This window comes from Cibotium barometz, chromosome 8, assembly GCF_041138505.1.
Source record: "Cibotium barometz isolate CiBa-2024 chromosome 8, ASM4113850v1, whole genome shotgun sequence".
NCBI classification, from domain to species: Eukaryota; Viridiplantae; Streptophyta; class Polypodiopsida; order Cyatheales; family Cibotiaceae; genus Cibotium; species Cibotium barometz.
The window spans coordinates 4,413,063-4,485,151 of NC_141053.1; positions in this window are offsets into that span (position 1 = coordinate 4,413,063).

A 72,089-nucleotide genomic window follows, 5' to 3' on the forward strand; every position below is an offset into this window, starting at 1 on the left:
TGGCAACAATGCGAATGTTTCTTCTTCTCAAAGGAATTTTCAACACGCTATTCCAAATACTTTTCTTGGTTCCACATCTCATGCATCTTACAAAAGGGAAAGGAAAGAACTCCGGCAACTCAACAAGTGTGGGTACCAAAAATCTTACTACAAGCACAAGGGTACTACTAAGGAAATACCAAAGCTTGGATTCCCAAGCGCATCAAAAATTTCCCTAAGCCTGCACAAAGAAAGAAACCTCGTCACTAAAAGCTACAGCCACAAATTTATAATTCTCATCAAAGATAGGTGCGTGTGCATGTACTTCAACAACAAGGAGAGATCAGTGGGATTATATGCTTGGCATCTTGGCATTAGCCCAATGAGTATTGGCTAGTTTTTAAGTATCCATACGTACATTAAACTATCAGTTAATTGCTCACTAATCTTATTTTAATTATCATCTAATCACTTTGCTAATGATGTGGATTCTTGCATTTGATCCACCATAGCTCATCACTTTGATTGCATTTTAACATGGTATCAAACCCTAGCTTAGGATCCATCCACTTTATGAGCTTATTTATCTTGATAATCACCCTATTAATTAGGATTAAGAGATAATCACTTTTTTAGTCTTTTTCAGCAAGCTCTCTGCACCCCCAGCTAGTGGAGGGGCTTGATCTCTGTCTAGCCTCAACATTAGGCAAGGAGGTCTTAGGCACACATAGCCAGCTCATCCATGCTTCAGTCCATTGCGTCAGATCATCAAACCGTCGCGCGGGCTGTTCCTGATTCTCGTGAATTTACAAGCGTCTCCTTTCTGAAGAAAATCTCAGATCTAGACTTATATAGAAGCAATTGGTCTAATTCCTCTTGGCCCTAGGGGTTTTTAAGGGTGCTCTACATGCAAATTCTTCAAGGAGAAGTGGCATCAAGCTCTACATCAAATCTGCAAGTGACTTTGGTAAAGCAAAGATTAAGCATTCAATGTTTGGTTAAATCTTTTGTTTCTTGGCTTGATCCTCTACTAGACTAACTGCTATTGATGCCTTTTAAAGGAGTTGAGCTCATTTTAACTCTAAGCCCCCAAATCTTGCCTCCCTGCACACTCTGTTTTTTGCACACAAAACAAGGGATTATTTTACTAATCAGTTGATTAATCAGCACTTATCACTGTATTTTGGTATAATTGATGGTTCAAATTTACCATTGGGTATTTGATACAGATCCTTAAAACTTCAAATTACAATTCGGAGATGGTTTGATACTTTAACCATTCAGTACAGATTTGTTGTCCTTGGCTTTATGTAATTTTTGGTGAATTTATGCTCATAAATCTGGTAAACATCATTTAAACACCAAATTTGAGTTCTAAAAGGGTAGAAACTGCCCTTGAATCTTGAATTAGATCAAGAGGTAAGAATCCCTTCACATCATCATGAGCACGGCACAAGAAATAGAGAAATTTAATGGGGAGCAGTTTTATACATGGCAAACAAAAACCATGTATTTGCTTATGAGGAAAAATCTATGGGGGCTAGTTGAGGGAAGAGATGAATGCCCAGAGGTGATTGGGAAAAATGAGTGGAAGAGCAGGAATGAGAAAGCATTAGGACTCATTGCACTTAGTTTAAATGATGAAATCATTCACTACATCACAGGGATACAATGGGCAAAAGATGATGGGATGAACTCAATAAAGTATTTGGCACTCAAGCAAAAATTCAAAGATAAATCTGTTAATTCAATTCTACAAACTTGACATGAAGGAAAGTGAACCTCTAATCACAACTTGAACAAATACAAAAGCATTAAGCAACAATTGGTAGCCATTGGTAAGAAGGTAGAGGATGATGAGGCACTAGCAGTGCTTCTGAAGAGTGTGGACAAAGGTGATTATAAAAATATCGTGGCAACCTTAAAGAATGTACCTGAATTGAAGCTGCATGAGATAGAAGGATCTATACTAGAGCAAGATACCAAGGTCAAAGAGAAGAAAGGGGTGGACTCAACAATTGGAGAGGAAAAAGCATTCTTCACTCGAGGAGGATTCTCATGAGGACGAGGATGAGGAAGAGGTAGGGGAGGAGGAAGGACCTTCACTTGCCACAACTGTGGGAATCCAGGACACTTGGCAAGAGACTGCTTCTACAGCAAACCCAGTGGAGAAGGAACGACAGTGGCAAACTTCATGGAGACTCCTAAAGGAAGTTGAGTCATATCATCTTTTCTGAGAGAGAAAGAGAGAGAAACCCCACAACCCAATGTAGCCTGCCCCAACAGAGTAAAACCACCTCTGAGCCATCGATGATGTAGGCCATGTGGTAGATGTATGTGTGAGAACTTTAGTCAAGGTCATGGGCACTTATAGTAAGCCTTGGACACATAGAGAGAGAGAGAGAGAGTGTCAAGGACTATGAGTTAGGCACCTGAGGATCTGGTCGCGGGCTACCAAGTAAGAGGGAAACTTGGTACAGGGTCCAGGTGTGCTAGATTTATTCACTTGAGGGGAGGTGTTGAAATATATAAGTGAATGGGTGTGTGCAGGAACAAGCCCTTAGCAAGAGGCTGTAAAAGAGAGTCTGTGAATGAGTGGGTAGTAGTGAAAAGGTGAGTGGTATCTACTCGGAGAGAATAAAGGGTAGCATGAGAAGTTCTAGGATGTGTGGAGATATTCTAGGAAAAGTGAAGAGGTGGAGAGAATTAAGCAAAAGAGGTGGAGTGAATCAAGGAGAGATCAGTGGGATTAGATGCTTGGCATCTTGTGGATGTAAACTCTATAAATTTAGGCCTTGGCCTAATGAGTATTGGTTGGTTTTTTAGTATCCATGCCTACATTAAGCTATCAATCAGTTGCTCACTAATCTTATCTTAATCCTCATCTAATCACTTTGCTAATGATGTTGATTCTTGCATTTGTTGATCCACCATAGCTCATCACTTTGCTTGCATTTTAACATGACTTTCCCACCATAAGTGTTAGGAGATGAATCACTTCAATAACTACCTCACGTGAACCATGAATTTTTATACTTATCCTCATATATCTCTGCCCAAAAGCATGGTTACCTTGAGGGTAGTTGGCCTTTGTGCTTTGACATCTACACCGATATTGGTCCCAAAATCCGTGATGTGTTTTTAGCCTTCTTGAACTCCTCCTAAACCCATGCACATGTAACATATACTTCATGAACTTGTGGGTGTACTCTTTGACACTACTTTGCCTTTGTTGCAAGTCATCCCAATCACACATAAGCTTTTCTTGATGCAATTGAGAGATGAAAGTGTCTCTCGTTTCATCCTTGAAAGCATCCCATGAGGTATTAGGAACTCGCATAGGCTTTTGTGTATGGTGTTGTGGAGTACTCTTATTATTCCTTGGTCTCTAAGTGTTATGTTGAGGAAGGGGCTTTGATGATTGAGGCACCCAAATTGGATTGACACCTTCTTAATAGCGTTGAGCTACAAATAATTGCTTCTCCACCCATATGTTGATACCATTAAGATATCGCGATCTTGGCTATCTTGGTGGAGTTTTCTTTTTGGTTGATGTGGAATATTTGGGGGCCCTTCTTGACATTGGTTGGCGCTAAGGTTACGGGTTTGAGACTCATGGGCATTTTTTACGAGGAGGCTGGAATCTCTTGTGAAGTGTTGTTGGTGATGATGTTGAGGATTTTGAGCATGCAGCCTTCTCTTGTGTTGAGGGTGGTGGTTGAAGAGGTGTGGGATCTGGAGCTTTTCCTGTGAGTTTCTTTTTAGAGGTAGATGGTTGCACTTGGGGAACTTTTTCAAGAATAGCTATTGATTTTGCAAGGTTTTGGCATTGGAAATAGAAGCTCTTTCTCTTTTGCTGAAGATGGAGTCAGAGTGGTAGATTCTTTATCAGATTCAGCCAATGATGTAGATGGTAGGTCTTCATGTAGAGAAACTTCCGAGGAAGAGGCTTGTAACATCATAGAAATCCATTAGGGTTGGATCTTAGAAATCCATTAGGGTTGGATCCTCTTCTGGCAGTATGGTATTGTCAACTTTGTGTCGTTGACCATAACGATGACCCTATCGCTAACAAAGCATAATGGTACTTGAGCATCAATAGTCCATTTATGCCCCAAGATCAAATCTGCTTCCAATATATACTCAACCATAAAAAGCTTGCAACAAGTAAGGGGGTTAGTTTGAACATATATTATATGGTCAAAGTATCCCAAACATGGCATGTTCAAGTCTTGTGTGAATGGAATTCTATCATGATGAGCCATGAGTGTTGGTTGACCTAACAAACCCCATAAATTGAGGGCTATGAGATTGTGCTCTCATGTTGGATAAAGCCGTGCTTGAATTATGGTGAGTTTCTAAGTGGAAAGTTCTAATCCAACCAACCATAAATATTTTTGGAATATTCTCAGTAAGATATGTTGAAAGTTTCAACTCCTCTAAGGTCTCTTCCTCTCGTAATAGAAATTTCACAATGCCTGCAAGAGTGTTGAAGGTGACTATTTGCACGGATTCATCAATTGAATACAACGAGTCAGCTACCCAATCTCCACCAAGTATGACATCATAGTCAAGGAAATTTGGGGTAACATGGAATCTCAATTCCACATTTAAATTGATTGAGTAGTATAGCTAAATTAACATGGAACTTCAATGTTTTGTCCACCATTAGCACCTTTTACAAGACCATTGTCTTAAGGGATGATTTGATTGTGTCCAATGACACCCAAGTGTCTATTGTCATGATGTTATGATTAGCTCAAGGGCTAATCAATGCGCATTTGCGCTTAACATCATTGCCTGTAGGAAAATCTAGCATACCATGATAGAATCTTTAAGAGGAACCATGGATGTTTCAATTTTTGTTGCAGCTTCAGATCTCTTTTCGATCTCATATTTCCATTCACTTTCATCCTCTACTTGGCTTTTAACTTTTTCAGTAGTATGCAATGTGTACGATGGCACACTTGGTCCTTTTACAATTTTAATTGAGGTCTATTTAAAAACTTACGAATCTTACAGTCTTGTTCTATGTAGCTTTATATGTCTTGGTATAACTCATGTTTAGCCTTTAATGGTGCAAGTGTTGATGCTATGCTAGCTTCACCATCATGAGAGAAGAGCACACCTCCAAATGAGGAATTGAGAGACTTCTTTAATTTTGTAAGGGATTCATTAAGTTCCTCAGATGCTTTTTCAACCGCATCATTTGTGCAATCTACCTCTGATGACTCTTCTTTAGAGAGTACCACTTTCTCTTAAAAGGAAAAGCGATAATCCTCTAGTTTTTGTATTTTAGTAGTTTTTTTAGGATTGGCATTATGAGGTTCAATCACAACTGGTGATCCTGTATGACACTCAACAATGCTAAGCATGCTGTCGTGAGCTTGTTTTTGGTGTTCTACATATGTCATGTGATCATGATTTTTCAATTTGGGGTGGTTCCATGGGTTTTAGTTTCTTGATTGGTCTGTGGGGTACATCTATGTGACGAATCAAAATTTGTTTCATCCTCACTAAGTGACACACTAGAGCTTGTTTCATCTTTTGACTTTCCTTGGATCATCAGGTTTTCATTATGTTTTCCCATGCAACGAGAACAAACTATCTTTTTTTTTTTAATTCTTTGACTTACCCATGGGTGTTGTGGTTTGAGTGGTAGCCTTTGAGGTGGATGCTTTTGCATCATGTGTAACTTTGTGGCTCTATTGGGATTATGTCATCCATAGGCTCTTTTCCCTTGTCCTTTATTTCAATTGTGGTTTCGATAGTTTGTTGTCCCTTATTTTTCTTCGGTTTAGAAGGTTTTTCTTTCATTTTTGGCTTCTATTTTAAAACATGCTCTTCTACCCATTCCAAAGTGTTTTCTTTTGTATTATTTTTTACTATTTCTTCTCATGCCTTGGCTTGTAAGCGTGTAAGAACATTCAAGGGTACCGTGGACAATTGTCCATTTTGTACACTTAAGATGTTAAGAGTTGTATTTTGTGAGACAAGTTGCAAGCAACTCACATTAGGCAACCTAGGAATATGTTATCAATGCCACATCACTTACATATGGGTTGCAAAATGTCAGTGAACGTGGGCATGGAAGTATTTCCAATTGTACAGTCTGCTACTTTGTGCGGTCCATGACAATAGAAACACTGAAGTGTTTGTTGAACTGTTTCGTGATGAGCAGTTTTGACCTTTTGAACTATTTTTGTTGGGGTATGGGAGATGGAGGTTTTGAGTTAATTGTAGATGAATTGGGACATTACGGTGTGTCATGACCAAAAATTTTATAATATGTGCAGTATGAAAAGATAGGCACCTTGTACGCACAACAGGGATTGAGATAAACATAGTGATTGCACTTAGCACAAGGCATCTCGCCCATCACTTGGAGAGGCATTAAGGATGGTTGGTTTTGAGGGGGCTCGTCCTCTCTTGGAGATTTTGGTTCAAGCCTTTAAAGCAAGGCTGCATAGAATTCATGGAATGAGAATTATGAGATTAATTTTTGTTTAGCCATTGCTTCACTTGGTTTATCTAAAGAACATCTCGTATCGTGATCATCCTCCATCATGTTGTCATCTAAACGTATTGCTTTTCTACAACATTGATCGAATGTTTCCAGATACAATGATCAAGTTGTGTAAGCTGTTATTCTTTAAGTCCATCGTGAAACATCTCTTCAATTGAGAATCATTTAGTTTCTTCCATGGCTCAGATCGTAAGTCTAAGATTTTTATTCGAAGGAGGATAAAATCTCTAATGGTTTCGTTTTGTTTCCACTCAATTGAATAGAGTTCTTTTGCTGCACTCCACCAACCACCTTGTCTTAAAAAGCCATGGATAAAGGTGTTCTCAAGGTCTTGAAGTTTGTCTTGATCATCGGCATCAGTGTGATGAACCATGGACTAGCCTTTCCCACTAAGCCTAGGTTCAACGTATGTATCTTGGTGGGGCAGTTTGGATTTCTAGAGGCTTCGCATCGTTGTTCAAACATTTGTATGAATTAAAGAGGATCAGATGTTCCATCGTATTTGGCCATGATTTTTTGTATGAGTCACCAAGGCCTCGTATGAGTGCTAATGTGGGTAGCGACTCACTTAGTCCTTGGGAAATCCCCTTCCTAGATTAGTCAATACGCCCAAGGTGTGGGTATCCAGGGGTTGCAAAGGGTTGGTACCTAGCATGTCTACAGGCTTAGGACTTGATAGTGCTAGGCAAGGGACCAAATCCTAGAGGGATTGATGTGATAGGGGGTGTAAAACTTGATGATACGCTTGTTGTAGGCATGGAAAATAGAATGGGGAGATGCATTTGGGACATGGATCTCAACGGCTGGAAGATATCAACCATTGGGTTCAGTCTCAGTGTGAGCCCACGTAATCCCTCTATCGTGGTCATATCTTGACGTTGTCAATTGCTCCTCTAATGAGCAAGCATAGTTTTTTTTAAAAAAATTAAAAATTTATTTTTTTATTTTTTTTTAACTTTTAGGTTTTTTTATAGCCCGTTACAGTCTTAAGAGGCCTAGCGTACTCTTCATTGGGTCAAATGAGTGTTAGTTTGCCCTAATTAGCTTAGATGTTACATGCACGTGAACGACCTCTTAGAGATATTTTTTCAAAAAAAGGGCATGCCATTAGCATCCTAGATGGAAGAGGTCTCAAAACCTATTTTCCATCACTGTCTCAAGATGAATTTTTTCCCAGAAAGATTTTCCCTCTTTTGTAGCCTAATTTTTAATGTGTTCTAAAAGGAATTTGGAAAAGCTCTGTATGAGAGAGTTGTAGTATTAAATTTGGAGTACTACAACTTTGGCTCTCTAGGTTTTTCGTAATTTTGTCCATTGACACTCAAAAAGTAGCCCGAATATGGTTCACAATTGTTTTTAGGCTATTTTGGACCATTTTTAGTGCTTTGAGGATTGTTTTTTGTCTCAATTTCCGAGTCAACTTTTGAGGTTGCTGGTCAGAGGGCCAAAATGATGGATTTTGTCCTTGGACGCTCAAGACAAATTTTGAAGAGCTCTTGTTAACCCTAGGAATGTTAATAGAGATGGTAATAACATGTGTTTTGGCAACAATGCAAATGTTTCTTCTTCTCAAAGGAATTTTCAACACGCTATTCCAAATACTTTTCTTGGTTCCACATCTCATGCATCTTACAAAAGGGAAAGGAAAGAACTCCGGCAACTCAACAAGTGTGGGTACCAAAAATCTTACTACAAGCACAAGGGTACTACTAAGGAAATACCAAATCTTGGATTCCCAAGCGCATCAAAAATTTCCCTAAGCCTGCACAAAGAAAGAAACCTCGTCACTAAAAGCTACAGCCACAAATTTATAATTCTCATCAAAGATGGGTGCGTGTGCATGTACTTCAACAACAAGGATACTATGATGGTAATCCCATCATATAGTTGCCAAGATCGAACAAAGGAAGGAACACTTCACCAACACCTTGAACTCCAATAGCTTTACCTAAAGTTTGACAAGAATGGAAACCTAAGCAACACCAAGAAATTCACTTAATAAATACAAAAGAGCTTGCGTGTTCATTTTAACCCAATGGCAACCAACTAGAAGCTCTACTTACCACCTCGACAACACTTGAGCCAAAAATTTAAGATTCAATTTTCACGTCTGCCAACAGAAACTTTTGAGTGCATCATCAAAGAAAAACTCACAACATTTGCTCTTTTCACCCCTTTGGATGAGAAGCATAAGTGCATAAGTTACGGGGTAGACATAAGAAGCTATTCTCTAAAAATAGGGTAGACACAAGAACCTATTGTTGCTGGCAAGGTGGTAGCAAAAAAAAAAAGAGAAAAGAAAAGAAAAGAAATTTTAAAAAAAAGGAAGAAGAAGAAGAAGATGATGATGAAAAAAGAAGACACAATCACAAGGGAGTCACACATATGGCCTACCTAAAAATGGTAGAATAACACAAGCAACTCCCAACAATCTTCAATAGCCATTACATTTTTGTTAAGCTTAAAGATTACTACTCTTTTGGCTAAGCTGCTCCATGAGTACATATCCATACTCATACCTTGGAGGACATATGCACTAGAGCCTCATCATCGAGAACCTTCCAAGTACATCTCTAGATGGGGGGGCCATGGTGGGCCACAACCTAGTCCATGGTACAATCCATCACATGTCATTTTCTTTCACATTGCAAACCTCTCCAAACACAAGTCTTCACAGCACATGGGTCTCTAATCCTTAGTGAAGATATCTATATTAGACTTGTAAGTCAACTTAATTCTTTCATGCCTCGCCAACAAGTAGCTACTTCAACAGTAATAGCTCAATAAGAGTCCATGTGACTCAATTATCATACTTCATGTCTATTTACTTCATAGAGCACATAAATATACATAAAAACATAAACAAAACATGGAAAGAAGCATGTAAGAACAGATCCTACTCAATAACATTTAACAAGAATGCTACCACAAAAAGTGACCATCGAACTTGGCCAATTTATTCAACTGATGAATTTTTATTCAATGACAAATGGAGAGCTGAGAATCCCAATCTTGTTCTGACGATTTTTTTCTACATTCCTCAAAATTCTCTATCCCTTCTCCCCAATTATTAATATCTCTTAGTTGCCCAACTAACACAAATACCATGTACCTCTGCTTATGATTGCTAAAAAATAATGTGAGAATAAAATACTTAAAAAAAACTCACAAAAATTATAAAATGCAACACCCCAACCATCCCCACCCCATTAAGAATTTCTACTAATTACTAAACTTTTCATTTACTAACTAGCCTTTTTTATTCCTTCCAAAGGAACAACAACCATTGAACGTCACTCAACATAAAAAGCCATCTACAAAGCTTGTCAATTCTTCCCACACAAAGGTCTTCAATGTGATCATCATGAGAGGACACGATCGACATTAGGAAGGGGGGGAATGTTAACCCATTCCTAGGGTTAACAAGGGCTACTAACATTATCTTATATCAAGGAGTCAAGGTAGATACACCAAAAGGTCATACATTCAAGATATGAAGCAATGGTGTCTAAATCTGCAACTTGGACGGGTGCCAATAACGGTCCTATGTGTTGAAATATACAAGTGAATAGGGTGTGTGTGGGAACAAGCTCTTGGAATAGAGGCTGTAAAAGAGGAGATGTAATTGTGAAAGAACCTGTGAAAAGGTTAGAAGAATCACCTGGGAGAGAATAATGGGTAGCATGAGGGAATTTAGGAGTGTGGAGATATTCTGGGAGATATTCAGGGAAAAGAGAAGAGGTGGAGAGAATCAGGCAAAAGGTGGAGATATTCTGGGAGTGAATCATGGAGAAATCAATGGGATTTGATGCTTGATGTAAACTCTATAAATTGAGGCATAGCCCTAATGAGAATTTGCTGGTTTTTGAGTATCCATGCCTACATTAATCTATTTGCTAATTATTCACTAATTACGTCTTAATCATTTCTTAATCACTTTCTTAATCATGTTGATTCTAGTGTATGATCCACCATAGCTCATCATTATGCTCAAATTTCAACATGGTATCAGAGCCATGCCTAGAATCAATTAGATTTATGAGCCCATTAGTGAATTAATTAGGATTAGTAGGTAATTAGCAAAAAAAATCAATTTTTAGTGAGTTTTTCATCTTCCCCTTCACCCCCAGCTAGTGGAGGATCTCTAGCACCTTGCACACTCTAAATTAGGGCACAAGCTTCTAGCTTAAGCTAGCCAACACCCCTGGCTACCAGCTCATCGAAACGACGCAGCAAACCGCCGAAGGAATCAGGAGAAATTGTCATTTTTGCCGGTGCCTTTTTTCTCTGCAGATTTTGCCATTGCTACTTCATCAAGTCAAATTGCTTCAATTCCTCCTAGCCCAAGGGGTAATCAAGCATTCTCTACAAGCTGGTGAAGACAGAAATCAATTTCATCAAGTCTACAGTGAGATCCAAGCTCTTCATCAAATCTGCACGTGACTTTGGTAAAACAGAGATTAAGCTTTCAATATTTGGTCAAATCTTGTGTTTCTTGGCTTAATCCTCTACTAGACTCATTGCTATTGATGCCTTTGAAAGCATTTGAGCTCATTTGAAGTGGAAGGCACCAGATCTGGACTCCCCGCATACTCTATTTTTTGCACACAAAACAGAGCATTAATTTGCTAATCAGTGATTAATCAGTGCTAATCACTGTACTTTGGTGCAATTGAGGGTTCAAATTAACCATTAGGCATCTGATACAGATCCCTATAACTTCAGATTTCAAATCGGAGTTGGTTTGATACTCCAACCATCCCGTACAAATTGGTTACCCTTGATTTAATGTAATTTCTGGGAAAATTGTGCTGATAAAATTGTGAAAATCATCATTTTGCATTTAACCCTTGGTTAATGCCTGTAAATCTCACTCAAATTCAAGATTATTCACATCCAGAGTTGCATTTGGAATGTGCATGAGAATGAATGCTATACGCATTATGTATTGGGCACATTGCATCAGTGTAAAAATGGAAACAGACACTGCCCTTGTCCAGAATAAGGCAAGAGGTAAGACCTCCCGCATAAATTTGGGTTTGCATTGCATAATGATACAAAATAAACATAAAAAGCCCAAAGTAACTGTCAGCAAAACATTGAAACATGTTGCTCACATGGAGCAAAATGACCTGACGGACAAGCTCATGGCCCCAGCCATGGAAGAAGAAGAATATCTCTTCCCAAGAAGAGGATCCACACCGAGAAGAAGACCTGAAGGAAGACATGGAGACGAGAAGAGAAGCTGCCACAAGAAGAGAAGCTGCCCCAAGAAGACTGAAAGAAGAGACGGACACGTGGAGAGAAGCTGCCACGACAAGAAGACTGAAGACAAGAGAAGATGTGAGGCTCCAAAGAGTGAGGAGCCATGTGAAAATCTCTGAGAGAGAGAGAGAGAGAGACCCCACAATCCAATGTAACCTGCCCCAATAAAGTAAAACCACCTCTGAGCCACCGATGATGTAGGCCACGTGGTAGATGTATGTGTGAGCACTTTAGTCAAGGTCGCAGGCAACTATAGTAAGCCTTGGACACATAGAGAGAGAGAGTGTCAAGGACTATGGGTTTAGGAACTCGAGGCACTGGTCGCAGGCTATTAAGTAAGAGAGAAACTTGATATAGGGTCCAAGTGTGCTGAGATAACTTGAGGGGAGGTGTAGACACTGGTCGCGGACTACCAAGTAAGGGGAGGCAAACTTGGTATAGGGTCTAGGTGTACTAGAAGTATTCACTTGAGGGGAGGTGTTGAAATATACAAGTGAATAGGGTGTGTGTGGGAACAAGCTCTTGGATAGAGGCTGTAAAAGAGGAGATGTAATTGTGAAAGAACCTGTGAAAAGGTTAGAAGAATCTACTGGGAGAGAATAATGGGTAGCATGAGGGAATTTAGGAGTGTGGAGATATTCAGGGAAAAGAGAAGAGGTGGAGAGAATCAGGCAAAAGGTGGAGATATTCTGGGAGTGAATCATGGAGAAATCAATGGGATTTGATGCTTGATGTAAACTCTATAAATTGAGGCATAGCCCTAATGAGAATTTGCTGGTTTTTGAGTATCCATGCCTACATTAATCTATTTGCTAATTATTCACTAATTACGTCTTAATCATTTCTTAATCACTTTCTTAATCATGTTGATTCTAGTGTATGATCCACCATAGCTCATCATTATGCTCAAATTTCAACACTATGCAATACTTATGGCGATTCCCACTTTAAGAGCCTGTGGTAGTAAGTTAGGATAAAGTCCCAAGTGATGTAATTCATGGATATATTATGAGATTAGTCATTGTAATAGAATTAGGCCTCTCATGAGCCTAAAGTTTTCGGTCGGCCACAGTTTAAGTGAGTATGAACACTTATGGCCATGTATATAAGTGAAAATATCCCATAATACAAAGAACTCTCCCATTGTACAATAGAGTGTTGCTCTTGCAAATCCTCTTGCTAATATCTCTCTCTAATGCATTCTAGTGAGTGTGTGTAAGTGAAGTGAGATGAGAGGAGGGACGAGTACACGTAGTGCAATAATGCGGTGGTGTGACAATGCTCGTGGAGACGCGGTGGAATTGCTTGTCAAGGAGTTGTAGAGCTTGGAGACCTCAAGGGTTACGAGCTCGGACATTGGAAAGATCCTCACGGCATTTGCAGTTCACCAGGTGATCTCTTGTTGGATGTGTTTCAAGGGCGGTTAGGGTGAGCCATAACACCAATGCTTACTCCTTTTGTTGGCCTTGGCATTCCATAATCAAAAGATAAGGTTTTTTGCATTCCATTGTTATGAGGAATTTGATCCCTATAAGTATCTTACAAAGGTTTCCTATCATGACTATGCATCCTCACATCTTGATGAGGTGGTTGAGCAACACCATTCCTTGATTCACTTCTCAACAAGGCCATCTCACTTTTGAAAGTGTTGAGAAGTTGATTTTTTTAGGTAAGGAGTTGGTCTTAAAATTTGAATTTCTTATCATTAAAACTCTCCAACACTTTCCTCATGATGCAAAACATTTGATACATGTCGTTAGATGTGGGTGGTACTTCTTTAGCTTTGGAAGATTATGTCCTTGCATTAGTGACATCATCACATACTCCTTTGCATTTTGATGTCACTATGTTTGCATAGGTAACCTCCTCACAACATTCTTGCCTTTGCCCTATCCAAGCATTCTATCACACATTAATCCATGTATAGGAATCGGCTCAACACATGCATCATTCCCTATGTCAAGTGCACCATCCATGTCTTCCCCACAACAAGTGCCCCTTGAATAGGTTCCAACATCCCTTAAGTTTCATCTACAATCTTGCATGGCCTTCCCCTTAGCATAGCTGAAATTTTTGGATTTGAATGGATGAAAGGTTAAATGATATTGGAATTGAGTGATCAAGGGCTCTATGGATAATAGCTAATGATGTGAAGAACACAATATGCAAAAATAGAAAGTTTTCGGATGAGGTAAATACTCTCTGTTTTAGTTTTATGAAGTACTACTGAAAATGAAAAGTTGACTATAAGATGACCAAAACTTGACTGATTTTAATGATCTATAGCTTGTTGGAACTATCTTAGCAAGTACTAGCATCCCCCCAAAGATTTTGACTAAAGTCAAATCTATTTTATCTTTTGTCAAAAAGTCAACTATCACTTTGACCTACCAAATGAAATCAAAATCACAGAGTTAAGTGCGTGATTGGAAGTTCTAATGAAGTACTAAAAAAATATGTAAAGACCTGTCCTACACAATCTAGGGTTTATCACTAAATTAGGGTTTGTTGGTGATTTTTGAAAAAGTTCATATTGGGTGTGTAAGTGGTGTGACTAGTCTTATGTTTATATGAATACCCGGCTAGGGGGCCTAGGAACTCTTTTCCCTAGCACCCAGGATAAAACCTAACCAAATTCCTAATTGGATCCCATCACTAGAGTGGTTGGGCAGTTGGTGGCTAACCCATGGGACTGGATGGAGCTAGGCTGGAGTGATGGATCCGTAAATCGAAACTCAATTTCTGTATAGTACGATAGATGAGGGAAATCCTAGATAAAAATTGTTCTATGGAAAAGAATCAACGGTTGTGCCTCTCAATGAGAAAAAAAGCGTTGGTCTCTATGATCCAAGTACAATCTTTTCCCTGATCTGATTATGGGACTTACGGGTTCGATCAGTTCAGTTCAGTTAGTTCAGGCTTTTGACTACGTTAGAGAAAAGTTATCCTAGAGGAATCGCCCGTGCTTTCCGGGCAAGGGAAGTTTTTCCGAGTTCGTCCATTTTGGAAGAATCGATGGATTAGTCTCTTGTCTGGATATCCGTGGGCGAGGCCCCGAGTGTGGGACCTTACCTTGTGCAAGAAGTGCTACTTCTGCTGCTAGCATCCCCAAATTCGTTGCGAGTGGGGTCAGGGATCTTATAGCTGATATCAGAGCAAATTTGGCTAATGAGGACCAACTGAGAAGCCAAAAATATCAAAAATTTATGAAGAAGCAGTAAAAGGTTGTAATTGTGTGATAAAATTCATACAAATTAATATTCAAATTGAAATTCGTAAATTGGTAATTGGGTCTTCAGATGGAAGTACTGCAATCGTATGGAATCCCTGACTTGCTTGAGGCCTAGACATGATGGTATTTATCTTATAGTTCCAAGGACCGTGACTACCCGTATATACGGAGGGTATAACTGTAGCTCTTTACTGGCGGTATATACGAGTAAATCTAAGACTTGAAATTGTAAGCATTAATACTATCTAGATGATGAACTCGAATGTGGTTGATATGATTTTAAATTTTGATTGAGAACTGATGAGTTGATTTGGATTCTGGTTGAAAAATGAAGATTTCTGAATTCTCGTTGAATTGTAATAACTAAGCAAAACCACAATAAGGATGAATGGGACGAGTCCCTGTGATAATGTTCGTAGAGCTGGAATGACGTTAATGACTTCATCAAATCACTATGAGATTAGTGGATTGTGCCGGCAGATTGCTGTTGTTAACACTTGACCCAGTGGATCAAGTTAAGGGGTGTCAAATTAAAACTCTGTAAAATTGAAAATGTCCATGGTGGCGGACTATTCAGATAGAAATCTCGGTCTAATGGACCATTATTGTGATAAGGATTGAATGTTACGATCTGAGTGAATTATTATGTGATGATGAGTTTTATATAAGGGATCTTTATCCTAGGATTATGTTGGGTTCTCCAGACTATAAGGAACCCAAAATCAGTTGGATCTTAAGGAAAAGAATTCTCCTCTAGTTTTGTGAGATGAGGACATCTCGCGTTTTTTAAGTGGGGTAGAATGTAAGATTCCTCCCCAGCCTCTCAAGATATCCAGTATCTTCCCCTGTAATCAAATCCCTCTTCAGAAATATAAAAGATCTTGTTTCTACCTGTTCTGGCTTAGAGAGAGAAAATATTCTAGAGAGAGATTATTCAGATTTTGAATATTTTTGGATGGAAAAATATCTCTTCTTATTAAAATAAGTTTCCTTGAAACAGAAGTTCAAAAAGATTTTCAAAAGGTGCATTAGAAATCAAGTATAATTTGTTCAAGAGGCCTTATCCTAAGGGTCCAGATTTTTAAAAAAATTAAATTAAGGTTTTGAGAGGCCAATCGATTCATCCAAATGTGTGGAGAAGATAAATAGAAGAGATAAAGAAAATCCCCCAAAAAAAATGAGTAAATACTCACATAAGATGAAGAGTGGACTAAGGACTAAAGGAATTACTAAAAAAATGGATTTTTGACACCTCACAATGGGAATTTTCCCCTCATGAAGGAGGTGCCTACTTCACATGTGTGGTGGAGTTTAAAATTATCAAAAATTGAGATATTTCATCTCTCCTCTCTCCTAATTCAAGTCTAGTTCCAAAGAGTAGGCTAAACTGACCTAAAAATGGTCAAAATTTGACCAAACTGATATGGAAAATTCTAGAATCAGTTTGCTTGGTTAGAAGCTCACTTTTTCCTTAAATAGAAGCCTCCCCCTTTGTTGAAGCTTAATAGTGTTTTATGCACTGTTACTCTACTCCTCCTCCCAAGAGCCAAGAACTGTGAATTTCTTAATAATTCAATAGTTTTTGACCATTCCCTCTTCTAAATAATTGGTGGCCACTCTTGTTGCAAACAAGAGTAGATCCCTCAAACCATCAAGCCAAAGGAAAGCTCCCAGAATTTCATGTAAGTAAGAAATCTTAATTTTTCTATTCTTTTAATGGTTTTCTAAATTGTTTATTACCTTAAAATGATAAACAGATGCTATTCCTTCTTGGAAAGGCCTTCCCCCCCTCTTATTCTTAAATTCAGCCCTTCTTTATCCTAGTTAAGTAATCTAATTGTTCGAATTAAACTTTTCATATTGTTTCTCTTTTGAAAGTGAAATTTGATTAGTTTAGAGTGCTTAAAACCAATTGGGGATAATTTTTAAGTAATTTTCAGTTAGGAAAAATTAAAAAATGGTCAGCCATACAAAGGTGGTTATGGCGAAATTTTCTAAAAATTGGTGAAATAAGTTTTATCTTTTATTATCCAAAAAAAAGAGTAATCCCTACCAATTGTGTATTCTAAAAGTGTAATTTTGATTTTATGCATAGAAAGATGCATAAATAAATTTTTTTTATTTCAAAAGAGTTATTTTCATCAATTTTGATTTTAAGCATAAAAAGATGCATAAAGAAAATTATTTTTATTTCAAAAGAGTGATTCTCATCAATTTTAATTTTATGCATAGAAAGATGCATAAAGAAATTTTTTTATTTCAAAAGAGTTATTTTCATCAATTTTTATTTTATGCATAGAAAGATGCATAAAGAAATTTATTTTTTTTTTCAAACGAGTGATTCTGATCAATTTTGATTTTATGCATAGAAAGGTGCATAAAGAAATTTATTTTTGTTTCAAAAGAGTGATTCTCATCAATTTTATTTTATGCATAGAAAGATGCATAAATAATTTATTTTTATTTCAAAAGAGTTCTTTTCATCAATTTTCATTTTATGCATAGAAAGATGCATAAAGAAATTTATTTTTATTTCAAAAGAGTGATTCTCATCAATTTTGATTTTATGCATAGAAAGGTGCATAAAGAAATTATTTTTATTTCAAAAGAGTTATTTTCATCAATTTTGATTTTATGCATAGAAAGATTTATAAAGAAATTTATTTTTATTTCAAAAGAGTGATTCTTATCAATTTTGATTTCATGCATAGAAAGATGCATAAAGAAATTATTTTTATTTCAAAAGAGTTATTTTCATCAGTTTTCATTTTATGCATAGAAAGATGCATAAAGAAATTTATTTTTATTTCAAAAGAGTGATTCTCATCAATTTTGATTTTATGCATAGAAAGGTGCATAAAGAAATTATTTTTATTTCAAAAGAGTTATTTTCATCAATTTTGATTTTATGCATAGAAAGATGCATAAAGAAATTTCTTTTTATTTCAAAAGAGTCATTCTCATCAATTCTGATTTTATGCATAGAAAGATGCATAAAGAAATTATTTTTATTTCAAAAGAGTTATTTTCATGAATTTTCATTTTGTGCATAGAAAGATGCATAAAGAAATTTATTTTTATTTCAAAAGAGTGATTCTCATCAATTTTGATTTTATGTATAGAAAGGATAAGAGGTGAGTGGACATGATAAGATGTGAATGGATGTGATAAGATGTGAGTGGATGATGTGATAAGATGTGAATGTGATGTAAATGGATGTGGATGTGAAGAGATGTGGATGGGATGTGATGTGATGTAAATGGATGTGAATGTGATGAGATGAGAGAGGACCCTGCACCGCGCAAGGAGTGCTACTTCCGCTGCTAGCAACCCCGAATCCGTTGCGCGGAGGGGACAGGGATCTTTCAACTCACCCACCCATAGTTGAATGCCTTTCTTTACTTTTGCTTTCGAATATAGATACGCACACACTCCTCTTTAAAACTTAAAATAATCCATTAACAAACAGTTATTGGTTACAGATATTATAACTCAAAATTTCCATCCAGTCCCTTGTTTCTAAAAAACAATAGTCACTCTGGACTCTCAAGTGAAGTACATCTGCAAGGTACTTCACCTTACCATCCTGCATAGACAATGGCACCTTTCCAACATGGACAATTGAATGAGCAATATCATCCCCTATTTCAACAAAACCTGGCTTTTCAAGATTTTTCATATCCTTAAACCACTCGCCACATGACTAGTCATATGATTCAATCCACATACCATACATCATCATTGCATGTGAATACATCATTTCTTGACACAGCATTAAGCATGTGCCACTCACATACCAAATAACCTTTGATTGCTCATTACTTCTGCTAGAGGACACATAGTTATTCTGCTATACTTTTCCAATTCTCATATCATTTTGCTTCTTATAGCAATTTGCCTATAAATACCCAGCTTTGCCACGCAGTAAAACAATCTTGTGTATACCTCAAATATGACAATGACAATAAAAATATATAAGCCCACTTTTCAAACAACTCAGGAAAGTCATGTATTAGCTTCCCATTAGTGTCATAGACATGATGATAGGACACACAAGATGCGAACACTCCAGTAGTTGCGTGGAAAAACTTGGTCCAAATGTTCTAAGACCAACACAAAGGCAAGGAAGTTACAGGTAAAGCAAGAGCTACATACTATGGTGGAAAAGAAAATCATGTCAATCAATGAATATGATTTAAACATCAAGGGCATTGTTGAATCCCTTGGGTCTATCAATGTACCGGTGGAAGATGATGATTTGGTAAGTATTTGTCTAAATGGGCTTGGCAAAGAGTACAAGCCATTCAAGGCCCCCATTACCATCAAGGAGAATATTCCCAACTTTTGGAACTTGGTGTCTATGCTGGATCATGAAAGAAAAGTCACTAGGTGAGGACTTTTCTTTGCAGATCAAGAACACATCAAAACATGCCTTCTACTACTCCAATTCAGGTAGAGGCAGAGGTAGAGGTTGTGGTCGAGAGGCCAAGGTGGTGGCCGACAAGGAAATCAGAATTCTAGACAACAAGAGTTCAATGACTCACAACATCAATCATACACAAGTGGAAGAGGCCAGTCTAGAGACAGGGGGAGCCAAATAGGCCGAGGTGGTTGGCAAAGAAATTAGAATGAAAATAGTATAGAGTGCTATTATTGTGGCAAACCAGGGCACATGGCAAAGAACTTCTATAAAAAGTAGAATGACATTAAAAGTGAAAAGTTGCAGTAAGGCAACTAAGGAAAATAGGGAGGTGATGACACAAGTGAGCAGCTGTTTGTGATGACACAAGTGAGCAGCTGTTTGTGATGTAGCATATGCTCAGCTTTATAACAAGAGATGTGTCAAGATCTCAAGATACATGGTATATGAATTTTGGTGCCTCTAACCACATGACGAGTCATGGTGAGTGGTTTATAGACATGTAGAAAAAGGAAAAACCAAGTTATGTAGATCGTGGATATCCAGACAAGAGACTAATCCCTCAGTTCTTCCAAAATCAAACTTGAAAAAACTTCCCTCGCCCAGCAGACATAGGCGATTCCTCCATGATATTTTATTCTAACGTAGTCAAGGTCATTGTTGAAATATACAAGTGAATAGGGTGTGTGCGGGAACAAGCCCTTAGTAAGAGGCTGTAAAAGAGAATCTGTAAATGTGAGAGAAGATGTGAAAAGGTGAGAAGTATCTACTGGGAGAGAACAAAGGGTAGCATGAGAAGATTTAGGAGGTGTGGAGTTATTCTGGGAAGAGGTGGAGAGAATTAAGCAAAAGAGGTGGAGTGAATCAAGGAGAAATCAGTAGGATTAGATGCTTGGATGTAAACTCTATAAATTGAGGCATTGGCCTAATAAGAATTTGCTGGTTTTTGATTATCCATGCCTACATTAAGTTATCAGTTAATTGCTCACTAATCATGACTTAATTATCATCTAATCTCTTTTCTAATGATGTTGATTCTAGCATTTGATCCACCATAGCTCATCACATTGCTACAAATTTAACATGGTATCAGAAGCCTAGCCTAGAATCCATCAAATTTATGCGCTCATTATCTTGCTAATCACCTAGCTAATCAAGATTAGTAGATAATCAAGTTTTGCCTCTTCTTTTCAAAGAGCTCTCTGCACCCCCAGTTAATGGAGGGGCTTGATCTCCCTCCAGGATTAACAATAGCCTCCAAGATTTTAGCCACACATAGCTACAAGCCTCATGCTCCTGCCCATTCAAGTGATTCATCAAATCGCCTACTATTGGAGCTGCCACCTAGGGATTTTCAAGGGTGCTCTACAAGATGGTGAAGAGAGTTTTTTATTTGATCAAGTCTACAGTGAGATCCAAGCTCTTCATCAAATCTGCAAGTGACTGGTAAAACAGAGATTAAGCATTCAATGTTTGGTCAAATCTTGTGTTTCTTGGCTTAATCCTCTACTAGACTAATTGCTATTAATGGCCTTGAAAGGATTTGAGCTTATTTGAACTCTAAGGTCCCAGATCTGGACTCCCCGCATACTCTATTTTTTGCACACAAAACAGAGGATTAATTTGCTAATAGGTGATTAATAAGCACTAATCACTATATTTTGGTATAATTGAGGGTTCAAATTAACCATTGGGTATTCTTACAGATCCCTATAACTTCATATTACAATTCGGAGATGATTTGATACTCCAACCATTCTGTACAGATTTGTTACCCTTGGTTTAATGTAATTTTTGGTGAATTTATGCTGATAAATCTATTGTAATCATCACCTAAACACCAGATTGAGTTGTAAAAGGGTAGAAACTGCCCTTGAATCTTGAAATTGGATTAAGAGGTAAGACCCCCTTCACATCAAGATGAGTACGGCACAAGAGATAGCCAAATTTAATGGGGAGCAGTTTTACACATGGCAGACACAAACCATGTATTTGCTCATGAGGAAAAATCTGTGGGGGCTAGTTGAGGGAAGAGATGAATGCCTAGAGGTGAGAGGGAAAAATGAGTGAAAGAGCATGAATGAGAAAGCATTAGGACTTATCGCACTAAGTTTAAATGATGAAATCATTCATCACATCACAGGGATACAATGGGCAAAAGATGAAATCATTCATCACATCACAGGGATACAATGGGCAAAAGATGCATGGGATGAACTCAATAAATTATTTGGCACTCAAGCAAAAAATTCAAAGATAAATCTATTAATGCAATTCTACAAATTGGATATGAAGGAAAGTGATCCTTTAATCACACACTTGAACAAATATAAAAGCATTAAACTAGCAGCCATTTGCAAAAAGGTAGAAGATGATGAGGCACTAGCAATGCTTCTGAAGAGTGTGGACAAAGGTGAATATGAAACATTGCAGCAACATTAAAGAATGTACCTGAATTGAAGCTTCACGAGATAGAAGGAGCTCTACTAGAGCAAGAGACCAGAGTCAAAGAGAAGAAATGGCTGGACTCAACAACTGGAGAAGAAAAAGCATTCTTCACCCGAGGAGGATTCTCTCGAGGACGAGGACGAGGAAGAGGAAGAGGCAGAGTAGGAGGAAGGACCTTCACTTGCCACAACTGTGGAAAGCCAGGACACATGGCAAGAGACTGCTACAGCAAACCCAGTGGAGAAGGAATGACATCGGCCAACTTCATGGAGGCTCCTAAGGAAGTGGAGTCAGATCATCTTTTCTGAGAAAGAGAAAGAGAAAAATCCCACAACCCAATGTAACCTGCCCCAACATAGTAAAACCACCTTTGAGCCACCGATGATGTAGGCCATATGGTAGATGTATGTGTGAGCACTTTAGTCAAGGTCACGGGCACTTGTAGTAGCCTTGGACACATAGAGAGAGAGTGTGTCAAGGACTATGAGTTTAGGGACTTGAGGCACTAGTCGCAGACTATCAAGTAAGAGGGAAACTTGGTATAGGGTCCAGGTGTGCTAGGAGTATTCACTTGAGGGGAGGTGTTGAAATATACAAGTGAATAGGGTGTGTGTGGGAACAAGCCCTTAACAAGAGGCTATAAAAGAAAATCTGTAAATGTGAGAGAAGCTGTGAAAAGGTAAGATGTATCTACTCAGAGAGAATAAAGGATAGCATGAGAAGATTTAGGAGAGGTGTGGAGATTATTAGTCTGGGGCACAATATTGGATGGTTGAAATTAAGGTCATGTGTAAAGGCACCCCAAAGGGGTGGCCTCCTCCTATTTAAAGGATGGGAACTCTTCACAATTTGTGTGAGAGTAGAGCCCAATTGCATTTGTAAGCAATTTAATAAGCAAGAGATTTCTTGTATGACTTTGTGTCTTCTCTCTCCTCCACTTGTGTCACCTAGCATGAGCACCACAAATTCTTAACATGGTATCTAGAGCTTAGGTTTAGTCTTGTAGTGTAGAATAGGTCGACTTCAAGCCAATCTGTGGGAGATTTGGGCATTTAATGCCATTTTTGCTTTTTTCACTAGCTTCCAAACTGGCCAGCCCATAGCACAGCTCATTGGAGGGCTCATAGCATGCATTGTAGGCGTTTTTGGCTTGAGGTTTTCTCTAGGGTTTTGTAAATTAGGTCATTGCTAAGCTCCATGGCCCATCAATGCCTCTGATTAGCCCCTAGGGTGGCCAAATTCTTCCACGCCCCCAAATCAGCCCTTTTTTTGCTGCTTTGTGGTCGTACGGTCCATACGCATTGCTTGTGCACAATTGGGACAAACCCTCTTATGTGTAGGGGCGCCATGATGTGCTAAAGCTACCTCTAAGAGGGTTTGGCATTTGGTGGACCATAGAAGGAGAGCCAAGCAAAAGAGCAAGCTGTTGTCCAGAGGTGCCATAGCCAAAGCTTCACCAAGCTTATAAGTGAGATTAAAAATTAATTATTTCTCATTTTTTTTAAAGTGGAGTTGATTTTTTGGTTAAAGAATGGTAATTATAAGCTTTTCCCAGCATTTGGCTAATTCCTAAAGCCAAAATTTAAACCAAGTTTCCCTCTCCATCTCCATAAAAGCCTCACCAAAAGCTTGTTTAAAGCAGGATTAAGGTGTTTTTAAACACTAACAAGTGTTGCTAAACACTAGTGGTGGCCCAACTGAAGAGGAGTGGAGTCCCTTGGCTCTAAGGGGAGGTGGCTTCATCAAAAATCTCTAAAGGCAGTGTCTTCAACAACAATTTACTCAAGCAATAAAGCTCCCGGTGGTGACTATTAGCTTGGAGAGTGTTTTTAAACACTAACGGTGGGCATAACCATCAAAGCGGGAAGTTTTTGCAACTAAGGAGGAGTTCTACATCAGCTTCTTCATCAGCAAATTTTCTATTATGAAGGTTTTTGGTAAGCACATCAATTTTGGGTGCTTCTATTCAACTCCAGCTTATTTCTTGAGCTTGTTCCATGCAAGTATGGTGCAATGGCATCCCATAAGCCATGTGCAGCCCATGAATGGTTCAATGCATTCTTATTCCGCTGTGAACTCATTGTGTTTAGCATGTAAGCTGAACCTAAGAAGAGGTCAATGCATTCTAACATGCCTCTATTTCATTTTTTTAGTGACATTGCATGAGCTCTCTTGGCATTGTTTATGTAAGAGACATTGGCACATGTATAAGCAATGTACTCATGAGTCAAGAAGAGTGTTTCTTGTCATTGTGAGCCATGAAATCAGCTTCTTAATCACTCTAAATAAGCTTGTACCTTCTCATTGTATTAGTGGAGTATACACTACTCTTGTCAAATCATTAAGACAAGTGGTAAGACCCTCCCAAACCCATTCCCTTGAACACTTGTTTGAAAGGTCAAAGTGGAAAGATGAACGAGCAAGCATAAAGAGTGGAGTGCACCCGCATTAAGGTGTACATTGTCATCGACAACAACTAAAGACTCAAAGGCCATTATTAACCTTTGAAGCTCTATGGTATTTGGTAAACCCTAGTAAATCACATCACCATGAACATCATTGTATGCCTATTTATAAAGGCATTTGCATCCATAGATTAAGGGGGGGATTCTATGTGCAATACCACCCATTCCAAGCATTCATAGGTGGTATTGAGGGGGGGTATTAGAATATAGGCATTGTAACCATTAGTCTTGGGCACAATATTGGATGGTTGAAATTAAGATCGTGTGTAAAGGCACCCCAAAGGGGTGGCCTCCTCCTATTTAAAGGATGGGAACTCTTCACAATTTGTGTGAGAGTAGAGCCCAATTGCATTTGTAAGCAATTTAATAAGCAAGAGATTTCTTGTATGACTTTGTGTCTTCTCTCTCCTCCACTTGTGTCACCTAGCATGAGCACCACAAATTCTTAACATAGATATTCTTGGAAGAGGTGGAGAGAATCAAGCAAAAGAGGTGGAGTGAATCAAGGAGAAATCAGTGGGATTAAATGCTTGGATGTAAACTCTATAAATTGAGGCATTGGCCTAATGAGAATTTGCTGGTTTTTGATTATCCATGCCTACATTAAGCTATCAGTTAATTCCTCACTAATCACATCTTAATTATCATATAATCTCATCTTAATTATCATCTAATCTCTTTTCTAATGATGTTGATTCTAGCATTTGATCAACCATAACTTATCACACTGCTGCAAATTTAACAGTCATCACTAACTAAACTGATCTGACCGAGCCCGTAAGTCTCATGGTTAGATCAAGAAAAAGTCTCGCACTTGGATCATAGAGTCCAATGCTTTTTTCTCATCAAGAGGCACAGCCGTTGATTCTTTTCCATAGAACAAGGGTTATCCGGGATTTACTTCAACTATCGTAACTTAATAGAATGGAGTCTCATTTTAGGGATCCATCACTCCAGCCTAACCCTGTCCAATCTCATGGGTTAGCAACCACTGATAGGATTCATTTAGAAATTTGGTTATGTTTTGTCTCGGGTAGTACCAGGGAAAAGAGTTCCCAGGCCCCCTAGCCGGCACTTCAAGCAAACTTCAAGATAGTCACACCACTTACACCAATATGAAATTGCCTGGTTCACAGATTCAAAAATCTTTAAATGAAACCATAGTATCACTGATCATAATCCTCCAAAATATCAGCTTGAAATCTAATTTCTAATCATTCCTTCATCGGTGTACCTATGGCATCATTGGCAATAAGAACACTCACCACCTGTTCACTCAGGGGCCTTTTCAATAGTTCCTAGCTCATAGTACCCCGAAATATAATCACATAAGAAAATCCAGATGGACTCTCTGTTAAAGATCAGCAAGATCAACCAACAGATCCATATAAAAGAGCCATGGACTCATCCATTTTGAGGACTAGCAAGGACAATCAACCAAATCCATGCCTGAGTTCAAAAAACAGCTCTAACACCTTGTTTCATTTTTCTTCCGCGACCCTCGCATGGGTATCTTTGGTGATCCAGAGCTCGAGTACCGTATAGTCAGCACCCTCTAGGCTCCTTCGTAGGTCACCTAGCGCTTCACTCATAGGCCGCTTCCTTGGTCCCTCATCCACCGTACGAGAAGCTCACCATTGGTCATGACCTCGACCGACCTTGCTACACGAGACGTCCTCCATTGACCCTCCGTCTCAACTGTTGCAACTTTATCACTTAGGTCTCCACGAACTCATTCACAAGATGGTCAAAATGCTTCCCCAACATTCTTGACATAAAGCAGTCATTTAAAAACAGGTTTCATAAATACAGTTTCTAACGAACTCTCATCTTTCCACATTGGTCCACATCATTTCTCGTTATTCCACATTCTTCTATATCACTTCACATTGCTTATTACACATCAAATCATATGTATTCCAATCGTGCTTCATCCATTCTCATCCAGTCACATCATATTACATCTATCCTCATCACATCACATTTTTTCTCGTTATTCCACATTCTTCTTCATCACTTCACATTGCCTATTACACATCAAATCATATGTATTCCAATCGTCCTTCATCCATTCTCATCCAATCACATCATATTACATCTTATCACATCTATCCTGATCACATCAAATCATATGTATTCCAATCATCCTTCATCCATTCTCATCCAATCACATCATATTACATCTTATCACATCTATCCTCATCACATCACATCATATGTATCTTATCACATCATATTACATCTTATCACATCTATCCTCATCACATCAAATCATATGTATTCCAATCATCCTTCATCCATTCTCATCCAATCACATCATATTACATCTTATCACATCTATCCTCATCACATCACATCACAACATATCCACATTGCATCTCATCCATTCATATTACATCACATCCATTTACATTCACTCTCAGATCCACATATCATCACATCACATTCACATCTATTTACATTACTTCACATCAATTCACATCTACCCAAGTCCACATCACATCACATCTCATATATCCACATCATATCTCATCCATTCATATCTAACCAGTTCCACATCACATCACATCCATTCATATCTCATTACATCACATTCACATCTCATACATCCATATCATATCTCATCCATTCATATCTCATTACATCACATTCACATCTCACCTCATCCACTCATATCTCATCACATCCATTCAGAGCTGGCCACCATCACACCCATTCACATCCCACATTCATTCACATGCATATCTATCACATCACATCTCATTCTCATCCATTAACATCACATCACATCCTTTCACGTATCATCACATCTCATTCTCATGCATTTACATCATATCACATCCTTTCACATATCATTACATCTTATTCACATCTCATCACATCCACATCCATATCCATTTACATCACATCTCATCACATCCACATCCATTTACATCACATCTCATCTCATCCACATCTCATCACATCACATTCACATTTAGTACCGTTTTCTACTTTTGATACCGATAGGACTTTTCTAAGTTTCTGCCAATCGCTTGGCCTAGTTAAAGGTACCTTTTCTCGATGGATATTTTCATATTCTTTCTCAAATTTCTCAAGTGACATATATTCAATATTCTTCGTTTGAGTAAAAGATTCATGGGATTTACAAATATCAATTCTACCCATATTTCCCAATAAAATTAATAATGCTCAAAATTTCACGTTTGATAAATACTCATACTTTGAATTATGCCAAAAATTTCTCTTTTACCATTTAATTACTTGGATCTCAAATATCATGGGAATTTCTCTTTTTGCATAAAAATAAATTTACCAAAAATTACTCTTTTACCATTTAAATACTTGGATCTCAAATATTGATAGTAGTTCCTCTTTTATGCTTAAAATCAAACTATGAATTTAAATCATTATTTTAACCAAAATCATAAACTTAATTATGATTATTTCACTAGATTAAGCTCATTTCGTTAAATTTTCTCTTTTCCCAAATTGATAGAATAATCTATTTCTCATTTAGAATCAATCAAAGTAGTTTTTAACTACTTATACATAATCTAAAAGAAATAACTTTTTTAACACAAAATCATAAAAATACGATTTTCTTAATCTCTAGATTATCAAGCCTAGAGTTTAGCTTTGAATTAAGACACTATCATTGAGAAGCATCCTTTTTCAAGAAATTTAGCCATAAAGATGGCTATTCTTTTCTCTTAATTAAGCATTAAGACTTTAAGAAAAAGCTTGATTTTAATTAAAACATTCATTTAGAAAGCTTCTCAAGCTTGAGAGGGATTGAGAAGAAGAAAGTCATTGAGATAAACTGAAAAAAAGCCATAAAATTTAATTTGACCTCTAAGTTTGGCTTGATTCTCTATTAGCAGTAAAGCCCCCAACCAATCAATTGGTCCACCAAGAGGAGAAGAGAAACTCCAAGAGTTGTTGTAGAGAGAGAGAGAGCTCCAAGCTCCCAAGAGAGGAAAGTTTAAGGGATAATAGAAAATATGATTATTTTAATATAATACTAGCATAGTATAGCTCCAATATTTTATTACAAATGACTAAGGGTCTATTTATAGGTTAGGGAGGCCACTAACCAAGCCCAACTGGTTTCTAGAATTTTCTAGGTTCAGTTTAACTCAATTTGGACAAGATTTGGACCAGTTTGGCTCCCTTTTTGATTTTGTTTGATCCAAGAGAGATTTGGACCAGTTTGGCTCTCTTTTTTATTTTGTTTGATCCAGGAGAGAGGAGAGATAAGAATATCACAATGTTTTTGAATTAAAAACCCTTCCACACATGTGAAATAGGCACCTACCTCAAGAGTCCCCCTTTCTTTACTAAGGTGTCAAAAATGCATCATTATTCCAAAATATATCATTTTTTTTAGTAATTTCTCATAATTTTTAACTAATAAACCTTATACTCAGCAAACTCTTCATCTTATGTGAGCATTTACTTATTTTTGGGTATTTTCTTTTATTCTTTTGAATTTATCTTATCCCAACACTTGGATTAATCCAATTGGACCATAATCTGAAAATTTCTAAAAATGTAGACCCTTAGGCTAAGATCCCTTATACCATTTTCAATTAATTCCTAATACACATTGGAAAGTTCATTTTGAACTTCTGTTTTGGGGGAATCCATTTTAGACACTAGGAGGATTTCTATATCCAATTGCACGACGAGAGCATGCAAAGCGTCGACGAGATGATGCTGGAGCTTCGGGATCTATTGTCAGAGATGAGTGGGAAAGGGATGACAATAGCCCTGCACCCCACGAAGTTGTGGAAGAGGAAGTGTTTGATGATATGGTGCGGTATCTTTTTAGGGACGATCCCAAAGGTATGGACGACGATGATATGGAACAAGAGCATCTTTACAAGGCTTCATCAACACCGGTTTTTGAAGGGTGCACATTCTCTATTTTACGTGCTTCACTTGAACTACTCAATATACAAACAGTTTATGGATGGAGCAATGCAAGTCTTGACGCATTATTGAAGTAAGCATTCTAACTTGCAAATTTGAATTAGTGGTTTAGGATTTAGGGTTTAGGACTAATTGATGATATTGGATGCAGGCTATTATTAAACATGCTTCCAAAGGAAAATAGACTACCCACCTCAATTGACATAGCGAGGCACTATGTGACATCTCTTGGAGGATTGGATTATAATCGCATACATGCATGTGTCAATGATTGCATTCTCTTTCGTGGGACGCATAAGGAGGCTCGACATTGTTCCACTTGTGGTGAAGCAAGGTATAGAACAGATGTGAAGAGTTTTGATGTACCTCGTAAAGTCTTGTGACACTTTCTTATAATTCCTCGCATCAAACACATGTTCAAGTGCAAATCCATAGCAGAGCTCATGTCATGGCATTCCTCACATCGATCGGATGATGGCATGTGGAGAATTCCCGCAAACACTCCTGCTTGGAAGCATATTGAAGATGAGTGGCCCAGCTTTAAAACAGAGCCCACAAACTTGAGACTTGGTCTAGGTATGGATGGAGTGAATCCATTTGGTTTCAAAAGCACTGCATACAGCATGTGGCCAGTTGTGTTGGTGAATTACAACCTTCCACCATCAATGGCGATCAAGAAGGGACATCTTATGTTATCCCTTCTAATTCCAAGGAAACAGAAAGTCAAGCATATGGATGTTTATCTCGAACCGTTGATTGATAAGTTGGAGGAACTATGGAGAGGTGTTGCGGTGGTGGACATTAGTAGGCCTCCCCCTCTTGACACTTCGACTTAAAAGCAGTGTTGATGTGGACAATGCATGACTTTCCAGGATACAGCGATTGTTCTGGTAAGAATTCTAATTACCTCCCTACTCTAATACTATTGGCTATATTAATTATAACTATTGACTTTATTATTCTAACTTTTATTTATATTTTAACAGGTTTGAAAACATCGGGTAAACATGCATGTCTTGTTTGTGGCCCTTCGTCGTTAGTACATGAGTATGCTGACAGTTTGTGTAAGACCATATTTAGGCTTGACTTTCGTCGCTTCTTTGTGTATGTTTTGGATGTCAAATGGCAAATGAACGTGGTGGAAAAAGGGCCTAATGCAATGATAAAACGCCATGCACATGGCTATGTAACTATTGACTCTACAAAGTTTTGGCAAACAAAGAAAGATAGGCTCGTATTGCCACAACAATGTGAGCAGGTATGCATTTTTTTACTAATGTGTTTCATGTACATATATATCTAAGCTCGCGTACCCCTTGACTTTTGATATGCTAATTAATTACTGCAATATGTGTATTTGAGTAGGTTATCTATTTGCCAATGGTACATGACATTAAATGGTGGTACGTCATCCCTATTGCAATATGTGTATTTGAGTAGGTTATCTATCTGCCAATGGTGCATGACATTAAATGGTGGTACGTCATCCCTATTGCACCATGTTCCAAAGTGATGTATAATACATTCACTGATATGGAGCATATGGAGGATGTAACAAGCCGCAATGAAGATAATGTCGAACATGCCAATGAAGATGTGATCGATGATCAAGAAATAAGAGATGATCATGATAATGAGGATGAGCATGCCATTTCTCATGATCATGAGAATGACCCTACCATTGAGGATGATGGTGATGTTGATGAGGATGATCAGGACATCGATACCATTATCAATGGACAGAATATCGATAGTGAAATAAATTTAATCGTAGCCTTACAAATTGATTAAATGGATATTGATGTTGATCGTTTGGCAAGGATGGATCTCATTGAAGATGAGATCAAACCCTAACCAATCCATCACTGTATCGTTCTAAATTGATGACATTTCTATTGTATATGTCTTTTAATTATCTCATGATTTATTTTTGAATATATTTCATTGTTGTAAATGCATGTAGTGGGATTGTGTAATGATATATACTGTAATGTACTATGAGATGGTTTAAACAAAATAGTTTTTAATTTTCTAAAGGAATTTACTTTTTTCTAAATAAAGAAATTTACTTTTTTCTAAAGGAATTTACTTTTTTCTAAATAAAGTGTGTATTGATGCGTGTATTCATGCGTGTATTAATAAATTATGGGTTTTACCTCTTTTTAAATATGTTGAAATCACTAAGGTCTTAGATGCAAGATTTATCTATCATGTAGCTTAAAATTTTTGAAACCAGAGGAATGTGTTTTTGGTGTGGAAAGTGGTATATTTGTTAGAACATGTGGTCTCTAAGGAAGAGATAGTTATGGATGAAGCAAAGATTAGAAAGGTTAAGGAGTTATCTCCTTCTAGTAATCTTAAACAAATATGAGGATTTTAGGCCATGTGAACTATTATCGGTGTTTTATCACAAACTTTACCATTATTGCCTTACCTTTAGCTGCATTGCTAAAAGGAAAGATAATCCTTTTATCTAGATGAAGGAATGTCAAGAAGCTTTTGAGCTTTTTAAAAAGATATTAGTAAAAGCTCCAATTTTGTACCTCTATATTGGACTACATAATTTCATATTCACACAGGAACCTAGGTGATGTTGACATGCCATATATTATGGAAGCAGGAACCTACATGATATTGACATGCCATATATTATGGAAGCAGGAACCTACATGATGTTGAAAGAAACATACAACAACGAAAAAGGAATGTCTCTCGATTGTATGCTTAATCGAGAAGTTTCGTCATTATCTCAGGGGGTTCACTATACGTAAACCCTCTGTATCATGTGCATTCAAGGCCTACTTTAAAAATCCCTTGTCTGTGATTTTTTCATGAATAAAACACAACCTTTTTTCTATTCAACCTATGAATACTCCCTTTAAATGGTACTCTTCTGTATGAAAAACAAAAATGTAAAAAGGGGGGATTTAAAAAATGCCTTCTATTAAACCCATGTGCTATGCTTACATATTTATGAGTGACCACCTAAGGTCATTATCTTTTGAGAAACAAATTCATATTCTATGTCAACCATGAGGCTCTTGAATAAGCTAGAGTTATCAGGATATGTTATTAGATGGATGCTTTTATTTCAGTAGATTTTCAGGTGGTAACCAAAAAAAGTCCCATGTATTGACATATCATTTATCTAGACTAGTGATAGAGGATCAAGAGGTGGTTGTAGACGATGACCTCCTAGATGCCCAATTATTCTTGGTAGAAGTACAAGATCCATGGTATGCAGACATTGCAAATTTTTTGAGCATGGCTCAATACGCACCTATGGTGGCAGATAAGAGGGACAAGAAAAAGAAGCGCAAGATCTATGGTATACACACATTGCTAATTTTTTGAGCAAGGATCAATATCCACCTATGGTAGATAAAAGGATCAGAAAAAGATTTTGTTAAAAGAAAGGTTTTATATCTCACTCGGTGGATATCTTTATAAGTACTTCTCTCAAGAAGGAATTTAATGCCGTTGCATGCGTGAAGATGAAATTCCTACTATTTTACAAGCTTTACATGATGAGCTGTGTGGTGGACATTCTGCCAAAGAGTTAACAACTCGTAAGGTTGTCCTTGTTGGTTATTAATGACCAACACCATTTAGAGACTATCATTTTTTATTTTCCTAAATGTGATAAATGTCGACTATATATTGACTAAATGTGATAAATTCAACTATATGGCAGACCATCTAAAAGTTTTGTAACACCATTGATGCCTATCTTAGCATTGAAACCATTTGAGAAGTGGGGAATAGATTTTGGAGAACTGATTGATCTCTCATCATGTTATAGATCTAATTAATACATTTTGGTATGTATATATTATGTGACTAAGTGGGTGGAGGCAAAACCCTTGAAGATAGACAAAGGCATTGATGTTGCTAAGTTTCTATATGAGAATATTATTATGCATTTTGGATGCCTATTGGAGCTAGAAAGTGATTGTGGTTCTCATTTTTTGAATGAGAAAATAAATGCCATATTATCCTAGAGAGACTGGTCAAGTGGAGGTTTACCAATAGAATTCTATGTGGAATATTAGACAGTAGCAGAAACCAAAGAGACTGGGATGAGCGGTTATACGAAGCATTGTGGCCTTATCATACCACGTATAAAGTTACTATGTAGATTACTCCATTCAATTTGGTGTAAATAGCAGATGCAATATTTCCCATTGAATAGAAAATTCCTACTTTAAGCATACCTCTAGCTATGTGGTTAGGTGACCATGCTGTATCATTGAATGATTGGTTGTGCTCAAGTTAGTGAACTTGGATGGGGATAGATTCACAGCTCTTCAAATCTTGGAGGCTATGTAGAAATATAGAAAAGCTTGTCACAACCATAATATGAAAATTCATAAGTTTAAGGAAGGCAATTTGGTGTTAGTATATGATAGTATATGCTATAAGTTTCTTGGTAAGTTAAGGATTATGTGGTTAGGAACTTTTAAGGTTATAGAATTTTTTGATAATGGTTCTTTAAGTATACAAGATTTGCAAAAGGATAATGAACCATTGTGAGTTAATGGATTGAGAGTTAAACTTTATCTAGTTTGAGGTTGATAGGGTAATCATGATGTTTAGGTTAGGGTATTAAAGTTATGGGAAGATATAATGTAGAGGATTGGTTTAAGATTTATGGGATTTTTTGTGAGGTGTTTGAAATGGGTAGAACGTATATTTCCAATAGACTTCATGTAAAGTGACATGAGTGCACAAGAATTACATGGGAGCAGTATAGAGGAGCATCATCGAGGACCTTTCCAAATCCCTCTGTTTCAAACTCATTCATGATATTTTTATGCCTTCAAAGGAGAGTGCTGATGTGGTGTACTTTGTACACTTATTTTTACTTCAGTTCCACACTGTTTCTATGTGTGAGATGTGAGAGGAGGATGCTTTGTGGAGCCTCTTATATTTGATGGTAGTGTTGAACATATTTTTGATATTATGGAGATAGCTTTGTTAGATGGACAATAGGAGTCACACCGGGCTTGACATGATGTAGGAAGTGTTTTTCGACCAGTTAGGAGCTGAGTACTCGGGGGGTTCACTATATGTAAACCCTTTGAATCATGTGCATTCAAGACCTACTTAAAAAACCCCTTATCTGTGAATGTTTAATGATTAAAACACACCCTTTTCCTATTCAATCTATGAATACCCCCTTTAAATGGTACGCTTATATATGTAAAAAAATGTGTTGAAAAGGATTTTAAAAATCCCTTTTATTGAACCCACATGCGACGCTTATATATTTATGAGTGACCCCCCCTTCCCCGGTCCCCCAATGCTGCATATGAATAATGAAGCAATTGAGACAAGCACACGATGATGAGATGGCTCCGTCTATTTATGATATCCTTTTACCATGGGTATGCTCTTTTTGGGAGACAATGTGATAGGTTCTGTAGCTAGTATAAGGAGAGATAGTCTTAGAGCTCACCTGCCCTTTCATAGTTTAGTAGTACTAGTGTCTCTTACATTGCGAGTAGGATGCATGCTTTAAATGCAGAGGCATGATGGCAGTTCATGGAAACTTCACCTTCTTGGATAGACTCGTTCTTATTTGATGATGATTTCAATGACAAGCGTGGTTACCTTCAGTGGCTTACTATGAGGTGAGAGTAGGGGTGTGTGTGTGTGTCTGTGTGTGTGTGTGTGATTTTATTTTCTTTTGAAAAACTAGGAAAATTAAAAAATTTTAAGAGTTTCAAAATAAAAACAAATAACCAAAACCAAAAAATAAGAAAATAGTATAGGACTACGTTGGTGTTGTCAACCAGGTTTACTTTGGAAGTATTGGACATAAGAAGTGGAATATGCAAATAAGCATGGGTAGACTTAGGACATGAAGATGAAGACGATGGAATGATCACGTTGTATTTGAACCATAATTTTGATGATGTTATTTGTGGTGAAGCATGTAATATAGTGTTTCCTTTGATTTTCAATCGAGTTTGTATTGAGATTTGGTAGTAAAAACAAAGGAGATGCTGCTGAAATTTGGTCAATCCATGCATATGTGCAACCTGAAATCCTAATTCAATCCACAATAGACATAGATGATTTGAAGGGTTATGCATATCTTGAAAGATTGTACTAAGGGCTACAATTCAAGCTATTAAGAACTCAATTCCAACAACAATTGCTTGTCTAATTGGAATATTCTAAAAATCCCAAGATGATGCAACTGAGAAAAAATTCTTTAACCGCTTGGATCAAAGATTTGTAGCCATGAATCAACAATTCCAAAGAGTTAGTGACACTTTGCATAATGGGTTTGTTGACATTAAGGACATAAGGAAATTTTTGGACCCAAAAAGGGCCTCCTAAGGATTCTCGTATTTAGGTGGGCCCCAAAAAGTTTAAAAAATATATTTTTTATTTTTTTTTTATTTTGAGGTGGAAAAAACATCACCCAACCAATATGTATGATGAAAATAAAATTTTTCCTCCAAAAAGCTTGTAATTCAAGGGTCACGTCAGAAGCCTGTCATCAGGAGCCAGTACATCCATAACTAACTGTCAGGTCCCCACAACCCCATAAACATAACTAATTGTCAAGAACCACTACATCCATGAGATCTCAAAATTATAGGGACCCCAAAAATTATTATTTTTTAAATTTTCTCATAAATGTAATTTATTGATGAAAAACTCCATGTTAGTATATTTGTATATCAAAAATATCATTTTCTACTTAGAAAAACGGATTTGTGTTAAACCTACAACAGCAAAATTTATCAGTCTCTCTCACTCACTCTCTCTCTCTCTCTCTCTCTCTCTCTCTCTCTCTCTCTCTCTCTCTACCTATGAGGATCTCTCTGCTTTAGCTTCTTCCTCTGCTTAGCTATGGAGCCTTTGGAAGCTATGTGTGTAGCCCCTTGTGAAGCTAGAAAATGGAAGGTTGATTTGCACATTCGTATTCCTGGCAGCTCTAAAAAAACCCATCCTATTGATGCACAATCTTTCCAAGCAGCTCATAGGATAGCTAAGGAGAAAAATGTAGATATTTGGGTTGATGGGCATCTCTATCCAGTTGACACTCCATTAAGAGAAAACCCTCCTTTCCACAATTTATCATCTTTTATGCAATTTGTTGGTGAAGGAGAGCTTGGCTTGTTAGGATACTGCAGAAGATTGACTACAAGTGGAGCTTGGCAAACCCATATTCTCCAATCTCAATTGCAAGCATCACAATTCAGCCATTTATAATGTCAAGAAGGACTTAAAACATCATCAGATAAAATGAAAGAGATCCTCGTAGAGAATGTGGAGAAGGATGCAAAGATTCAAAGGCTAGAGGAACTTATCAAACGACTCAAAGCAACGCCAAATGGTGCTCGTGAATGTAAAAGTGTTCACCAAAAGTGTGCTAGGTGCTTGGGGAGAGAGTAAAGTAACACACTATATGGTAAGTTATACAATAAAAAATAAATTGGTGTTTTAACCTTGACTTTTTCTAATTAAATTCTATTATCATGTGTAAGCACATAGTTTATGCGCATGGTGTGTATTTCATAAACAAGTATGGATCGCTTGACATGTGGAGTACCCAAGGGATGGAGGGATCACATTATAAAGCAAGAGGGGTTTATTTCAAAAATACAAGACATGGAGGTGGAGCTTCTGTAGGAGGAACACGTACAAACTATCTACAAGAGATGTTCAATTGGTTTTATCGCACAACCTTTGGAAGGGTATTGGTTAGGGAGCGGGCCCAACAATCTAACCTTGCGCAAGAGGCACGCAAGGTGCAAAAAGTCATGCTCGGCTTGAATGGTTGCAGACCAATGCTCCCCATAGGCATGGTGCTTGGCATGCACGAATGAGGAGACAAGGGAGGCGTTGGGTTGTGCACGCACCAGCATAAATCTAGATGTAATAAGGCTAAGAAAATAAGTTTAGTTAGGTTTTTTTTTTCCCTTAAAAAAAACTATTAATAGTTCCTTCTCTCACTTCATTTTCATTTCACTTTTTTACAGAGCTTGAACTGCTGAAGTCCTTACGTAGACACCCACGTAAGGACACCAGCACATCACCACGTTAGCATAGTCGTACATGGATATGGCATGCACCAAGAACACCGCACGTGTTACCATGCCTTCACAAAACACAGTGCAAGGCACCCAACGACCACATATTGGCAACACCACGGAAGAGAGTGAACCCTTAGATTCTAGGACATGCCCAATGGGATCACCAGAGTCCCCAACCCTCCTCCCATAGCAACACCAGCGCACACACATGCAGTGTTGAGATATCGAGCTCATCTAGTGAGGCGTTGGACACTGATGACCCGCCTGGGGGATAGGCCCCACACTTACACCACTGGCATGGTTGGTGAGATCTTGGGTGATATGCGGCCAGTGGGATGACAGGCTGTGTGACAGCCATTCTAGAGACTGGCATAGTTATAGCGCCAGCTCATTTAGTCGGGTTCACACTATAGAGAACCCGTGTATGTATTTGGCTGAGTACCTTTCATATTGTGTGTACTCTTATTCTTGTATATGGTGTGTTGAGTGTTGAGTGAAGAAGAAGAAGATTTTCAGCCTCTCACCTTGTGTGTTCTCTATTAGGGTTTTGTGAGTGTGTGTGTGTGCTTGCAAGAGCTCAAGCTCTCTTCCCCCCTACATTTTTTCATGGTATCAGAGCCTGGTTCGTGCTAAGGGCTGAGCTGCAAGCAAGAGAACCACAGGAAGCGGTACGAGGGTAAGAGCTTCAACTACTCTTCCCTATTTGTGTTGGTGACTACACCCTTGTCGGGAGCTCTACGGGAGGCACCGGCAAACAATCTTTGATTGAGGAGCTTTCTTCGCGGGAGTAAAGCTATAGGGCAACTATACTGTCCTATTGGACAATAATTTTCTGGGCCGAAAATGCGTTTCGGGCACGTCTGGACCTCCGTTTTTCAGAAAGCAAGCGATTTCGAGCACTGCGGGTAAGTCATCGATTCTCCACAGAACTCTATTTTAAGAACTGCAGGAAGACAGATTGACTGTGCAGACACTATGGGTGCTGCAAAGAGGTCTACAGTTGCCATTGGGTGTATGTATGCACATTGAAGTCACTGGTTGTGACATTTGAGTACTATAGTACCGCTGCAGAAAATACAGCAGTTTGTGCAGAAAAACCAGAGTGTTGTTTCTGGTAAAATTGTGTGTTTGGCAAGATGTCAAATGATGGGATAACCCAGATTGTGGCTGAGAAGCTTGATAAGAATAACTTCCATGCTTGGAGGTTCAGGTTGACGAATTTCCTGATGGGTGGGAAAAGGCTATTGGGACTACATAGAAGGTGAGCATGAAGAGGCACCGGAGATACCGGATATAAATCCGACTGGCTACAGATGTGAAAGAGTTTAAAGACTGGAACCAAGGAGGCGTGGGACACCTTGGTAAAGCTCTATGAAATAAATACCAAGGCACGTAAGATACAGTTGAAGAATGAACTTCATACTGTGGAGAAAAAGAGCATGTCTGTGAATGACTATGTGCTGAAGATAAAGGGTATTGTGGAATCCCTTGCATCTATTGGTGTGTCAGTAGATGATGATGACAAGGTGGAAGTCTATCTACGTTGTCTCGGGCCACAATACAAGGCGTTCAAGACGTCCATTCAGACTCGGGAAAACATTCCCAACTTTACAGATTTGGTGTCTATGCTGATTATCAAGAAGAGCTTGGGTGAAGACCAACAGTCTTCACAAAGCAAAAATAGTTCAGAGCAACAGGCCTTCTACACGAGTTCAGAAAGAGGACGAGGTAGAGGAGGCCATGGACGCGGTCAAGGAGGTGGCCAAACAGGTAATCAGAATTATGGCCAGCAGGCAGCAACAACAACAACAGTCCCAGAATCAACAACAACAACAACACGTAGGTGAAAGAGGCAAATTCAGAGGCAGGGGGAGTCAAAGAGGCCGTGGAAATTGGCAAAGGCAATATAATAATGCACTTGAATGCTATTATTGTGGTAAGCCTGGACATGTGCAGGTAGAATGTTATAAGAAGCAGGCTGACATGCAGAATGGGAAAGTGCAGCAAAACAACTATGCATCCTCAAGCAGAAATAATGAGGATAATGAAAGGTTGTTTGTTATGCAGCATGTCGTGAATGCCATGTCTGAAAATGTTGATGCAGCACAAAAAGATAATGTATGGTATGTGGATTCAGGCGCTTCAAACCACATGACGAGTCATGGGGAGTGGTTCAAGGAGATGAAAAACCCAGAAAGACCAGGTTTTGTGGAAATAGGGGATGACACTGCTCATCCAATTGCCCATGTTGGAGATGTGCCATTGTCTATGCAGGATGGCAAAGTGAAGTACCTTGCAGATGTACTTCATGTACCGAACATAACAAAGAATTTGGTTTCAGTTGGCCAGATGATTGAGCAGGGTTTGCAGGTTCGGTTTAACCCTGATGGTTGTTATGTTGAAGACTTTAAAGACAAGTGCAGGTTGGTTGCAAAAGGCAACAGAGTGGGCAGAATGTTTACATTGAATGTAGACATGCCTGAAATGAGTGCTGCGATGTTTGCAAATGGTTCAGGAATTGTTGCAGACACAGACATTTGGCATAAAAGGATTGGACATGTAAATGTGCAAAGATTGAAGTCTATGCAGACAAAAGGAATTGTGACAGGGCTGCCAAAATTTAAAGTGGAGGGTATGCAGAAAATATGTAAAGCATGCCAATTTGGGAAGCAAACAAAGCAATTGTTTCCACGTAACAGATATGTGAGCAGAAATGCACTAGATGTTGTGCATTCAGATGTATGGGGTCCTACGAAGACCATATCTATGGGAGGCTACAGGTATTATGTGACTTTCATTGATGACCACACAAGGAAAGTGTGGGTATATTTCATGAAGGAGAAGAGTTAGGTGTTCACTCACTTTCAAAATTTCAGAGTTTTGGTTGAAAATCAAACAGGGAAATATGTAAAGTGCCTAAGGTCAGATGGAGGGGGAGAGTACTTCTCCAATGAGTTCTCTGAATTTTTGAAGAAGAATTGTATTCGAAGACAGTTTACATGATGCAGATATACTCCGCAGCAAAATGGAGTTGCTGAGCGGAAAAACAGGCACATTGCTGAGATTGCGCGAGCATTGATGGAAGAGAAGAATATGCCACATAGCTATTGGGCTGAGACTGTTTCTACAGCAGTATACATCATGAACAGGACTCCAACTGCAGCCATACATGATGTAACTCCAGAGGAGAGGTTTACTGGCAGAAAACTAGATTTGTCTCATCTGAAAGTCTTTGGATGCATTGCATATGTGCATGTGCCAGATGAGGAGCTGAGAACTAAGCTGGATCCAAAAGCTGAAAAATGTGTGTTTATTGGATACTCCCTTGAGGGAGCAAAAGGGATATAGGTGTTATAACCGTGCTACACGTGAGTTGAGGGTAAGCAGGGATGTTGTCTTTGATGAGATGAGCAACTGGTATGCTACTGAAAAAGAAGCTGTTGGGGCTGATGTGAGTGGAAGTGTGGTTGCACAGAATGCAGGTCAGCAATCACAGTCTTTGAGTGGACTAGGAAAGTCCTCATCTAGTGGGTCTATTGATAGACCATGGAGTGGCAGGCTGCGTCATAATACCAGTCCTGCAAATGTGATTAGTACATCACGTAAAGGAAAAGAGAAAGTGGTTGAGCCCCTTGGTATGCCTAACATTTCTGCAGGGCATTCTCATGTTGATGGAGAGTCTAGTGGCTCAGATATGAGCCTTGATGAGGAGCTTGGGATCCCAGCTATGAGAACACCTGGTGTAAAGAAGGCTATGGAAGCCATGAATGAAAAGCTGCGAAGATCACGGAGAGTGAAGAACCCTGTGCAGAGATTTACATATGATGGTTATGTGGCACATCACTATGCATATATGGCAAAGGTTGTGCAGGTTGTAGAGCCCACATGCATTGATGAGGCTGTTGGAAATGTGTGTTGGGAGAAAGCTATGGATGAGGAGATGGATGCACTATATGGAAATGAAACTTGGGATTTAGTGCAATTTCCTGAAGGCAAGAAAGCCATTGGATGCAAGTGGGTGTACAAAGTTAAACATAACAGTGATGGAAGCATAAATAGGTACAAGGCTAGATTGGTAGCCAAAGGATATGCGCAGACATATGGGATTGATTATGAGGAAACTTTCAGCCCAGTTGCCAAGATGGCAACGGTGAGAGTTGTGATAGCAGTGGCTGCCTCAAAGCAATGGTCTTTACATCAGATGGATGTAAAGAATGCATTCTTGCATGGGGATTTGCAAGAAGAGGTGTATATGTTGCAGCCACCTGGTTATGAGGATGTGGGTCACCCTGAGCATGTTTGCAGGTTGAAGAAAGCCTTGTATGGCTTAAAGCAAGCACCAAGAGCATGGTCTAACAAGATTTCTAAATATCTTGTCACTATTGGCTTTCATGTAGCCAATGCAGATTTCTCGCTGTATGTGAGACATGGTGATAGAGGAGTTGTGCTTGTTGTCATCTATGTAGATGACTTGATCATTACGGGGGACCATGATGCAGAGATCTTTGATGTAAAGATCTTGCTTAGACAGAAGTTCGAGATGAAGGATCTGGGGAGCTCAGATATTTCTTGGGCATTGAGGTGATTAGGTCACCACATGGTATTGGATTACTGCAGAGACAGTATGGCTTGGACATGTTGTCCAAGTATGGTATGACAGGCTGTAAGCCTATTTCTGTGCCATTGGATCAGAATGGCAAGTTGAGTGCAGATTCAGGAGAGATCTTGGAGGATCCTACTATGTACAGGCGCATAGTAGGAAGTTTGATCTACATGATGATCACCAGACCAGATTTGAGCTATGCTGTTGGGTTGGTGAGTCAGTTTATGCAGGTTCCACGAAAACCGCATTTGGATGCAATGAGACGCATACTGAGGTATGTGAAGTCTACTTTGCATTGTGGACTATTCTATGAGACTGGGACAGAGATATGTGTACATGGGTACACAGATGCTGATTGGACTGGTAGTATCTCAAATAGAAGATCTACCAGTGGATTCATGTTTTCTTTGGGGAGTGCTGCTGTGACTTGGAGCAGCAAGAAGCAGCCTACGGTTGCTCTATCCAGTACAGAGGAGCTGCTATGGCAGCATGTGAGGTAGCTTGGTTGAGAAAGCTACTTGCAGATTTGGGTCTATCAGTGTGGATAGACAAGTTGTCATTTTCTGTGATAACATTAGCAGTATACAGTTGGCCAGGAACCCAGTCTTTCATGCTCGTACGAAGCACATAGAGGTCCACTACCACTTCATCAGAGAGAAGGTCTTGGCAGGAGATCTTGACCTTGTTTTTTGTCAGCACAGAGGATCAGGTAGCTGACATCTTCACCAAAGCATTGGGTACAGAGAAGCTCCGCAGATTCAGGGCTTCGCTTGGTGTACATGAGATGGAGTTAAGCTCGAGGGGGAGTGTTGAGATATTGAGCTCATCTAGTGAGGCGGTGGACATTGATGACCCGCCTGGGGGATAGGCCCCACACTTACACCACTGGCATGGTTGGTGTGAAATATGCACCTCCTTTAAAGAACTCTCCTTCCTTACATATGTGTCATAGTTTTTTTTTAATAAACCTTGTACATTTTCAACTCTTCATCTTATGTGAAATATGCACCTCCTTTAAAAAACTCCCCTTCCTTACATATGTGTTTTTTAAACTAATAAACCTTGTACATTTTCAACTCTTCATCTTATGTGAGCATTTACTCCTTTTTGGATACCCAAAATATCTCATATTTTTAATATTGCTCATAGTTTTTTTACTAATAAACCTTGTACATTTTCAACTCTTCATCTTATGTGAAATATGCACCTCCTTTAAGGAACTCCTCTTCCTTACATATGTGTCATAGTTTTTTTTTAAACTAATAAACCTTGTACGTTTTCAACTCTTCATCTTATGTGAGCATTTACTCATTTTTGGATACCCAAAATATCTCATATTTTTAATATTGCTCATAGTTTTTTACTAATAAACCTTGTACATTTTCAACTCTTCACCTTATGTGAGCATTTACTCATTTTTGGGTATCTTCTTTTTACAAATTGGATTTATCTCCTCCCTACACATGTATTGATGCTATTGGCCCATAGGAACCTTAATTGGACCATAGTCTAAAGATTTCTGAAAATCTAGACCCTTAGACTAAGGTTCTTTATACCTATTTCCAATTAATTCCTTGGGTGATATGCGGCCAGTGGGATGAGAGGCTGTGTGACAGCCATTCTAGAGACTGGCATAGTTATAGCGCCAGCTCATTTAGTCAGGTTCACACTATAGAGAACCTGTGTATGTATTTGGTTGAGTACCTTTCATATTGTGTGTACTCTTATTCTTGTATATGGTGTGTTGAGTGTTGAGTGAAGAAGAAGAAGATTTTCAGCCTCTCACCTTGTGTGTTCTCTATAAGGGTTTTGTGAGTGTGTGCGTGTGCTTGCAAGAGCTCAAGCTCTCTTTCCCCCTGCATCTTTTCATGCAGGCCCTTCTAGTGGGAGCAACACGCACACACATGCAGTGGGAGCAACACCAGCGCACCCACAATGCAGCCACCCAAGAGATCAAGATAGAGAGGCCTATGATGAGTAGTTTGACTGGGTTGGTGAAAACATTCCTACATTGCGTAGCACCATAGGTGGCAAGACCCTACTACCAGGACGACAGGGTCCCCTACCTACCCGGGAGGAACTTGATACACAGGGTACCACAACAATAAGAGGAGGAGGATTCAGACTATGAGAGAGACCAAGAGGAGGTTCCTGCAAGTGTGTGCAAGCGTAGAAAGGTCAAGCTCTTCAAGCCAAGGAAGTCCCAACCTCGCCAATGCACTAACACAACACAGAGAGCTCCAAGGAGCCAAGGGCATAGGGCTCTACAAGAAATTAAGTTTTATCAGAGAAACATTGAGTTGCTGATAAGAGGAGCCCCTTTTGCTCGCACAGTGAAGGAGATTCTCGAACAATATAGAACAAAGGGCATTGCCCTTGAAACATTGCAAGAAGCCTCCAAGGCTTACCTTGTTGGGCTTTTTGAAGATACCAACCTCCTTGCAATACATGCAAAGAGGATTACCATATCTGCCAAGGACATGCAACTAGCTTGGTGCATTCGCCGAGGTGAGCGAGACACAATCTAGAGATCTTAGATGTTAACCTTTTTTTTGAAGCAACTCTTTTGTTTCAAACCCCCCTTTGTAACAAGCCTACCTGGCTTTCATCTGTAACCTTGTGATAATTAAAATTTTAGGTTTCTCTTACAATGTCTCGGTGTCATCATGTTTATTTAACATGGAGTGTCTATCATGTGCTAGTTTGTTACCCAAGGCATCAGAAACGCTCCTGGAGAGGACTGAGGAAGCTGTGCCAGAACAGTGCAAATTTGGCCTCTGCAACAACGGCGATGTAGGCTCGAAATTCGCACTATTCTGGCACTTCTCCCCTAGCCACTCAGGATCATTTCTAATGCATTTATAATGAAGTTGAGCACACTAATTGTGAGAAACAATAGTTTATAAGATAAAAACACCTTTAATCATGTGTAAAAATATAGTGTTTATCATCCAATGCATCATAATTGCTCTTAGAGGACTGGGGAAGCTATGCCAGAACAGTGAGAATTTAGGCTCTGCAATGGCAGTGCAGGCTCAAAATTTGCACTGTTCTGGCACTGCTCCCCCAGCTACTCAGGATCATTTCTGATACATTTATAATGAAGTTGAGCACACTAATTGTGAGAAACAGTAGTTTATAAGATAAAAAAGTCTTTAATCATGTGTAAAAATATAGTGTTTATCATCCAATGCATCATAATTGCTCCTAGAGGACTGGGCAAGCTATGCTAGATTAGTGCGAATTTAGGCTCTGCAGGAGCGGTACAGCCTCAAAATTCGCATAGTTCTGGCACTGCTCCCCCAGCCACTCAGGATCATTTTTTATGCATTTATAATGAAGTTGAGCACACTAATTGTGAGAAACAGTAGTTTATAAGATAAAAACACCTTTAATCATGTGTAAAAATAGTGTTTATCATCCAATGCATCAGAATTGCTCCTAGTGGGGAGGACTGGGGAAGCTATGGCAGAACAGTGCGAATGTAGGCTCTGCAGTAGTGACGGTGCATGCTCAAAATTCGCACTGTACTGGCACTGCTCCCCCAGCCACTCAGGATCATTTTTGATGCATTTATAATGAAGTTGAGCACAATAATTGTAAGAAACAATAGTTTATAAGATAAAAACACCTTTAATGATGTGTAAAAATATAGTGTTTATCATCCAAGGCATTAGAATTGCTCCTGGAGGACTGGAGGGGAAGCTATGCCAGAACAATGCGAATTTAGGCTCTACAGCAACGGTGCAGGCTCAAAATTTGCACTGTTCTGGCACTGCTTCCCCCAGCCACTCAGGATCATTTCTGATGCATTTATAATGAAGTTGAGTACACTAATTGTGAAAAACAATAGTTTATAAGATAAAAACAGCTTTAATCATGTGTAAAATTACACTGTTTGTCATCCAATGCATCAGAATTGCTCTTGGGGGAGGACTGGGGAAGCTATGCCAGAACAGTGCGAATTTAGGCTCTGCACTGGCGGTGCAGGCTCAAAATTTGCACTGTTCTGGCAGTGCTCCCCCAGCCACTCAGGATCATTTCTGATACATTTATAATGAAGTTGAGTACATTTATTATAAAAACAGTAATTTATAAAATAAAAATACCTTTAATCATGTATAAAAATACATTATTTGTCATCCAATGCATCAGAATTGCTCCTGGAGGGTTGGGGAAGCTATACCAGAACAATGTGAATTTGGGCTCTACAGCAGCGGTGTAGGCTCAAAATTCAAATTGTTTTGGCACTGCTTCCCCAGCCACTCAGAATCATTTTTGATGCATTTATAATCAAGTTGAGTACATTGATTTTATGAGAAACAATAATTTACAAGATAAAAATATCTTTAATCATGTGTAAAAATACATTATTTATCATCCAATCATCAGAATCGCTCCTGAAGGGCTGGGGAAGCTGTGCCAAAACAATTCGAATTTGGGCTGTCGCGCCGCCTCTCCCAGCAAATGCGTCAATTTCAACCACCCTCTGCAATCAAAGGAAAAATGAAAATATTTTCCTATACATAATTACAAATGTTTCTAGGTTGTAAAAGGTCGATTATTACCTCTTGCTCAATGTCTTCTTTTGCCAAAGTGCTGGTGGGGGCGGAGAGGTCAATCGAGGACTTAGCCTCATCCTTTTTTGGTGCTTTGGTCTCCTCCATTACTCCAGTAGAGCAAGGGTATCCTTTTCAGCCTCTAGCTTGTCTTGTAAGGTTGTGAATTCCTCCTCTGGAGCTAGGGCTCGCTCTGCAGTCTCAACCACAGTTTCCTTGACCAAAGCAACTGTCTCTGCGATAGATTCTTCAAGGGGTAATTATATAGCACTATCTAGGTAAGGACCGAGGTTGGTGGACGTATCAAGGTCCACCTCACATCGCGTGCATATAATGCCCAAGCATTCATCCATTCTCAAGCCAGCTGCCTTTTCAAGGTCATGAAGAAATAAGTATTCTTCACCTTCAACCACAATGGTGCTCAAGAGATTGATCTCAAGCTCTGCTAGCACCTTATTGTCCTCGTGTGGGGAAGATGGCCCCGCATCTTCTACTACAGTGGACTATTCAGATTGTGCACCCTCTGGAAAGTGCTCTGATGCAAGCTGCTCTTCTACACCAGCACTCGTTCCTACTGCCTTCACTTCCTTGTCATCCCTCAAATACCCTGCCAACTGCAATGCAGGCATCTCTACCTCCTCATCCGAATCCTCATCGTCATTGATGAGGAATGCAAAAGTGGCGAGCCACGAGAGGAACCTAGTTCCTAAATTGCTCTTCCCCAACCTCTTCACCTCCTGTTTATTGAAGGTACAATAAGCTCCTGCAGGGATGCAGATGTCGATGAAGTGTTTAAGGCACTGGATGTAGGGGCGGGCATATTGTTGAATGTACTTAAGCAGCTCAACAGGCACCCACGATTGGGGCAATGGGGAAAGGAGATGGAGTGGGGAGCCAAGTATTGCTCCATGTATGCAATCTGCATCTCATAATGTTGGGACGCAAGGGCAAGCGACTTTTCAAAGTCAACTTCACGATAGAACATGACAAAGAGCTCGCTCTTGCCCGCCCACGGGGTGGCAGAGAGGAACTCACAGAAGTTGTCAAAGTGGGTAGCCATGTGAATGCAAAGAGATAGTGTGAGCTCATGCTTGGTTTCTATCGCGTGAAAATGAGAAAAAAGGCACCTTTGGCTATTTATAGTTAAAATTTAATGTTTGGTCTTTTCATACTAGACCGTTAGACAAAAAATTACAGTTTGCAAAAATATTAAGATTTCAATTAAATAAAGATTGGTTAAAAAAGAGCTTGCTACAAAATTACAAGCATGTCATCTAATCTAAAATTGTTATAATGCCTTCATTTTTTGCCCCTCTTGTGACATTTACTTCATGTTGATCTCCATCTCCTTGTTGACTTGAAAGCTTGTCATTGCCTTCACCTTGATCCTGAAACTCTTATCACTCACGTGCATCAAAACAGAGGCTATTTTTTCATATACTCAGTTCATCTTCGAGCTCTTCCACATGCCTACTATGTGTTGGTAGGGCTATGCACCTGCTTGCTGCTGAAAATTCAAGGTCCCCCATTTGCCATGATTCTGAGACCATGGTTGTTCCCTCCTTACGCTTCCCAATCTGTTAAAATATAGAAAGTGGCACAATAACCAGAAAGTGTAAGGGTTAATTCTAGACATGTAGTGGAATCAGATATACCTTTCTTCTCATTAACTTGAAACTTGACTCTTCCACATTGTCAAAGCCCATGACGCTAAAGTGTTGACGCAGGTCTGCTAGGCTCCAATGCTTGCTTGCTCTGCCACTCGCTCAATCCATCCATTTTGCATCATCACAACTACCTCAATAGGCATAATTTCTTCTTCTGAGGGCTTGAAGTGGGATCCATGTCCCGTGCTTTTGCATCCATCTTTGGTAGTGCAGACGCATGTACAAAATAGAGCATGCCTTCAAGAACCTGAAAGACACTGTAGAATCTACTATATTGCACTTGTACACATCACCTTGATGTGATCCCTCATTAACCTCCCAACCCTCTCCTAGTAATCCTTGAATGAGGTCAGACCGTACCTCCTTACAAATATACATTATTTTTGTTTGGTGCATTGGCATGGAATTGAACATGTGCACAAAAACATGTAAAGGCCAAAACCAATTTAGCCCTACTGACCTAGATGCCTTTGAAAATTTGAGTGATGTCTTGATATCACTTACCATCTTAAACTTTAAGCATAAGAAGCATCAGGTTTGGGCCATTTGGGATTGTTAAGAGGGGGGTTGGGGATCTCTTCTAGCTTGCCAAATAAACGTGGTTATTTATCTATAAAATATAAGTGAGAAAAGAAAAAGATATTGTTCTGTACAAGATCACTTGGGCTGTGAGAGATACAAACATAGCATAGAAAACTCTAGTGAGGCTTTGGAGTGGTTGTTCCTCCTCAACATAATTAGAGGGAAAAATATCTGCAGAGAGAGACAGAAGAAAATGGAGAATCATAAGAAAATTTGAAACAAAAAATCCAATATTAGCATGTTGTTAAAGCTGTGTTTATGTTACACTGACAATTTGAAGGAAACCTTGGTCGTTGGCCTTGAATGTAAAGGTCTCCACATGTTGCACTATAGCAACGAGTCCTTCCTTCTTAGTATGCTTGAAGCCTTGTAGCCGCCCCTTCCAATCATGTAGCATATTCCCCAATTGACGCACTCGATGTGGTCCCTTAGAGGTTGGCTGCATGTAGACCCAAGCCCCAACCCTGAATCTTGTTGGAGTCCAAACTTCATTCTCATCTCTTGTGTTATGCGCACAAGCTCTTCCACCTTCTCCCTAGGTCTTCTCACATTTCTGGAAGAGGCCATGGTGGTAAGAAAAGAGAAGAAGGGAAAAGAAAAGCTTGTTTTACAACAAAGGAGTGAAGAGGAGAGAAAGTTCAGGGTTTTCAGTGCAGCAATGGAAAGCTTAAAAGAGGGTTAGAGTTTGAGAATAGGCTTCCTGAACCTAGAGTAGACTAAAGAGAGGGATAGATTTTCTGCAGCAACGGAGAGGGAGGGGGCTTGAGAGAGAGAGGGAGGGAGGGAGCTTGAGAGGGAGGAAGCTTGAGAAGGAGGGAGAGCTTGAGAGGGATGGAGTTTCTGCAGCAATGGAGAGCTTAGAAAAGGAAAAAAGAGGGAGAGGGAGCTTGAGACTGAGGGAGCTTGACAAGGAGGGAGAGCTTGAGAGGTATGGAGTTTCTACAGCAATGGAGAGCTTAGAAGAGGAAGAAAGAGGTTCAAAATGAGTTTTCCAAACCTAGAGTATGTTAGGGGGAAGTTTGAGAGGAAAAACCCACTTTTGGGAAAAAAATAAAAAATTTCAATTTTTAGGGTTTTTAATCTGCGGAATTCTAGGTGAGGGGACCTCTAAGTTTGGGCCCAAGAGGTAGGGAGACAAGAGTAGTAATTAGGCCCCATTAGCAAACCAAAGCCTAGGCCCCCTAGGGTCAAAGAAGTCAAAAATGTGCACCCAACCCTCTTCCTATATTGGTCCATTCCTAATCAAAAGTTAATCCAAGAGGCCCTCTTTGGATCCAAAAAATTCCTAATGAAGGGCTCACTAGCTTAAGGCAAGAATTGAGCAACGGAAAAGAAGTTTCCAATGATCCAATTGTATCTCAAGCATTGGGACCCTAACTTGTTGGATCTACCGTGGGCACTTCGAATGCAAATGCTACACATCTACCTCAAGTTAGTACTCACCAACTTGAATCAAGTCATAGGCCTCCTAAGATGCACCAAGGTGGAACAAACATATTTAGAATGCCGGTGCAACAAGGTGGTTATGGGATATGACCAAACCTATAATGAACATTCTAGATAGCCACACCATGACAATCCATGCAAAATTGCATCCATATGCATGGTCCTATGAATGGGGTTTCTTCAATGCAAGGGAGAAATGTGGACAAAAGAAAATGCATGGTTTTGGAAGAATCAAGAGTGAATGGAAGTTGGAATCATCCTCCACACATAAGTGGACAACACTTTGATGATATGGGTCATCATCCACACATTAGTGTACATCACTTTGATGAGATGGTTCATCATCCACCCATGAGTGGACAACACTTTGATGAGATGGGTCATCATCCTTCACATATGGGTATTCATCACTTTGATGAGATAGGTCATCATTTTAATGGGATGAAACCTAGTCATGGTAGACCTCATCACTTCATTTTAATTGGATGGAACCTAATCATGGTAGACCTCATGAATTAGTTTGGGTAAAATAATTTTAGACCAAGGAAGCATAGACCACATGCTCACCATCGAGGTGGTGATGAAGATGAGTTTAAGGGAGTGAAGGATAAGTTGAATATCAGCAAGTTCAAGGGTGCAGGTTCAACTGTTGAGGAGTTTAAAGACTAGATTGACAAGATGGAGCTTTACTTTGAACTTAGTCTTAATAGTGTTAGGGCCAATGTTTTGTTTGCTACTTTGCATCTAGAAGGTTATGCCCATGCATGATGGCAAGCCCATGCTTGGGCTTGCCATCATTTTATAAGAGGTGCATTAAGAGGTATGAGAGAGGTATGCTCATATTACCGCACCTCTCACTGACAAGCTTAAGAAAGGGGCTTTCTTTTGGGACACTATAGTCGATAAGATCTTCAAAGGGCTCAATAGATGTTGACATTAGCTCCTATACTTGTATGCCCAAACTTCACGAAGCCATTTGTGATTCAAGCGATGTATGTGAAAGAGGCATTGGGGTTGTTTTGTTCTAAGAACATGTAGTGATCGCTTTTGAGAGTCGAAAGCATGATGAGAAGGAAATGGTTATGCATGTCTATGATTAAGAGATGTTGGCAATACTTCATGCAATAAAGAAGTGGCATCATTACTTGTATGAGAGTCATTTCTTTACAAAGAGCGATTATAGAGTGCTTCAATACTTCTTGTCTCAACCTACTCTCTCTCCCAAGCAAAGAAGTTGGGTGGCTACATTGCAAAATTATGACTTTGAGATCTCTTACATGAAAGGGAAAGAGAATGTTGTGGCGGATGCATTGTCATGCATATGGGCATGTAGATGCATGTGGCAATATCGGAGGTACATAAAGATTGGATTTTGGATATCCAAGAAGAGTACCTATTGGATGAGGAAGTGACGCCAATATAATAGAAATTACAGCAAGGATCCCATGATGATTTGCTACATTTTGAACTTTGTAATAGAATTATCTACTACAAAGGTAAAGTCTACCTTGTGCCTACATCAAGCTCCAAGAAGAGGGTGTTAGAAGAGATACATTCTTCTCCATTATCGGGGCACATGGGACTATTTGAGACCTTTGAGAAGGTGCGGAAGAGTTTTTATTGGAAAGAAATGTGAAATGATGTGTATACTTTTGTGACAAGCTGTGCGAGATCCCTGTTCCCACCGAGCAACGGATTCGAGGTACTGGCAGCGGAAGTAGCGCTTCTCGCGCGGGACAGGGGTCCCACACTTGGGGCCTCGCCCACGGATATCCGGATAAGAGACTAATCCGTCGGTTGTTCCAAAACCGAACCCGGAAAAACTTCCTTTACCGGAAAGCACGGGCGATTCCACCAGGATAACTTTTTACTCTAACGTAGTCAAGATCATTTCTGATCGAGATGATCCGATTACATCTATAAGATACTTAATCAGTTCAAGGAAGAAACTTGCACTTGGATCATTGGGATCAACGCTTTTTTCCCCATTCAAGAGGCACAGCCGTTGATTCCTATCCATAGAACAGTTTCTGTCCGGGATTTATTTATTTTTTTCTATCGTAAAAACAAAAGTTTGAGTCTCGATTTACGGATCCATCAGTCCAGCCTAACCCCATCCAATCCCATGGGTTAGCCAACCGTCCAACCACTGTAGTGATGGGATCCAATTTGGAATTTGGTTAGGTTTTGTCCCGGGTACCAAGGAAAAGAGTTCCAAGGCCCCCTAGCCGGAATTTCATGCAAACATAAAACTAGCCACACCACTTACACACCCAATATGAAAATTACCTTTTTCTTAGCATCAGCTAACTTTAAAACAATCCTTTAATGAAACCATAGTACCACTGATCACAATCTCCCAATTTACCCAGTTGATTCATAATTTTCTATCATTCCTTCATCAGAGTATCTATGGCATCATTGGCAACTAGAACGCTCACCACCTGTCCACACAGGGGCCGTTTCAATAGTTCCTAGCCCATAATACTCAACAATATAATCACTTATCAAGATGGACTCTCGTTGAAGATCAGCAAGATCAACCAACAGATCCATATAAAAGAGCCATGGACTCATCCGTTGAGGACCAGCAAGGTCAGTCAACCAGGTCCATGCCCGGTTCCAGAAAACAACTCTTACTCCTTGTTCCAATATCTTCCTCGACGCACGCGTGGGTATCCTGGGCGACCCAGAGCCCGAGCACCGTATGGTCAGCACCCTCTAGGATCCTTCGCAGGTGACCTAGCGCTTCACTCATAGGCCGCTTCCTTGGTCCCTCATCCACCGTACCGGAAGCTCACCATTTTAATCGAACCGAGGCTGGTCAAGACCTCGGCCGACCTTGCTACGCGAGACGTCCTCCATTGACTCTCCGTCAGCAGTTGCAACTTTATCAGTTAGGTCTCCACGACCTTAATCACAAGACGGTCAAAATGCTTTCCCAGCATTCTTGACATAAAACAGCCATTTGCAAACAGCATTTACAAACAGTTTACAAATACAATTTCTATATTAACTCTCATTTTTCCACATTATCCCTCATGCAATCCACATTACTTATTCCACATTTCATTTATATGTGTACTCATCCAATCATATCATTTTCCATCTCTTCACTTCAGATTCCTTCACATCACATATCATATATTCACATCCATATCCACATCCATACATCCACATCCACATCCACATTCACATCCATACATCCACATCTACATGCTTATCTCCATTTTCACATCCTCATTTATACATCCACATCCCATATCCACATTCATACATACACATCCATATCCACATCCATATCCGCATTCATACATACACATCCATATCCACATCCACATGCATACATTCATTATCACGTCCTCATTCATACATCCACATCCACATACATACATACATACATCCACATCCACATCCACATTCTCATTCACATCTATACATCCATATCTACATGCACATTCACATCCATACATCCACATCTATATCCTCATTCACATCCATACATCCACATTCATGCATCCACATCTACATGCCTACATCCATACATACACATCCACATTTACATCCATGCATCCACATCCACATCCTCATTCACATCCATACATCCACATTCATACATCCACATCCACATCCACATTCACATCCATACATCCACATCTACATGCTTATCTCCATTTTCACATCCTCATTTATACATCCACATCCCATATCCACATTCATACATACACATCCATATCCACATCCACATGCATACATACATCCACATCCACATTCCCATTCACATATATACATCCATATCTACATGCACATTCACATCCATACATCCACATCTATATCCTCATTCACATCCATACATCCACATTCATGCATCCACATCTACATGCTTATCTCCATTTTCACATCCTCATTTATACATCCACATCCCATATCCACATTCATACATACACATCCATATCCACATCCACATGCATACATACATCCACATCCACATTCCCATTCACATATATACATCTTTATCTACAAGTACATTCACATCCATACATCCATATCTATATCCTCATTCACATCCATACATCCACATTCATGCATCCACATCTACATGCTTATCTCCATTTTCACATCCTCATTTATACATCCACATCCCATATCCACATTCATACATACACATCCATATCCACATCCACATGCATACATACATCCACATCCACATTCCCATTCACATATATACATCTTTATCTACAAGTACATTCACATCCATACATCCATATCTATATCCTCATTCACATCCATACATCCACATTCATGCATCCACATCTACATGCTTATCTCCATTTTCACATCCTCATTTATACATCCACATCCCATATCCACATTCATACATACACATCCATATCCACATCCACATGCATACATACATCCACATCCACATTCCCATTCACATATATACATCTTTATCTACAAGTACATTCACATCCATACATCCACATCTATATCCTCATTCACATCCATACATCCACATTCATGCATCCACATCACATCCTCATTCACATCCATACATCCACATTCATACATCCACATCCACATCCACATCCACATTCACATCCATACATCCACATTCATACATCCACATCCACATCCATACATCCACATTCATACATCCACATCCACATCCACATTCACATCCATACATCCACATTCATACATCCACATCCACATCCACATGCATCTTATCATATCTTATCACTTCCCATATCTTTTATGCATACCTCTATGCATGAAATTCAATTATGCTAAAAGTAACACTTTTATAATAAAATATTCAACTTTTATGCATACCTCTATGCATGAAATCCAATATGATAAAAGTAACACTTTTGATATAAAAAAATTATCCTTTATGCATACTTCTATGCATGAAAATTAAAAATGATAAAAGTAACACTTTTGATATAAAAAATTTTCCTTTATGCATCCTTCTAGGCATGAAAATTAAAAATGATAAAAATATCACTTTTAATATAAAAAAATTATCCTTTATACATGATATTAAAATTCAATTTCTCCATGATTATAATGAAATTCTTTCAATTAATCTAGGATGATAATTCCTAGAATATGGTAGGAAGTCCTCTTTTTATGCTTTGAATGAAATTATTTTATGCATAATTTTTATAAAAATTTTGCCATAGCTCCGCTGCTATGACTGATAAATCTCAATTTTTTCTAAGGGATAAAGCTTATCATTAAGAAAATAATTAAAATGATCTCTAATTGGATCATTAATCTATAGTGGATTGAATCATCAATATGCATAAACTAAAAGCATAGAAAAAAGCCATTAAATTGGTCTCAAGCATAGCTTAATCTTGGGTTAAGGAAAAGCTTTATGAAAAGCTTGATTTGGATTGAGAACGGGTCATGAGTATGACCATTTCTTGAGTGAGAGAGAGAATTTACATAAAAATCATTAGAATTTAAACATAAATGAAAATTAACTTCAATAACATTTATTAACTTATGTAACTCTTCACTACTATTCAAACTTCAATAGTATTTAAAAAAAAACCATACCAATTAAACTTCTCAAGCTTGAGAGGGGTTGAGAAGAGAGAAACATTGAGAAATTATAGAAAGATGAATATTCACTAATTACCTTACAACTTGCTTGATTCTTTGTTCACGGTAGAGGCCCCCAACCAATCAATTGGTTAAGTATGTTGATGGAGCCACTAATGGGGATTGAAGAAAGAGGGAAGCTCCAAAAACTAGTGAATTATTAAATGAATTCACAGTTCTTGGCTTAGGTGGAGTAGAGTAACGATGCATAAACACTAACTATTTTTCAACAAGGGGGAGGCTTCTATTTATAGGAAAAATTGAGCTCCTAACCAAACAAACCGATTCTAGAATTTTCTAAATCAGTTTGGTCAATATTTGACCATTTTTAGGTCAGTTAAGCTAACTTTTTGGAACTAGACTTGAATGAGGAGAGAGGAGAGATGAAATATCTCAATTTTTATGAGTTTAAAACTCATTCAAGCATGTGAAATATGCACCTCCTTTAAAGAACTCCCCTTCCTTACATAGTGTCATAATGGAATCATTTTAATATTGCTCATAGTTTTTTTTTTTACTAATAAACCTTGTACATTTTCAACTCTTCATCTTATGTGAAATATGCACCTCCTTTAAAGAATTCCCCTTCCTTACATATGTGTCATAATGGAATCATTTTAATATTGCTCATAGTTTTTTACTAATAAACCTTGTACATTTTCAACTCTTCATCTTATGTGAAATATGCACCTCCTTTAAAGAATTCCCCTTCCTTACATATGTGTCATAATGGCATCATTTTAATATTGCTCATAGTTTTTTACTAATAAACCTTGTACATTTTCAACTCTTCATCTTATGTGAGCATTTACTCATTTTTGGATACCCAAAATATCTCATATTTTTAATATTGCTCATAGTTTTTTACTAATAAACCTTGTACATTTTCAACTCTTCACCTTATGTGAGCATTTACTCATTTTTGGGTATCTTCTTTTTTACAAATTTGGATTTATCTCCTCCCTACACATGGATTGATGCTATTGGTCCATAGGAACCTTAATTGGACCATAGTCTAAAGATTTCTGAAAATCTAGACCCTTAGGCTAAGGTTCTTTATACCTATTTTCAATTAATTCCAATTGCACATTGGAAAATTCTTTTTGAATTTCTGTTTCAGGGGAACTCATCTGAATTAGAAGAGATATTTTTCTATCCAAAAATATTCAAAATCTGAATATTCTCTCTCTAGAATATTTTTCTCTCTCTAGGCTAAAACAGATAGAAACAAGGTCTTTATATTTCTGAAGAGGGATTGATTACAGGGAAAGATACTAGGCATCAAAAAGGGGGTGGGGGAGGAATCTTACATTCTACCCCACTTAAAAAATGCGAGATGTCCTCATCTCGCAAACTGGGATAATTTCGCAAGATGCACGAATATGAGACTTAGAGAAAAATTTTAATCAAGATTAACCACCAAGAAACGTCTTAAAGAGAGCAAGATTCAAAATAAGAACAAGATTTAAACTTTATTCATTCTCGGAACTTATACAGTAAAGATAGAAGAACTCTTTACACTTCCATAAGCCCGTCCATCATATGATCACAAAAGCAGTCCTCACAAGCTGCACAAGTATAAGGTAACTCATCTATGGGAATAATTCTGTTGGTTATTGCTGCGCCTATCTCAGTGGTATGAGGTGTTCTAACAAAAGGACCTCTGAGAGGCAAGCCAAAAACGGGGTAAAGGCATATCTTCTCATGAGGAAGAAAACACGCCAGTAAGAAGACCCGCTCAGAAAACCCAAGATGTCTTGATCTCATGACGCAGTAGTATCGAGGACCCAAACCCAAGGCTTCGATAACCATGGCCAAGCGGACATTGTTACGAAAGTGCTGCTGACCCCAGGGTGTTACCCTAGTTATGTTTTGATAGGTCCGCCATTTGGTTTGCGCTACAGAAGTTCCCAAGTGAGGGAAAAGTGAGCGCTCATACTGCTCTATAAAATCCTTCTTCACAGATTCACTTGCGTCTTGAAGGTGAGGAATCATTATGGATAAAACTAGTTCTTGTTGCCAAGCCATGAAGGAGATTAAGAAAGAAAGGAGATCGATAGAAGTAAGATTACTGTGAGCGACAAGTAAAAGTTACGACTTATATAAAGGAAGAAGCTAGCGTAACTTAGAAGCCAACGGTAACTTGCCACTGAAGTTTTACCGTCTTTCCATGATTTGGGTTTGACACATTTTTCTATAGAAGGCATTAAGAATTTTGAGATGAAGAGATAAAAGAAGCTTGTAGGCTAAGTCACCTACTTTCATTGAATTCAGATATAAGGCTCACAATATCTGGGGGATAACTTCATATACTCCCCAAGAGATAAAGAACTTCTTTTGGGCCGTACTCGAATGAAGAACAAAACCTTGATATCCAAAACATCGATTCTCACTTCTGAACTCATTGTTCTGAATCCTTAAAACAGGTGGGACTCTTGAGAAGTATTCTAGGAAAAGGGTCTTCCTTTGTTAAACAGAACTTTCTTTTATTTTAGAGAGGGAATAATTATAAGATCAGAAGGGGAGATTCTTACTCCTGTATACCTCGAAGGCTGGGGAGGAATCTTACATTCTACCCCACTTAAAAAGTGCGAGATGTCCTCATCTCGCAAGGTAGAGGACAACTCTTTTTCTTAACATCCAATTTTATTTTGGGGTTCCTTATATTCTGGTCAACCCAACAGAACACTGGGATAAATATCCCTTATATAGAACTCATCATTAATATTCAGATCATATCATTCATATTTTTAACATGATAATGGTCCATTAGAGACCAAAAAATTTCCTTCTGAACATTCCTCCACGGGAATTTCAGTCAAGCAAGTTCTCAATTTGTCATCCCTTAACTTGATCTACTGATCAAGTGTTAACAGTAACAATTTGACAGCACAACCCACTAATCTCATAGTGATTTGCTGAATTCATTATCATCATTCCAGTTATGAATATCATCACTGGGACTCCATTCATCCTCATTGTGGTTTTGTTCAGATTTTTATATTTCAACTAATTTCAAAAATCATCATTTTTCAATCAGAATTTTCAATCAGAATCCAATTCAATTCATCAATTCTCAAACAGAATTAAAAATCATATCAACCACATTCGAATTCATCATCTGGATAGCATTAACGCTTATAATTTCAAGTCTTAGATTTACTCGTATATACTGTCAGTAAAGAGCTGCAGTATACTCTCGGTATATACGGGTAGTCGTGGCTCTTGGAATTATAAGGTAAATACCATCATGTCTAGGCCTCAAGCAAGTCAGGGATTCTATATAATTGCGGTACTTCTATCTGAAGACCCAATTACCAAATTACGAATTTCAGTTTGAATATCAAATTGTATGAATTATATCACACAATTACAACCTTTTTGTGTTTCTACATAAATTTTTGACATATTTGCCTTCTCAGTTGATCTTTATTAACCAATTCGCTCTGATACCAACTGCGAGATCCCTGTTCCCACCGAGCAACGGATTCGAGGTACTGGCAGCGGAAGTAGCGCTTCTCGCGCGGGACAGGGGTCCCACACTTGGGGCCTCGCCCACGGATATCCGGATAAGAGACTAATCCGTCGGTTGTTCCAAAACCGAACCCGGAAAAACTTCCTTTACCGGAAAGCACGGGCGATTCCACCAGGATAACTTTTTACTCTAACGTAGTCAAGATCATTTCTGATCGAGATGATCCGATTACATCTATAAGATACTTAATCAGTTCAAGGAAGAAACTTGCACTTGGATCATTGGGATCAACGCTTTTTTCCCCATTCAAGAGGCACAGCCGTTGATTCCTATCCATAGAACAGTTTCTGTCCGGGATTTATTTATTTTTTTCTATCGTAAAAACAAAAGTTTGAGTCTCGATTTACGGATCCATCAGTCCAGCCTAACCCCATCCAATCCCATGGGTTAGCCAACCGCCCAACCACTGTAGTGATGGGATCCAATTTGGAATTTGGTTAGGTTTTGTCCCGGGTACCAAGGAAAAGAGTTCCAAGGCCCCCTAGCCGGAATTTCATGCAAACATAAAACTAGCCACACCACTTACACACCCAATATGAAAATTACCTTTTTCTTAGCATCAGCTAACTTTAAAACAATCCTTTAATGAAACCATAGTACCACTGATCACAATCTCCCAATTTATCCAGTTGATTCATAATTTTCTATCATTCCTTCATCAGAGTATCTATGGCATCATTGGCAACTAGAACGCTCACCACCTGTCCACACAGGGGCCGTTTCAATAGTTCCTAGCCCATAATACTCAACAATATAATCACTTATCAAGATGGACTCTCGTTGAAGATCAGCAAGATCAACCAACAGATCCATATAAAAGAGCCATGGACTCATCCGTTGAGGACCAGCAAGGTCAGTCAACCAGGTCCATGCCCGGTTCCAGAAAACAACTCTTACTCCTTGTTCCAATATCTTCCTCGACGCACGCGTGGGTATCCTGGGCGACCCAGAGCCCGAGCACCGTATGGTCAGCACCCTCTAGGATCCTTCGCAGGTGACCTAGCGCTTCACTCATAGGCCGCTTCCTTGGTCCCTCATCCACCGTACCGGAAGCTCACCATTTTAATCGAACCGAGGCTGGTCAAGACCTCGGCCGACCTTGCTACGCGAGACGTCCTCCATTGACTCTCCGTCAGCAGTTGCAACTTTATCAGTTAGGTCTCCACGACCTTAATCACAAGACGGTCAAAATGCTTTCCCAGCATTCTTGACATAAAACAGCCATTTGCAAACAGCATTTACAAACAGTTTACAAATACAATTTCTATATTAACTCTCATTTTTCCACATTATCCCTCATGCAATCCACATTACTTATTCCACATTTCATTTATATGTGTACTCATCCAATCATATCATTTTCCATCTCTTCACTTCAGATTCCTTCACATCACATATCATATATTCACATCCATATCCACATCCATACATCCACATCCACATCCACATTCACATCCATACATCCACATCTACATGCTTATCTCCATTTTCACATCCTCATTTATACATCCACATCCCATATCCACATTCATACATACACATCCATATCCACATCCATATCCGCATTCATACATACACATCCATATCCACATCCACATGCATACATTCATTATCACGTCCTCATTCATACATCCACATCCACATACATACATACATACATCCACATCCACATCCACATTCTCATTCACATCTATACATCCATATCTACATGCACATTCACATCCATACATCCACATCTATATCCTCATTCACATCCATACATCCACATTCATGCATCCACATCTACATGCCTACATCCATACATACACATCCACATTTACATCCATGCATCCACATCCACATCCTCATTCACATCCATACATACACATTTATACATCCACATCCACATCCACATTCACATCCATACATCCACATCTACATGCTTATCTCCATTTTCACATCCTCATTTATACATCCACATCCCATATCCACATTCATACATACACATCCATATCCACATCCACATGCATACATACATCCACATCCACATTCCCATTCACATATATACATCCATATCTACATGCACATTCACATCCATACATCCACATCTATATCCTCATTCACATCCATACATCCACATTCATGCATCCACATCTACATGCTTATCTCCATTTTCACATCCTCATTTATACATCCACATCCCATATCCACATTCATACATACACATCCATATCCACATCCACATGCATACATACATCCACATCCACATTCCCATTCACATATATACATCTTTATCTACAAGTACATTCACATCCATACATCCATATCTATATCCTCATTCACATCCATACATCCACATTCATGCATCCACATCTACATGCTTATCTCCATTTTCACATCCTCATTTATACATCCACATCCCATATCCACATTCATACATACACATCCATATCCACATCCACATGCATACATACATCCACATCCACATTCCCATTCACATATATACATCTTTATCTACAAGTACATTCACATCCATACATCCATATCTATATCCTCATTCACATCCATACATCCACATTCATGCATCCACATCTACATGCTTATCTCCATTTTCACATCCTCATTTATACATCCACATCCCATATCCACATTCATACATACACATCCATATCCACATCCACATGCATACATACATCCACATCCACATTCCCATTCACATATATACATCTTTATCTACAAGTACATTCACATCCATACATCCACATCTATATCCTCATTCACATCCATACATCCACATTCATGCATCCACATCTACATCCTCATTCACATCCATACATCCACATTCATACATCCACATCCACATCCACATCCACATTCACATCCATACATCCACATTCATACATCCACATCCACATCCATACATCCACATTCATACATCCACATCCACATCCACATTCACATCCATACATCCACATTCATACATCCACATCCACATCCACATGCATCTTATCATATCTTATCACTTCCCATATCTTTTATGCATACCTCTATGCATGAAATTCAATTATGCTAAAAGTAACACTTTTATAATAAAATATTCAACTTTTATGCATACCTCTATGCATGAAATCCAATATGATAAAAGTAACACTTTTGATATAAAAAAATTATCCTTTATGCATACTTCTATGCATGAAAATTAAAAATGATAAAAGTAACACTTTTGATATAAAAAATTTTCCTTTATGCATCCTTCTAGGCATGAAAATTAAAAATGATAAAAATATCACTTTTAATATAAAAAAATTATCCTTTATACATGATATTAAAATTCAATTTCTCCATGATTATAATGAAATTCTTTCAATTAATCTAGGATGATAATTCCTAGAATATGGTAGGAAGTCCTCTTTTTATGCTTTGAATGAAATTATTTTATGCATAATTTTTATAAAAATTTTGCCATAGCTCCGCTGCTATGACTGATAAATCTCAATTTTTTCTAAGGGATAAAGCTTATCATTAAGAAAATAATTAAAATGATCTCTAATTGGATCATTAATCTATAGTGGATTGAATCATCAATATGCATAAACTAAAAGCATAGAAAAAAGCCATTAAATTGGTCTCAAGCATAGCTTAATCTTGGGTTAAGGAAAAGCTTTATGAAAAGCTTGATTTGGATTGAGAACGGGTCATGAGTATGACCATTTCTTGAGTGAGAGAGAGAATTTACATAAAAATCATTAGAATTTAAACATAAATGAAAATTAACTTCAATAACATTTATTAACTTATGTAACTCTTCACTACTATTCAAACTTCAATAGTATTTAAAAAAAAACCATACCAATTAAACTTCTCAAGCTTGAGAGGGGTTGAGAAGAGAGAAACATTGAGAAATTATAGAAAGATGAATATTCACTAATTACCTTACAACTTGCTTGATTCTTTGTTCACGGTAGAGGCCCCCAACCAATCAATTGGTTAAGTATGTTGATGGAGCCACTAATGGGGATTGAAGAAAGAGGGAAGCTCCAAAAACTAGTGAATTATTAAATGAATTCACAGTTCTTGGCTTAGGTGGAGTAGAGTAACGATGCATAAACACTAACTATTTTTCAACAAGGGGGAGGCTTCTATTTATAGGAAAAATTGAGCTCCTAACCAAACAAACCGATTCTAGAATTTTCTAAATCAGTTTGGTCAATATTTGACCATTTTTAGGTCAGTTAAGCTAACTTTTTGGAACTAGACTTGAATGAGGAGAGAGGAGAGATGAAATATCTCAATTTTTATGAGTTTAAAACTCATTCAAGCATGTGAAATATGCACCTCCTTTAAAGAACTCCCCTTCCTTACATAGTGTCATAATGGAATCATTTTAATATTGCTCATAGTTTTTTTTTTTACTAATAAACCTTGTACATTTTCAACTCTTCATCTTATGTGAAATATGCACCTCCTTTAAAGAATTCCCCTTCCTTACATATGTGTCATAATGGAATCATTTTAATATTGCTCATAGTTTTTTACTAATAAACCTTGTACATTTTCAACTCTTCATCTTATGTGAAATATGCACCTCCTTTAAAGAATTCCCCTTCCTTACATATGTGTCATAATGGCATCATTTTAATATTGCTCATAGTTTTTTACTAATAAACCTTGTACATTTTCAACTCTTCATCTTATGTGAGCATTTACTCATTTTTGGATACCCAAAATATCTCATATTTTTAATATTGCTCATAGTTTTTTACTAATAAACCTTGTACATTTTCAACTCTTCACCTTATGTGAGCATTTACTCATTTTTGGGTATCTTCTTTTTTACAAATTTGGATTTATCTCCTCCCTACACATGGATTGATGCTATTGGTCCATAGGAACCTTAATTGGACCATAGTCTAAAGATTTCTGAAAATCTAGACCCTTAGGCTAAGGTTCTTTATACCTATTTTCAATTAATTCCAATTGCACATTGGAAAATTCTTTTTGAATTTCTGTTTCAGGGGAACTCATCTGAATTAGAAGAGATATTTTTCTATCCAAAAATATTCAAAATCTGAATATTCTCTCTCTAGAATATTTTTCTCTCTCTAGGCTAAAACAGATAGAAACAAGGTCTTTATATTTCTGAAGAGGGATTGATTACAGGGAAAGATACTAGGCATCAAAAAGGGGGTGGGGGAGGAATCTTACAAGCTGCTTGCCTTGTCAACAAAACAAGGATTCCACGTATAAGCCTGATGGTTTGCTTCAGCATTTTCTTATTTCTGATGGCAAATGGACACATCTCCTTCCTCATACAAGGAGGGGATGGAATAGTATATATGTGGTGATACACTACTTGACAAAAGTGCCACATTTTATTCCTTCCAAGGTCAAATTTTGAGCATCTATGGTTGCAAAGCAATTTGTGGAGCAAGTGTTCAAGTTTCATGGAGTGCTACAACAAATTGTTAGTGACCGAGATGTGAAGTTTATGAGTTCATTTTGGAGGACATTGTTTGAGATCATGAGGACTGTTTTAACACCTAGCACCGTCTATCACCCCGAAACCAAACCGAGAGGGTGAACAAGTGGGTGGAAACTTACTTAAGGCACTATTTCCATGATACGTAAGGTGTTTGGAATGAGTGGTTGCCGCTTGCCGAGTTTGCTCATAATAGTACGCATTATGAGAGCATTGGCATGTCACCTTTTGAGGCACTTTATGGGTTCAAAGTGAATATGCCAATGATGGTTCAAAAGCAAGAAGGGCTGAATCCTAATGCAAAATAGGAGATGGAAAAGTTGGATGCACTCTTGAAACAATTCAAAGCTAATATGAAGAAAGCTCAAGTAAGTATGAGGCCTTATGCTTTAAGTTGACATGAGTCCATTGACATATACTCCATCCATCATGAGAATTGTAATTGTACATATCAATGGTTTCGAGGACGAAACCTTCTTCTGGGTGGGGATGGTTTGTAATAAAGTGAAATGGTCTCATAAGAATAATGGGCCCAAGGCCAATGACCATGTCCATGGATAACACTTATGATAGTGTGAAAGGGGGGTCATGTATATAGGCCACATACACCATATTTTTGGTACCTTTTTGACAATCAAGAATACACAAGTCTCTTACTTTCCCTTCTTGCTCTAAACCTAGGCTAATGATCCTAACCTAGGCTAATAAGGCTAAATCTAGGTTAATCTAGTTGCCACTTTCTTTCATAACTCAAATGCTAAAGCTTGTTCACACACTAAGTGTAAAGTAACTGAAATTCCTCTAACACATGTGCTAGTACAATCGCGCAATGTTGTGCACAAGCGCGCATAAATAATATGTACAATCATTTGACACGTGGCTAACAAAATAACTCATACGAAATAATAACAATCCGAGAGATGATATAGACAAGATCCTCCATGTGCAACACATGCAGTGCTCATCATCACATATCTCACAAACATAAACATATTAGTTATTCCAATTGATTGTTATCACAACGATTAATCACAATATGAAACATTGATAGTAGGCACAAGCACATGTTACACTTCGATTGAGAGTATCATTTTACACATTATCCTAGCATGGCATGTCTTATCACTTGTTACACTTCGATGAGTGTATCACTATATGCATCATCTAGCATGGCATGTCGTTTGCATAAATCACTTGTTACACTTCGATCGTGGTGTGCAATTGTCTAGCAAGCATAGTCCACTTGTTTCACTTTGATAACACAGAGTCGACAAGCATGGCGCTCCTCGTTACACTCTTCAATTATAGCATACACCCGTTAAAAATACTAATAACACTAGGTAACTAGTAAAATGTGGGGTCACCAAACTTGTCATGTTTCTCTTTCATCCATGTGTGCATGCGCGCTTTCTTACCGGAAACGTAGCCTCATCAAATTTATCGCAACTAGGAGATTTATGTGATGAAAGTGTGCTTTTCTACAACAGTACTTGTAAGAAAACATTTAAAGAGGGCCTAAGAGGTGCATGACAAAATTGTGCACCTAATCCCTGACCGTGGAACCCTTCTTGGGGCTTTTTACGTGGCACAACAAAATTTTGCATGCTGAAAGAAAGGCTTCATTTCGTATTATAGAATCCTTGAAGGGTTGCATTTCCAAATTTGAAGTTAAAGAAAGGCTTCATTTCGTATTATAGAATCCTTGAAGGGTTGCATTTCCAAATTTGAAGTTAAAAATAAAAATAAAAATGCTAGTCCCCTTCACCGCAGATGTGTGTTGACAAGGACGGGCATTCAAACGTTTGTTGAGCTTTAAAGGGGTAAGTTGAAGTGATGCACTCACCGACCACCACCACCCTTTTGGAAAAGCCGCGTGTAGGACGATGCAATATTGAATGAGCTGAAGGCCTGTACAGCACGGCAGCCAGCTACACACACACACACACACACACACACACACATTTTTTTGGAGTTTGTTTTTGCGATGCACTCACCGACCACCACCGTTTTGTATTGAATGAGCTGAAGTCCTGTAGTCGAGCACGGCAACGTGTTGGCGTGCCTTTATATATTGCCGCCTCCCCTGAGTTTGATAGTTGCAGCAGCACCCAGCTACACACACACACACACACACACACACACTTTTTTTGAGTTTGTTTTTGCGAGAGGATGGGGCACCATCGGCATCATCACCATCGCCACCACCCATGTCCGCCACCACCTTGCCCACCCCCTCCATGTCCTCCACCATCCTGCCCACCCCCTCCATGTCCTCCACGATATTGCCCACCCCCTCCATGTCCTCCCGCACCATGCCTCCCACTTTATTATTATTACCGCCGCTGCTGATTATTATTATATATTCAGCTCGGTTCTGTGTGTGTGTGTGTGTGTGTATCTGTAGTACAGCGTAAATGAATCTGCGATTCCAATACGCGTAGTACAGTAGGTATAGCACGTCGATCTTTCCCGATCGGCCTGCATAAATAAAAATAATAGAGAGAGAATATGTTGGTCTACCATGCATTTCATCTACTACTTACAATGAAGCGCTCGAAGGTTTGAGTGTAATAGCTCCTTACGAAGGTGGTGGATTTGTTCTTCTTTAGATTTCTTTTCCTTGAGCTGTAATCTCCAATTTTTTTTTTTTTTTTTAAATGCACATGTTCTCGTGTTCTTATCGTAGGTGCATATGCATTCACCTTTTTGCCGTATAAGCCATCACTTGTTGCCTACTAGTAGGGGGCATTAATCATGTTGTATGCTCATGTAGAAGACTATTTGCAAAGTGTATAATCATGTTCAGATTGTCCTGGGTGTATATATTCACCTTTTTGCCATAGCCACCCATCGCTTGTTTGCGTTCTAGGGGGTGCTAGTTTTGATGGGAGCACAGCTACAATAACTCACTCAATCAATGTTCATGTATTAAAGAGAACGCAAGAGAGAGAGTGCAGAAGAAATGTAGTACAGAAATGTGAGGTTTACAGAGATTACAGATTGGTCTTTGTGGCGAGAGGTTTTAAACGTCGAGCAAAAATGACGTTTTGGCTGATGCTTAATGTCATAAAAATTGCATCATTGATAACGTAAACGGCAAACTATTTTTTTGGTAGGAGAGGGTCCGTTTTTGAGAGAGATTTTTTGTGTTGTGACGTTAAACGTCACTTATTGATGTGACTTTTAATATCACATTAATAATAAATACATGATTTGTGTTGTTAAATGTCACATGCTTTTCTATGAAAAAAAACCCGCCAAAAGCTCATCGCTTGAAGCTCAAAATTGCCATTTCATATTTTCTATGCCTTGTGCTCTTGCTTTTTCTATTTGCTTTGCTATTTTATCCTTTTTCTTGCTCTTGCTATATTTTTCTTGCCTAGAATTTGCCTCTTGATGTGTCTTACTTGCCTAGGGTTTCTCTCTTGCTTGCCAAGAGATTGCCTCTACTCTCTTTCATATATTGTTTTGCCAATCTCTATTATCTACTCTTTCTCACATGGACCCAAGAAAGCAACTCTTGCTTATTCTCCTCACCCAAATCTTGCAAGACTTGGGGTCTAGACGGACACACATTAAGAGATTCAATGACTACTATGCATGATGCCACTATCGCGGGGGAGATCTAAGAGCATTAATAGACATGATGAGAGAGAGATGCCAATCACAAGAGAAGCTCCCTTCACCATACAAAAATCAGAAACTAGAGTCGGAGGTGTCCGATTGGTGCCATATTCTGATTCTTACCCCAATAAGGTCTAATCCTGCATATGAGACATTATAATCTCTGATCAAATCAGCTCCGGACATCCAAGAATTGATGTCTCTGCCCCAAAATCCCACCAACAACAGATTCCTTTCCTGTGCATTCTCAAAGCCGCTTCCACTTGGGCATTATCAATTGGGGGGAGGGGAATGCTTGGCCACCAGATAGAGTCTCTCCCATGTACACCCCATGTGTAACTAGGCTTCTTAGACAAGATAAGGTCAGTCTTGATAGCATTCCAAGTGGACCAAAGCGAATGGACCAATTGGCTGGCCAACCGATTTCACCAAGTATTTGCTAGCCATAATTGTGAGCAGGAAGAGCCTCTTCCACTTGGGGAATTGTTTGAGCTGGAATTGTTCCAGATTTCTAGTGATCAACCTGGCCTAGTCTTCAGAGGGGTAGAGAAAGCTTCTCAACACCCACTTGGCAGCCATTCTATTAGCCAGATTGGACACGTCTTTGATTCCAAGGCCCCCTTTACTTGTTTCCAAGCAGCACCATTCCCACCCGACTTTAGGGATTTTCCTAATCCAGGGTTCCTCTCCCCATAGATAATTCCTGCATAACCTTATGAACTGCAATAGATCAGAGTCTGGCGGTCCCTAGCAGCTAAGAAAGTAGATGAAAGAAGGGATAATGAAGTGGTTGATTACCATCTTTCTACCCCCCAGGTTTAGATGCATTTTTTGCCATCTGGTAAGTTTCTCTTCCACCTTGTTTAGCACCCACATCCATCTTTGCTTAAGGGTGACCTTGAATCCCATGGGAATGCCCAATAATTTGAAAATTACTCACTCTTCCAGGATTTTATAGCCAGCTTGAATCAGCCAGTCAAGAGGCTTGTCAATAAGGATCCTGATACGTGTTTTTTTATGGTTAATGACTGAGCCAGAAGCCCTGCAGTAAATGTCCAAGCACTCCCAAAAGCATGTAATGCTTAGCTCAGTATTAGCAACCATGGCATTAGTATCATCAGCAAACATTTGGGTGCATAGCTGTTTATTGTTGGGAAGAGAGATACCATTCATTTCCCCTTTGTCCATCCTATCTTTAATCAGCCACATCTGCAACAAATAGTGTAGAGGAGGGGTGCTAGAGGGCAGCCTTGTCTGATAGATTTGGTCAGGGAGAAAGTGTCAGAGAGAGCACACCATTGACGTTCACCCTAGCCGTGGCATTCCCAAAAAGAGTATTCACCATCTGGATGAAGTGCTGACCTGCACCCATGTGTTTAAGGGATTCTAGAACATAATGCCAGCCGAGCCTATCATAGGCTTTATCAAAGTCATTTTTGAAGAAGACATAGTCCTGTTTCGATTCTTATGCATACTCCATACCCTCCTACAAAGTGATAATGGCATCCAGAATGTACCTTCCTTTGATGAAGCCCTTCTGCTCTCCTGTCTGGTCCAATTCTTTAGATGATTGGACAGTCTCAGTGCTAGGGCCTTGGCAAATATTTTGTAGGCACAGTTTAACATGGTAATCGGTCTCCAATTGCTCAAGTCATTCTTCTCCCCTTTCTTATGGATAAGTTTTATCCACCCTTCATTGATCGGTTGAGGAAACGCCCCAAAAGAGACAGCCTCCTGCCACACAGTGCCAGTAAGGGAGACAGCAAGAGATCCTTGAACGTCTTGTAGAATTCAGCGGGCATGCCATCTATCCCTGGGCTTTTCCTCACCTTTAGGCAGTCAATGGCCTTGCCAATCTCTTCTTTGGAGATATTGTTTTCTAGCTCTTTAGCAAGTGTGTCAGGTATGGTTGGCTTCCTGGCTTGCCCAATGAGAGCAATGCAATTGAGTTGGTCATTGGTCACCCCTCCCCCTTTACTAAATATGTTATTAAAGTAATGGAAGACTCTTGATCTATTCCCTTCCTCAGAGGGGATATCCAGATAGTTAGGATCATGTAATTACATTGTTTGACTTTTAGTATTTTGAACATCTCACGAGTGGGAAGGTCAGCTTTCTCAGCCCACCAATCTCTAGGGCCTGCTTCTAGGTTACCTCCTCTTCTCTCTTAATTTTAGCCCTAGTACCAAGAACAGCTTCTTAAATAACCGCATCTTCCTTATTGGCTGCCCTTTCCAGTTCTTTTAGTTTCAGATATAGCAGATCTCTTCTGTTTTTCCTGATTCTGGTTACCTCTTTCCTAATGCAAATCAAAAGAGCTTGGGTAGATTTGATGGCCAGAATCCAAGCCCTCGCCGGGGTAATGCCATAGCTGAAGAATTCAGTCTAGATTCTTTTGACTTCCTCTTGAATAATAGGCATTTTGAACAAGGCAAGATCCGTGTGGAACCATTGATTAGAGACCTTGTTGTCATGGTTGTCCAACACTAATATCACGGGGTAATGATCTGAGAGGCAAGTAGAGATGTCAGTCCTACATTCACATCTGATGTAGGAATTACCGAGGGTTTTGTTTATGTATCCTCTGTCCAATTTTGCTTTCTTGGTCAATTCCCCATGGACATAGTTGTGCCACGTGAAGTCTCCCATATTCCCTACGTCACATAGCTCAAAGTGATCAGCAGTGCGCTGCCAGGCTAGGAGCTGTGCCGCTTTAATGACCTATCCTAGCCCTCTTAATCTGTCATTTTTGGATTCCACCATATTGAAGTCTCCCATTAGAATGATAGGATCAGGGACACTTCTCACGGTACCCCAAGTTCTGATTCTGACCACCTGAGGACCTCCAACATAAATCCCAATGAAGGAGAAGGTTGTCATTTTAGATGCAGCCCATTGATCAAACGTATCAATCCTCACGTCTTTCAGTTCATTCTGATGGTCCACATGCATACCCACGGCCACTCCTCTCCAGACCCCTGACAGTGGGCTGTGTAGATCCAGATGTGCTCTTTAGTAGAGATGTTGAGCAACCTTTTTTCAAGCTCATCCCCGCTAACTTTGACTTCAGTTAGAGCTATAAAGTCAAATTTTCCTTGTTTCCTTAGCCATTGTTTCACTAGTTGGACTTTTGAAAGGTCAGTCAACCCCTTGACATTCAAAGTGGTGCATCTCATTTGCCCTTTTTCTAGGAGTTGACCTTTTTAGTTCCCACTTTGGATGCAGCTTGAGGTGTGGTGGATCCAACCTGAGCATGCATTCTTTTCAAATCCTTGACTATCTCCATTTCTTTGGGCAAGCCGTTTCTGTATCAGACAGAGACTGCTCAACCCTGTCTTGCTCATCTCCCAACAGTCCAACCGTCATTGCGAGGGGCAGGAGCACTTGGTCATTGTCTATTTGATTAGTTTCGGCCAAAATTCTAGATCTATCCAACGGTGTCGATTGACTGATCTCTTAGGAGTCAACCGAATCATCAGGGTCAGAGATGCTATCTACTAATAAGGTGAAGGAGTTGACAAATGCCCTCTGGTTTCCCGCCCTATTCTGTCTAAATGTCTTCTTCCTATTGGGTACTGTAAACTTTTCTCCTTTTTCTTTTGAGGCAGAGGGAACAAGGGGAGAAGGCACAGTCATATTCTTATTCACTCCAGTAGGCTGAGCTTGGTTGATGGT